We start from the raw sequence: 72,089 nt of genomic DNA, 5'->3' as shown, positions 1-72,089 counted from the left end.
CTGTGAGCCAGGTTTTAATTGTGGAATTACTCCATTGGAATGGAAAGCTCTAGCGGATTGGGTTGGCTCACTGTTGCGGTAGGCCCACATTCAGTATTTTGGATTTCAAAAAGTAAATTTTTTTAATTGGACAGGTTGTCGTATAGTGGTCATAGGGAGTGGCGGGGAAGAGACACATGGAGGGGCTAGGGGGAAAGAGATACATGGGAGAGGAAATGAGACACATGAATGAGCTGGGGGGAATGAGAAACATGATGAGGGAGGAAGGGCTGGGGGTGAATCAGAAAAACTGGTTTGGAGGAAATTAGATACTGGGGGGGAGGGGGAAGGGCAATGATAAAAAAAAACACAAAAAAGGGGGTCAGAAATTCTTGAGGTGGTTTAAGGGACACACAGGGGAAGATGTATTTTTTGAGGAATGGAGCAAATTGCATCTTTGCTTGCGTAGCCAAAAATCCAGTAAAAAGATCTCCCTGATCGGTCCCTGCAGAGCCAGCGCTGCCAGAGCGCAGGCCAAGAGAGAGTGCTCTGTGGCGGATGGGGAGATCTTTGGCCAGCCCAAAGTTATGAAAGGGGACCTTCAGCTAATGAATCAGAGCATCCACGGCAACACTCTGATACGTTCCACACCGCGCACGGTCTCCAAGTTCAGCCACTGGACCACCAGGGAATCTTATTCCCCAGTCAAAGCCCAAGGTAAGGCAGGGGGAATAAATGCAGAGGTGTATTTTATTTGTTCAATATCATTTATACTTATACTTTTGCCCATCCTGTCACTTTCACACCCACTGCTGCCCAATTTCCCCTCACACACACACTCTGCTGTCCCATGACCTCCTGCAGAGCCATGTTCCCCTCACACACCCTGCTGCCCTGTGTCCCCCTAACACATACTCTGCTGCCCCGTGTCGTCTTCACATCACCTGCTGCCACATGAAAAATGTGTCCCATCAAGGTTTTATATTTTTTCTGAAAGTGATACCACATATTTAGTCTAATTCTTATTTTAATACTATACTTTTATACAATATGTTTTTGATTTGATGAGATTTAAAAGGACGTGTAACCATTTTATTTAGATATGTGAAGATATCAACTTAGGGAGGCTATTATCACACTTTTGAATCCCAAACTCTAGGGCATGTAGTCAAGTGAGTTTAAATATGTCAACAGATATTTGTCCCATCCCATGGCTGCAGTCAGTGCATGATTTGAATGTTACTATGTAATCCACTAGCCCACGCAAGCATGATAGTGAGTGGGTAACTTATAAAGACTGGTAAACCTGCCACTTGCTTTGTGAAAGCAGTATCTCTGTTCATCCTTCAATTTGGATTTCCATTCTAATTTCTTCCATTTCTGCCTGAAGGCTCTTGGGTGTCATCTTGTGGTCTTTTCTGTATCTAAACAACTTTGCTGCTACCTCTGTTTAATTTGTTTTATTATCAGAATACAGAAATGCTGAGGTCTCTTCCTTATCCATTCAGTAGGGAGGTTGCTCTGGTTTTCCGTGGCTCACTGTAGTGGTTATGGTGCCTGGAGTTCCCAGAATAAATAGCCGAATGATTGAAGAACTCGGCTGACAAATGTGTTTTCATCAATTTTTCAGCTTTTTCCCCCCTATTTGCGTTAGGGTGCAGCACCTTAGTTTGCCTAAAGTGCATTATTATTATGGCCATTTATATAGCGCCAACAGATTCTGTAGCACTCTACAATGCATTAATATGTTTAGTTGTTTATGCATAATGTACTTTGATTTTCATGAAAATTATAATTTAAGGTGAATTCAAAGTGAATTTTAAATTTAACATCAATATAGTCAAAATCAAAAATTCTTTAAGTCAGCTATGCTTTAAGTTTGGCTACTCTGGCCTAAAGTTTGATATTCACTCATTTTAGTAAATTACCCTGCTACTGGTAACCCCCACAGTGACATATTTACATTATATAGACATATATGTATCTATAGTATATATAATCCTTATTACACAGTTTACACAGCATTGCGTCCATCAAGTCCAGCCTTCCTCACATATGTTGTTGCTGTTGATCCAAAAGAAGGCAAAAAACCTAGTCTGAAGCGCTCCCAATTTTGCCACAAACTAGGAAAAAATTCCTTCTTGACCCCAAAATAGCAGTCAGATGTCTCCTTGGATCAAGCAGCTATTACCCCACTAATTAGAAATTATATCCCTGTATGTTATGTTTTTGCAAGTATTTATCCAATTGCAGTTTAACCCCTTAACGCCGTTACGGCGTGCTATGCCGTCACAGGTTAAGTGGGCTTTAAAGCCGTTATGACGGCATAGCACGCCGTAACGGCTTGCAGCCCCAGGAGGTAAGATGTACTTACCTCCGCCGCGATCCGCTTCGGGAGGACTGCCTCACAGCCCAGGCAGCCCTCCCACGGCAAATCAGGCCCCCGGGGGCCATGTGATCGCTCTCAAAGAGCGATCACATGGCCCTCTATAGCTGGCTGTGGATCTGCCAGCAGGGGGACTGTTTGAAATATCAGACAGTCCCCTTGCTGGTGGGAAGTATAAAAAATAAATAAAACACAAGTGTAAAAATAAATTAAATATATTTTTATATATATATATAATATGTATATATATTATATATATAATATATATACATATTATATATATGTAACGTCATACAAAGTGTATTTTAATATTAATATAAGTATATATATTAATATTAAAATACACTTAGAATGACGTTACATATATAATATGTATATATATTATATATATATATATATAATAGATGTACATATATATATTATATATAAATACGTATAATTAAAATAATAAATAAATAAAATAATAAAATAAATAAAATATTGAAACAAAATTTAATATAAATTATATATGCATATGTAATTTCATTCTAACTGTATTTTGTTATTAATATATATATATATCGGTAACAAAATACACTTAGAATGACATTCTATATATATCTATATATATATAAAATACAAATAACCGCAAATATATATATATATATATAGATAAATACATATAATTACATAAAAGATTACATTAGTATACACGTAGAATTTAAATACCTATAAAAGCATATACCGTATATACTCGAGTATAAGCCGAGTTTTTCAGCACATTTTTTGTGCTGAAAAACCCCAACTCGGCTTATACTCGAGTCAATAGTCTGTATTATGGCAATTTGCATTGCCATAATACAGACTGGGGCTGTGGGGGCTGCAGAGAGCGTTACTTACCTGTCCTGCAGCTCCTGTCAGCTCTCTTCTCCTCCGCGCCGTCCGGTCAGCTCTTCTGTCAGCTCCCACTGTAAGTCTCGCGAGAGCCGCTTACAGTGGGAGCTGACCGAGGTGCTGAACGGACGGCGCGGAGGAGGAGAGAGCTGACAGGAGCTGCAGGAGAGGTAAGTAACGCTCTCTGCAGCCCCCACAGCCCCCCCACTGAACTGCCAATGCTGGACCACCAGGGAAGGAGAGCCCCCCTCCCTGCCATGTATCAAGCAGGGAGGGAGGACGAAAAAAAAAAAATCGAAATAATAAAATATTAATAAGTAAAAAAAAAAAAATATTACAAATAAAATAATAAAAAATAACCATAAAAAAATATTAAAATAATAAAAAATAACCATAAAAAAATATTAAAATAATAAAAAATAATAATAAAATAATAAAATAAAATATTAAAATAATAAAAAATAATAATAATAATAAAATTGCCCACCCCCCACAAAGGCTCTGCAACACACACACACACTGCACACATACACACACACTGATCACACACACACTGCACACATACACACACACTGCATTCATACATACTGCACTCATACACACGCTGCATTCATACACACACTGCACTCATACACACACTGCACTCATACACACATGCTGCACTCATACACACACACTGCATTCATACACACACACACACACACTGCATTCATTATATACACACACTGTAAATAAATATTCAATTAATATAATTTTTTTAGGATCTAATTTTATTTAGAAATTTACCAGTAGCTGCTGCGTTTCCCACCCTAGTCTTATACTCGAGTCAATCATTTTTCCCAGTTTTTTGGGGTAAAATTAGGGGCCTCGTCTTATATTCGGGTCGGCTTATACTCGAGTATATACGGTATATTAAAATTCTACATGTATATTTAAATAATCTTTTAACGTAATTATGTGATTTGATTAATTAAAATTTGATTGACATGCCTGACAACACAGGGAGAAAGTGCAGAGAATTTAATTCGCAAGCACTATATTTGACCCTGTAGCTCTCCAAGACACCATAAAACCTGTACATAGGGGGTACTGTTTTACTCGGGAGACTTCGCTGAACTCAAATATTCATGTTTCAAACTGGTAAATTGTATTACAACGATGATATTTTAAGTAAAAGTGAAGTTTTTTGCATTTTTTACAAGCGAACTGCACTTTTATGGTCTATATTATTGTTGTAATATGTTTTACTGTTTTAAAACACTAATATTTGTGTTTAGTGAAGTCTCCCGAGAATAACAGTACCCCCCATGTACAGGTTTTATGGTGTTTTGGAACGTTAGAGAGTCACATATAAGGCTTGCATTTCATTTTTTTCACATTGAAATTTGCCAGATTGGTTATGTTGCCTTTGAGAGTGTATGGTAGCCCAGGAATGAGAATTACCCCCATGATGGCATACCATTTGCAAAAGTAGACAACCCGAGGTATTGCAAGTGGGGTATGTCCAGTCTTTCTTAGTAGCCACTTAGTCACAAACACTGGCCAAATATTCGTTTTTTGCTTTTTTCACACAAAAACAAATATGAACGCTAACTTTGGCCAGTGTTTGTGACTAAGTGGCTACTAAAAAAGACTAAACATACCCCACTTTCAATACCTTGGCTTGTCTACTTTTTCAAATGGTATGCCACTATGGGGGTAATTCTCATTCCTGGGCTACCACACCGTCTCAAAGGTAACATTACCAATCTGGCAAATTTCAATTTGAAAATGTAATGTTCTATATTTGACCCTGTAACTTTCCAAAACAACATAAAACCTGTTAATGGGGGGTACTGTTGTACTCGTGAGACATCGCTGATTACAAATATGTATTATGTATATGTATTATGACATTCACAGTTAAAATGTCAGACTGAAATGCAAATTTAAAAAAAAATCTTATTTTCTCTCATTTTTTTAACTTTTATTTATAATAAATGATGTTCCATATATGAATAGTTAATGATAGATTAAAGCCCTGTTTCTCCTGAACAAAATGATATATAATAAGTGTGGGTGCATATAATTTGAAAGAGGGGAACTACGGGTGAACAGACATATAGCGCAAATTCCAGTTTTTGTTTACGTTTTGTTTTGATCAGAACGTGCACTATTGACTACGTCCTGAAGGGGTTAAGGACTGAGCCAAATGTACACGTTGTGAACAAAACAAAACGTAAACAAAACCTGGCATTTGCGCTATATGTCTGTCCAACCGTAATTCACCTCTTTCATATTAAATGCACCCCACCCCCCTTATTATATATAATTGTATTCAGGGGAAACAGGGCTTTCATTTAATATCAAATATTTAGCTATGAAACATAATTTAATTTTAAAAAAATGGGAGAAAATAAGAAATGTTATTGTTTTAGTTCTATGTGACAACTGTCAATGTCATAATACTGTTTGCTTTTACTGCAATAAAATACACATATTTGTATTCAGCAAAGTCTCACGTGTGTATGATGGCATACCATTTGCAAAAGTAGACAACCCGAGGTATTGCAAGTGGGGTATGTCCAGTCTTTCTTAGTAGCCACTTAGTCACAAACACTGGCCAAATATTCGTTTTTTGCTTTTTTCACACAAAAACAAATATGAACGCTAACTTTGGCCAGTGTTTGTGACTAAGTGGCTACTAAAAAAGACTAAACATACCCCACTTTCAATACCTTGGCTTGTCTACTTTTTCAAATGGTATGCCACTATGGGGGTAATTCTCATTCCTGGGCTACCACACCGTCTCAAAGGTAACATTACCAATCTGGCAAATTTCAATTTGAAAATGTAATGTTCTATATTTGACCCTGTAACTTTCCAAAACAACATAAAACCTGTTAATGGGGGGTACTGTTGTACTCGTGAGACATCGCTGATTACAAATATGTATTATGTATATGTATTATGACATTCACAGTTAAAATGTCAGACTGAAATGCAAATTTAAAAAAAAATCTTATTTTCTCTCATTTTTTTAACTTTTATTTATAATAAATGATGTTCCATATATGAATAGTTAATGATAGATTAAAGCCCTGTTTCTCCTGAACAAAATGATATATAATAAGTGTGGGTGCATATAATTTGAAAGAGGGGAACTACGGGTGAACAGACATATAGCGCAAATTCCAGTTTTTGTTTACGTTTTGTTTTGATCAGAACGTGCACTATTGACTACGTCCTGAAGGGGTTAAGGACTGAGCCAAATGTACACGTTGTGAACCAAACAAAACGTAAACAAAACCTGGCATTTGCGCTATATGTCTGTCCAACCGTAATTCACCTCTTTCATATTAAATGCACCCCACCCCCCTTATTATATATAATTGTATTCAGGGGAAACAGGGCTTTCATTTAATATCAAATATTTAGCTATGAAACATAATTTAATTTTAAAAAAATGGGAGAAAATAAGAAATGTTATTGTTTTAGTTCTATGTGACAACTGTCAATGTCATAATACTGTTTGCTTTTACTGCAATAAAATACACATATTTGTATTCAGCAAAGTCTCACGTGTAAAACAGTACCCCCTATGTACAGGTTTTATGGTGTTTTGGGAAGTTACAGGGTCAAATATAGCACGTTACATTTGAAATTGAAATTCGCCATATTGGTTACGTTGCCTTTGGGACTGTATAGTAGCCCAGGAATAAAATTTACACCCATAATGGCATACCATTTGCAATAGTAGACAACCCAAGGTATTGCAAATGGGGTATGTCCAGTCTTTTTTAGTAGCCATTTGGTCACAAACACTGGCCAAAGTTAGCGTTAGTATTTGTTTGTGTGTGAAAAATGCAAAAAAACACCAATTTTGGCCAGTGTTTGTGACTAAGTCGCTACTAAAAAAGACTGGACATACCCCATTTGCAATACCTTGGGTTGTCTACTATTGCAAATGGTATGCCATCATAGGGGTTATTTTTATTCTTGGGCTACCATAGGGTCTCAAAGGCAACGTAACCAATCTGGCGAATTTTAATGTGAAAAAAATGAAACACAAGCCTTATATTTGACGCTGTAACTTTTGAAAACACCATAAAACCTGTACATGAGGGGTACTGTTGTACTCGGGAGACTTCAAAACAGTAAAAAGTATCGCAGCAATAATATTGTCCGTGTAAGCGCTGTTTGTGCGTGAAAAATGCAAAAAACGTCACTTTTACTAGCGATATCATCGTTGTAATACATTTTACTGTTTTGAAACACTAATATTTGTGTTCAGCGAAGTCTCCCGAGTAAAACAGTACCCTCCATGTACAGGTTTTATGGTGTCTTGGAAAGTTATAGGGTTAAATATAGTGTTAGCAAATTAAATTCCCTATACTTTCGGAATGGGTTGTCAGGCAGGTCCTGCTAATTGTAATTAATTAAGCTACCTAATTATGTAAAAATATTACATAAATATATGTGTAAAATTAATATATGTAAATATATATACGTATGTATATATATGTGTGTATATATATATATATATATATTTAATTTTTTAAAAATATTTTTATTTATATATAGGTATATTTATAGTGATATATACGTATATATTTATGTATACAGATATATATTATTTCGTTCTACGTGTATTTTGATATAAATATATATATATATATTAATATCACAATACAGTTAGAACGAAATAACACACATCTATATATTTTTTAATTATTTATTTTTAATTATTTTTTAATTTTATTTTTTAACGTATTTACATATTTTTTTATATTATATATAAATATATATATATAACAATAATTATATATATATTTAATCAATATCAGTCTACGTGTAATTTGATATTAATATATATATATATATATATATATAATTATATATATATTAATAGTAAAATACACCTAGACAGTGTATGTGTGTGTATTTATATGTGTATATATATATATATATATATATATATATATATATATACTTAGATCATATATATATGTAATATATATATGATCTAAGTATATAATTATTTTTTTTCAACACTGATTTAATTTAATTTTATTTGAATTCAGCCAGCAGGGGGACTAACTGTCATTACAGGCAGTCCCCCTGCTGGCAATGCCTGAGCCAGCTAACCCAGCCATGTGATTGTGAGGTCCTCGCAAGGACCTCACTCTCACATGGCCGGGGAGGCCCCCAGGACGTCGGATGTGCCGCGGGGGGCTCTCTGGGAGTCCCCCCAACCGCGATCGCCGGCGTGGGATCGCCGGCGACTGGGTAAGTTACAAAAAAAACAAAACCGGAGGGAGTACTATTACGCCTGGCGGTGTTTAGAGCCGCTTAAAATAGGGCTTAATAGTACGCCCTCCGGTCTTAAAGGGTTAAACATCTGTATGGACTCTGACAAAACCAACTCTTCAGGCAAAGAATTCCATATCCTTATTGCTCTTATTGTAAAAAAAACAAAAAAAAAAAACTTTTCTTTGCCTTAGATGAAAATCTCCTTTCTTCCAGCCTAAATGTGTGACCTTGTGTCCTATGTATAGCCCTGTTTATGAATAGATTTCCAGATAGTGGATTGTACTGGCCCCGAATATATTTGTATAATGTTATCATATCCCCAATGAGGCCCATTTTTCCCAACTAAAGAGATTAAACATTTTTAACCTTTCTTCGTAACTAAAATGCTCCATTCCTTTTATCAATTTTGTAGCTTGTCTCTGCACTTTTTCTAGTGCCATGATATCCTTCTTTAGAACAGGTGCCCAAAATTGCACAGGATATTCAAGGCATGGTCTTTATAAAGAGGCACAATTATATTTTCATCCTGAGAATTTATGCCCCTATTTATACATGACAAAACCTTACTGGTCTTAGCAACATTGCATATTGCTGCCTAATTTGTTGTCTATAACTATTCCCAAATCCTTCTCGTGTGTGGTTATCCCTAATTCACTACCATTTAGGGTGTAAGTAGCTTGTGCATTCTTGACCCCAAAGTGCATAACTTTGCATTTCTCTATGTTAAATTTCCTCTGCCATTTTAGTGCCCAGTCCCTCAATTTATCCAAATCCCTCTGCAGCAAAGCAATATCCTGCTCACATTTTATTACTTTACAAAGTTTTGTGTCATCTGCAAACACTGAAACATGGCTTTCAATGCCTATTTCAAGATCATTTATAAATATGTTAAATAGAAGCGGTCCCAAAATAGAACCCTGAGGAACACTACTTACCACTTTTGTCCAGCCTGAAAATGTACCATTAATGACAACTCCAGGGATGTATTTAGCCCAAGGCAAACTAGGCATTTGCTGGAGGGGGTGGAGATACAAGGAGGTTTGAGGACTTGAAGGCGACCACGGCACACGCTAAAGAAACACACAAAATGCTGGTTTTATTGGCTGAGACTCATCTCCTTGAACAACTTCATGCAGCTCATAGCCGCTACCTGAACAACCAGAAGATAACAGAACAAAGATCAAGCAGGCATCACCTATCGTCCCCTGGGGAGGGAGGAACCAGGGCGGTGACCGGGGACACTGTTCGCATGAGATTGATACAACACCCCCCCGCCCTCCCCTTTCGCCACCACCGTCCCTGCCCCCCGACCCCATTCTTCCCCCGCTTCATTCCCATCTCCCAGCCCGCTCTCTCACCCCCTCCCCAGGGACCTAACCAGGTACCCCCACACTGACCAAGACGGACTGCAGTTATATACCCTCACGCACATTACTAGATTGGTCAGACATGAGATGAGACCTCGTGTACCTAACCTGCAAGACAGACCCAGAATGCATAGTCAGGGGGCACCCCCAAGACCTCACGCCGCACCCTGTATATTGACGCATTACCCGAATATACACACAGACACCTAATAGATGCTCAGACTACACCCCAACCCAGCTAGGACAGACAGCGTTACCTACCCTGTCACCCAACGGCTAGATGGCCCACCCCACAGTGAGGTGCTAGGCCATACCTGCCCCAGAGTAACTCCGCATTACGCTGTTAGCCATCATCAAATGTGTTCACCATGCGGAACCGCCACCAAGAGCTGTCACCAACGAGAAAGAGACCTAATGTCCATGTTTTACTATAAACCTTGCTTTATCTTAGTTTGACACGTTTTTGAAACCTGTTACATGTCTGATATCATCTTACATACACAAGTGCAAAACTATTTCATACAAATGGCAGCCCTGCAGGGGCAACCAGACTAACAGACCAATCACAACAACCATAGTTTAAGAATATACTATGCATCTGCGCAGGCAAATATCGAGGTACCAAAGCTATTCAAATAAAGAACCCTATACTGCTCCCTAAATGCGCATTGCTTCCCCAGTATGGGAAACTTGGGCCATGCCTCATACCATAACCACTGATCTAACACCATGGTTAAAACGGTAACCAAAAACTCCTTGCACCGCCTACAATATCACCCCTGCGTGGGAAACCTGTTTGCCTTGTTGACCATTATGCTATGTGAGATAGCGCATATACAGCCTCTGCGCAGGCAAACATCAGTATATCAATGTATACCATAGCTGTCCAATATATTGGTACCTGTAGATGCACTGCATCCCCTGCGAGAGAAAACCGTTTCTAAAATGTTCTCAATAAAAAACGGATTTAACAAAAACTAGCCTTGGGTCGCACTATTGAGGCTTCCCCTGTAATTTCCCGGTCATGGGGTGGGGGCCAAGAGCTGACCTGCTGGCCAGCTAATAGAGGTCCCCTCCTCTTCTCTCTCCAACTCCCTCCCTCTGGCGGGCAAAAAACGGTCCTTAAGGACCGCAGACGTTCCTGATACGTCCTGGGGTAATTAGAGCTCTGGAAGCAATCATGATCGCTTCCAGCAGCTCTAATTGTATTACAGCGATGCCTCAATGTTGAGGCATCGCTGTAATACCCCCCTCACTGCCGGGGGCCACCGGAGATTACCGGGTGATCGCTCCCCCCTTCAGAAGGCTTCCGATGCTCTGTCTATATTGAGTGCCTTGAGGGGTCACGGCACTCAGTATTAGTAATAAATGTAATATATATATAAATATATATATATATATTTTTTTTAAATGAACCCCTACTCTCCCTCCCTCTCCCATGTTCTTGCTGATCACCGCGTTCCCCCGCCAGTGATTGGTGTTCTTCTTTGGGGGGACTCTCTGGACTGAGCCGAGAGAGTCCCCCCTCTCTAATTTAGGACCCCAGGAGCCATATGACCGCTCTAAAAGATGGGGTTATTTCACATTCCTGGGCTACCATATGGTCTCAAAAGGCAACACAAAAGGCCCTTTTCTTATTTTAAATCTCTTGTTTACTTCTCTACTAAGCCACATTGGTTTCAATTTGTTTCTTTTAATTTATTACCCAATGGTACATACTGAGAAATGTACCTTTCTAATATTTGTTTGAATAGTTTCCATTTATCCTCAGTGTTTTTCTTTCCCTAAGGAGGCTTTTTGAAAATTATACGTTTTAGTATAACCCACGTGCTTTTGCTTTTTTGTGATCACTATTTCCCAAATGCTCCCCTACTTGAATGTTGGTCAAAAGATCAACATTGTTTGTTCAAACAAGATCCAGACAAGCATCCTTTCTAATTGGTGCTTGTACCAGTTGTGACATAAAGGTGTCATTCAACACATTCAAAAACCTGATTCCCCTTGCTGAAGTACTAGTCCCTCTATCCCAATTTATTAAAATCTCCAATAATTAAAGTATTCCCCCGATTTGCAGCTTTCCCAATTTGCTCTAACAGCTGTTATTATTTACATTAGGTGGTTTATAACATATCCCAACCAATAATTGATTTCCCTTAGTTTGCCCCAAGCAGATATCTACCCATAAATCTTCCACATTTTCTCGTCACACTCCACATGTCTAATATTTGGCTTTAACTCATGGTTGACATACAAACATACCCCACCACCCTTCTTGTTTTTCCTATCCTTCCTAAATAACATGTACCCATTTAAGTTAACTGCCCAGTCATGTGTCTCGTCCCACCATGTTTCTGTTATGCCTATTATATCATATTGTTTAGTGTATGCTATTGCCTCTAGTTCCCCTATTTTGTTATATAGGCTCCTTTCATTAGTAAGCATACATTTAATATTATCATGAGTCATTTGTACTTTTTGTGAATTTTCATCAATATTATCTGAGCTTTCCCCTCCCCCATCTCCACCACCCTTACACTGAGCTAAAGCTCATCTTCTTTCTATCCTATCTCCATTTTATAGATTGCTTTGACCCCCCCTCCCCCCTCCCACCACTAGTTTAAAATCTCCTCCAACCTTCTAGCCACCCTATCCTCCAGCACAGCAGACCCACTTCCGTTTGGGTGCAATCCATCATGACTATACAGGTTGTACCCAAGCGCAAAATCAGCCCAGTGCTCTAAAAACCCAAAACCAGGAATGCACCGAAATGAGAATTCTGGGCTGAAACCAAAAATTCAGGATGCCCTTGGCCGAAAACTGAAACCAAAAATGACACTTTTTTCCCGAAATGATTTTTTAAAAGTTTTTTTCCTATAATTTTATTAATATTAGACTTTTTTTTATGAGTTTAATTAATCTAATATGAAAAACTTCCCTCCTCTTTTAGTGGTCCCACCCATCCCCCCTTAATGTTCCTCTCTCCCCTCTCTAGTGTTTCTCTCCCCTCCTTCTTTTTTATGCCTCGTTTCCACTGAGCGGATCGGTTCGGGTTGGTACAGTTTGGAAGGTTTAGAATGGACCAGCCCATTCTGGTGAGCGTTTCCACTGCAAGTCAGACCTTCAGGGCCATGCAGGGTTTAGAAAAAATGCTCTTCCTGTCCACCAATCAATGGATTGTATAGTAGATCCGCCCTAACCGAACCGTTCCATTTTCTATGGCCCTACATCTGAAGCAGGGCCCTGAATGGATCGGTACGGTTCGCTTGTATGGACCACTTTCATAATGGAAACACCCAAAATAGCGAACCGTACCGAACTGAACCGAACCGATCCGCTCAGTGGAAACGAGGCACTAGTGTTCTTTCCTCCCTCCTCCCCAGACCCATAGTGTTCGTTCCCTCCCCTGTCCCATAGTGTTCTTTCTCCCTCTCCCCTGTCCCATAGTGTTCTTTTTCCCCCTCCCCTGTCTCATAGTGTTCTTTCCCCCCCTCCCCTGTCCCATAGTGTTCTTTCCCCCCTCCCCTGTCCCATAGTGTTCTTTCCCCCTCCCCTGTCCCATAGTGTTCTTTCCCCCCTCCCCTGTCCCATAGTGTTCTTTCCCCCCTCCCCTGTCCCATAGTGTTCTTTCCCCCCTCCCCTGTCCCATAGTGTTCTTTCCCCCCTCCCCTGTCCCATAGTGTTCTTTCCCCCCTCCCCTGTCCCATAGTGTTCTTTCCCCCCTCCCCTGTCCCATAGTGTTCTTTCCCCCCTCCCCTGTCCCATAGTGTTCTTTCCCCCCTCCCCTGTCCCATAGTGTTCTTTCCCCCCTCCCCTGTCCCATAGTGTTCTTTCCCCCCTCCCCTGTCCCATAGTGTTCTTTCCCCTCTCCCCTGTCCCATAGTGTTCTTTCCCCCCTCCCCTGTCCCATAGTGTTCTTTCCGCCCCTCCCCGTCCCATAGTGTTCTTCCCTGTCCCAAGTGCAGTATTCTTGACTTTTCATGTTATCAATACTATCTTTTATTGTGATATACAATCATCTGAATTGTTAATGCAAGCATGTCTTTATTACTCAATTCTGCTCCGTGAGCAGCAGACTTATTGACTTTTGATAGCTTATGTGTTGTATAATTACTGTAGCAATTTAATGTTCTTCGCAAAATCCAACTTATTGATAAAATAGTGGAGTATCAGGGTCACAATATGTTTCTATGGGATTCAGTTAGTTAACCTGCAGCGTTGGAATGCTCCACCTTTGAAAATCTCTTATTACATTAATGTCTAATATAAGGGCTCTCATTTAAATTGGTTATTCCAGTGCAGAAGTAGTTCATTCTTTATTAATCATAGGGGCAGGATCAATGAAAGGAATAGGTTTCCTCCATGTGTGTTGGTAGGTTGGCCTCTTTCTGATTCATCCACTTCAAGTTGGTGCTTTCCTCTGTGGGGTTTGTCTGTGTGTATATATATATATATATTTTTTTTTATGAAACACATAAATGTTCCTAGAGAGCTGCTGCCACTATATATATATATATATATATATATATATATATATAGACCTCCCAACAGTCCTACTTTTTTGCAGGACAGTCCCTACCATAGATTGTAAGCTCATTTGAGCAGGACCTTCCTCAAATTGTACAGCGCTGCAGAATACGTTGGCACTCAGGGGAGGACTGGCAGCCTAAAGTGCCAGGATAACATATTTGTGCCCCTCTACCTCCCACCCCCCATCCCAAGTTGCTAAAGGGTTCAGTGACTTACCAGAGTCCAGCGCTGATGACCCTCGGTGCTGGGTCAGGCTCCACCTACACTCTTCCCCTGCCGACATCAGCTGTCGGGGGGAGACCTAAGGCGCATGCGCGGCCGTCGGCGGGGGAGATCTAATGCGCATGCACGGCAATGGCCGCACACGCGAATTAGACCTCCCCATAGGAAAGCATATAATGCACATAGCATGAGGACGTCCAGCGTTGTTTTAAAACAGTTTTCGTGTTCTATGAGTAGTAGTAGACAGCCACTAGAGGAGGACTTAACCCTGCAATGTAAATATTGCAATTACACTTGCAGGTTTAAGGGAGTTGTCACCCAGACCACTCCAATGGGCAGAAGTGGTCTGGGTGCCTGGAGTATCCCTTTAAACCTGGGGGGGGAAATCCAGTCAAGTGGCCCATTGCACCAAGAGGAGAGTAAAAACACCTTTCCTAAACAGACACCTAAACAGACACACTCACTGACAGACACACACTAAGAAACGCACACACTGTTCCAGACATACTGACACACAGACACACACACGCATACTGGCTGACACACACACACAGACAAACTGGAACACACACAGACATACTGACACACACTCACCAGCTTTACACTTTAGAAGCTAGCAGACAGGGGCTGAGTAAGGGGGCAGGGCTGTAGTAGGGGGCTAGAGGCTGTAGTGGAGGGTATGAGATGTAATTGGGGGGGGGGGTTAGGGAATGTAGTGGAGGGATAGGGGCTGAAGTTGGTTGATGGCTACAATTTGGGAAAGGGGCTGTGATGTGGGTGATATGGGTTGCAACTGGGGGATAGGAACTGTTGTGGGGATGTTATGGGGCTGTGGTGGGGATGTTATGGGGGCTGAGGAAGGGGAACAGGGGCTGAGGAAAGGGACAGGGCTGAGCAAGGGGGACTAAAGTGTATCCCCCCCCCCCCCGGGAGAAGAGCAGTGAAAGTCACGCCCCCTCCCCCTGACATCATCAGGAGGGGCCGGCCGACTCCACTGACTGTGGGGAGAGTGAGGTAAGTTGAAAAGTTTTGAGTCTCCAGCCAGAGGTAGGGGATTCGGATTTTTCCTTCTTTTGATGGATGTGGGCGGCAGTTGCCTCCCTGCCCCCCTTTTGGCACTATATTAATAATAACGGGGTTCTGTCCTGCCGTCCTGATTTTGTTCCCTGCAGTACTGCATATGGGGACACAGAGAAACTGTACCCAGGAAGCACAGAGTAAGCGCATCATTAGATACACTTGTGATGTGCGGCCAGCAGGGAGGTTGCAACCCTGCAGTGCTTGATGTCAGGCTGAGATGCCCTTGAGTGGGCAGAAGTGCCCACTATGGGAGTCACCAGTGACACCACCTGGCCTTGTATGCCACAACATTAATATCACCTGCCTAGTATGGAGTAGGTCTCCCTTGTGCTGCCAAAACACCTCTGTTGCGTCGAGGTATAGACTCCACCAGACCTCTGTACATGTCCTGTACATGTCCTGTGTTATATGGTACATGTCCTGTGGTATATCAGTAGATCCTCTAAGTTCTGCAAGTTGTGAGGGGGACTGCATGGATCACATTTGGTGTTCCAGCACATCCCACATGCTAAATCACATTAAGATCTGGGGAATCTGGAGGCCAAAGCAACACCTGAACTCTGTCATGTTTTTAAAACCATTCCTGAACAATTTTTGCAATGCGGCAAGGTGGATTATCCTGCTGGAAGAAATCTGCCATCAAGGAACACCATTGTAATGAAGGGGTGTATGTTGTCTGCAACAATCTCCAGGTAGGTTATACATGTCAAAGTAACATCCACATGAATGCCAGGACCCAACGTTTCCCAGCAGAACATTGCCAAGTGCATAACACTGCCTCCACTGGCCTGCCATCTTTTCCTAATGCATCCTGCTACCATCTATTACCCAGGAGAATGACACACACACATTCGACCATCCACCAAAGCTAAAAGAATGTGATTCGTCAGACCAGGCAATCTTCTTCCATTGCTCCATGGTCCAGTTCTGACTCTCATGTCGCCATTGAAGGTACTTTCAGCGGTGGACAGGGGTTATCATAGGCTCTCTACACAGCCCCATGTGCAGCAAACAGAGATGCACTGTGTTCTGACACCTTTAGGATATTTTTCAGCAACTTTAGCTACAGTAGCTCTTCTGTGTGATCGGACGATATAGGCTAGCCTTTGCACCTGACGTGCATCAATGAGCCTTGGGCACCCATGACTGACACAGGTTAACCAGTTGCTCTTCTTGGCAACACTTTTAGTAGGTACTAACAACTGCTTGCCCTTTTGGAGATGCTCTGACCCAGTCGTCTAGTCATCACTATTTGGCCCTTGTCAAATTAGAGATTTACTCACTTTTCCTACGTTCCATCGCTGCTTTATGGTTGTTATTATCGTATAACACCTACCTCAGGGTCACCCTTCACTCCTCCAGCAGTCTTCTTCGATTTGTCCTGGAAGCATCCCCAAGCAGGATAATTCTCCTCAGCGATGTAGACACGCTGGCTTTGTTGCCAGTGTACTGGTGTCGAAACAGAGTGACATCACTCCATTCCTATACTACATATCCAGCCTGAGTTGCTATAGGTGTAGAGCATAGGGACCTCCTTTTTCTGGTCTCCCTTGCCAGTGAATGCCTCGGAACGCCTTGGCATTGCCTAACAGCTGGGAGAAAAAACTATTTTTAAAAAGGGTTTTTTCCTTCTAATCTATAAATTTGCTAGCAAAATATATAATAAGATTCTTACACACAAACTAATGAGCATAAATTGTTTGGGGCATGACAGGTCACCTTTAACCCCTTAAGGACACATGACATGTGTGACATGTCATTATTCCCTTTTATTCCAGAAGTTTGGTCCTTAAGGGGTTAAAGGATCACTATAGTCAACATATAAAACCAAGCCACGCCCCCTTTTTCATCAAAATGACAAAATCGCAGGGCCCAATAGGACACTTCTCGCTGCACCAATCGCGTTCTTCATAGAGCGGCATTGAATGCCGCCCTATGAAGACACTCAGCGCTCAACCGTGCATGTGCGTGGAATGCGCGTTCGCAAGCTGAACTGTCTGACAGCTCAGCTCGCTTTCTATACCTGCCCCCCTCCTCAGCCAAACTTTGTGTGTTTTCATAAAGCACTATATATAGAGATCTCTCTATAGATAGTGTTTGTATACAAACACACAAATAGTAAAAAAATTTAAAACATACACACACTCTCTCTCTATCCATCCATCCATCCCTCTCTATCCATCCATCCCCATCAATGCATATTCATGGGGAACATTCAGCACCTCCATGCAGAGCGTTGAGACACTGAACATAGGACCCTCTAGTGGCCGCCTGAGTGACTGTCACTAGGAGTTACTAGGCAGCAATGTAAACACTCCCTTTTCTGAAAAATAAAATGCTCACAATAGGGCAGTATAGCTAATGTATACAGGTAATAAAATATTATTTTTCTTTAATATCGAACTCACATTTTTAGGAGCCTGTATATCACTGGCTCAGGTATATCAGCATGGGTGAGATAAAGGTAGTTCTCAGGTAAGAGACTTCTGTTGATCAATTTCTCCCGAGAAGAGATAAAGACAAAGAACCTGTATATATTAGCTGTACTGCCCTATTGTGAGCATTTAATTTTTCAATTTCATTCTGCAAATGGTATATATATTTTCCATTTATTCACCTAAGAGTGCAATAATAATTATATGGGTATATATTGATCATAATCAATTTATGTTTCATGTGTAAGTGTGCTATCCACCCTGAGGTGTCTTTGTTTCTGATATTTAAAGAGTGAAATTTAGTGATTGATTTCACTGGGGATTTTCAGCTGCACTCATTTTTCAGTTAAGCGCCAGTATACCACACTTCTTTGTCATTAATTTCATGCATTTTCTTTTAATTTTTCAGAACTAGGCTTGTTTGTCATGAGCCCACCTCCTCTAATCGCAATCCCTCTTCTCAAGCTGTCAGAGCATATTCTCTCCCATCAAAGGGGTTAAATAGTAACATGAATCCCTCTGGAAGAATAAGCAATTGGTAAATAGACGACTTTAGGCAAAACAATACTTCATGTCATATAAAAACTGATTAAATAATTTAGAAGCACAATAAGCCCCGAACCATGATGTTTTTAAGGCACTGTAATACTGAGCTAAGAAATATTTTGTATCATATGTATTTAATTACTAGTCCTTTTCCATTTAGCCCCCAAATCTTCTCTTTCAAAACCTTGTTCTTTTTTTTTTTTTTTGTCTTGTTTGAGCCCGTCTTATGCTTATCCCAGTCAATGCTGAATTATTTTACAGTTGTCCCTTTTCTGTTTCCAATGGCAGCCTTTTGTTTCAGTGTTCTACTCTGTTGTATGCATTTATGCGTATGGCTGCGGAACATTCTATATTGTTATATGGAGTGACAATAATAGGGGATGGCTGAAAAATGGGGAAAGTTGAAAAAGCATGATTGTATTCTAAGAGAAACAGAGGATGCTATGATATAGAGGATTCTAAGATACCTCTGTAGGTCAATTAAAAAAAGTGAGGATTTAAAGTGAATCTCAAATTTAAGGCTGAAGAAGCAGAACTGGAAGCATATCTGAGTAAGATATTTTTTTCCAGTTTTACTATTTTAAACTTAAACTTGAAACTTGGCTTCTCACTTTAGCAAATAACCCTAAATGACTGAATGAGAACTATGGGAAGATTACACAGTGGAGAAAATGAAAAACATGGATCTGCAGTTATCCAGGCAGAGGGAAAAATACCTACCTTACAGAGTGTTCAAGCATATGTTTGTAACAGTCATTACATGCTGTTTAGTATAAGAGAAAATGTAGTGCATATTGAAGGAAGGCTACCCTCTCTTTTATACTGCATCCATTTACTTTGTGAACATAAGCCAACTTTCATTACTATACTGAACATATGTATCAAGAAATCTCATCAAATTCATTACCTATAACTATTTATTTTGAAACCACAGCAGAGTCATTTTTTTATGCTCATAAAAAATAAATAATTTGTTTAAAAAACAAAATGAACGGAAAATACAAAAAATAAAAAGGTATATACAAACAAGACTGTAAAGTGTTAAGGATGGCAGGTGATTGCTATTTCTGGTCAGACACAGCCATAAGCCCCGAGATATTAAGCTGTTTGCTATATTACCTGGATGATACATCAAACTATACAACATTCTTGGCTTTGTTCTGCAGACTTCAGCTAGCCAAACTTTGCAACAAGTCTGTAAAGCTTCGTGCACAGGTACACAGTGCTGAGACGCTACTTGCCATGGCTTTGAGTGCCGCAGGTGATGGATACAGGGCTGCTGCCTCCTTTGTTGCTAGAACTACTTCCTTAAGTGCTTGGCATAGTGCACTTCCTTCCCCTGCTAGTTTTGTTTGCAGCTGAGCACATCCTAGCAGCCTGCCGAGCGTGTCACCGATAAACACAAGCTTGTGGGCTGCAATCACCAATTGCTTTCCATGTCCCACAAACACACGGGGAGGCTGTGAGCTTGCACTGTTTAGGAAGGCACCAACACAGGATTGCAGAGTCTGCAGGTGGCCATTACTTTGAGTTGCATAAAACCGCAACAACTGCAAATCTTCCTCCGAGGGTTCTATGCTGGGGTTTGTCTGAAATGAAAAAAATCAGTTTAGCAAGTCAATGCTTTCATTCAATGGTAAATCTGCTTTGGTCCCCCTAACTTTTACAGCAATATGTTCCACTAAAGTCTGATTGTGTTAATGCTGGGAGCAATTTTATGGAAATCTTCATGGAATTTAATGTTCATACATTTACACTGTAGCAATAGAGTTAACTGTTATAATTAAAATATTTCCGTGCAAACATTTTCAACCAATAAATGTCCATAATGCAATCATAGGTGAATAAGGTAATAACAATTAGGTGAACCCTACCTCAGCACTTGTAAAGCTAAATCAACTTGGGCAAAACGTTAACATGGACTGTTTGATCTACGCATTGCACTAGTCAATCCTGCTTTCTAGTCTAGTGATGTATACTGATATTGTACCATTACATCCACACTAATAGCCATTTGCAGATTAATTGTATTTTGGAATTGAAGTAAACTATAGAGTCCTTAGGGGGTGCAGTGCTCAACAGGGCTTAGCTCAGTGGACTTTTCAGGCTACAGAGGAGGTGGCGGTAGGCACCCACGGGACCACAGGTAAATTGCCAAATGGTTTCACAATGCTGGGAATCAGGATTCTGGTGTTCTGAATTTTCATTTAATAAACCTTACTAACTTGTTGGATTAAACTTGTTGGTGCAAAAAAACCTGCCTTTAAAATTATAAAAAAATTATATATATATATATATATATATATATATATATATATATATATATATATATATATTTCATATTTCAATTAGTTGTGCCTGTGTGCAATTAAAATAGCAAACAAATAAAACAACACTGAGCAGAGGCAGGTTTAACCCCTTAAGGACACATGACAGAACTATTCCGTCATGATTCCCTTTTATTCCAGAAGTTGTGTCCTTAAGGGGTTAATGGATGAAGAGCAGCAACATTTCGGCTCCTAACAGAGCCTTTATCTTTGTTTGCTGCCATATTTTGGAGGCCCCGTCATCATTCTAAAACGTTTGTCTATCCCACTTTAGTTTTGTATACAATTAAAGTGTCACATGATCACAATATATATGCACCTGTTCCTCAAAAGGTCCATGACAGATCATGGCTTAATCAAACATCATAAACACCAGTAAGAAAGCAAACAAGTCTAAGATTATGGTCACCAATCAGGCTTGGATTATAAAATACATCTTTGAATATCCTCACCAGAACCAGTAAATGCGTTATTACAGACATGCAAAGAGTATTACACAACCACAAATGTGCCTCTAGAAGGGTATCTAACATAACTCAGTAACCTGGCAAGGAAGACAGTAGGCAGAGAAATCACTGAGATGCCAAGGGTGACTCTGAAGGACTTGGAAGAATCTCCAGATAAGATGGGAGAACACCCCCCAACCTCCCTATGGGACAACTATAACCTAGATGCCAAACAAACCTAGACAGCCATATGGATGACTGGTGAGAAAAAAACATCTTCTTCATGGTTAAGCATGTTGGTATTGTGTTGTAGGGATACTTTGCACTGCCAGAGACTTTAGAAATTATATGGATTAAGGGTAAGATGGATGAAGCAAAATACAGGTCATTTATAGAGTAAAACCTGTTTCAGTTTGCAATACACTTGAGAGGCTCACCTTTCAGCTGGATAATGACCCTAAATAATATCCAGACAAACCTAAACTACAATGACAAAGTCAAGAACCTAAATGTCTTAGACTGGCTAAGTTGAAGTCCAGACCTCAATCCACTCACAATCTGTAGAAAGATATAATTGCTATTCACTAACTATCACTATCCAAACTAATAAGGCGTAAGTTATTTTGATAAAATTAGTTGTCAAAAAATACAGATTAAAATAGTTTACAGCTGTGATTACTGCCAAAAATAATTCTACCAAGTTTTAATTTCAGTAAATCACTAAATATTGATTAGTGTTTCCTGGTCTAGTAGATCCTGCTCCTAGATCTAGTCTCGGCTGCACTCACCTCTTTCTCCTGTGAACATTTCTGCACTGTGTTTGTCTGTTTATCCCTGGGCTTTGGTACAGTCTGTGATGCAGCAGTTCCCTAGAAAAATAAGATGCACAAGATAACAATACTAGGTAATGGACAATGAATGCAAAGACAGATGCTATGTAAAACCACTGGATGGTGACAGGGTAAAATAAATGCTTACTAGATCAAGGAAAATCGCTGATGTAATAGGCTAGAGGACGCTTTAAATTAGTTGTATTAAAAAATACGGAAGAGCAACATTGGTATAGCATTTGAAGTATGTGGAAGAAATAACAAGGAACGTTGTAGCAGCAACTGAGGTGATGCAATATGGGGGCATGAAATGGGCAACACAAAAATAAATTGAAAAAAAAGGAAGTTAAAATAAATAACCAAAAAAAAAGAACTACGGTAATAGTGTATTACGTAGACTGAGAAGGAAAAAGCAGAAAAATCGTTCACTCACATTTTTTAGGATCTTAGGTTCAGCTCAAGTTGGAGCCGAACCTAAGCTCTAGAAAAGTGTGAGTGAACTTTTAAAGAAATATTTTTCTATCAATTTTTATGTAATACACTATTAGTTCTGTTTCTTCTTTTTTTTTTACATATACCTTCAAGGACACCTTAGGCGCTACACCTACCTTTTTCATTTTTTAACTGACAAAAGAGATTTGGTGATTAAGCTGCCTTTTGAACTGTATCAGTATTTTATAAGCGCTGAATTCCTTTCTGTTTTTATTCACAAAAATAAAATGATTAACTATTTTTATGAAGGAGATGTTAAAAATAAAAAGCTGTATCACGGGCAGTAAAAAAGGTGAAGAATGAAGAATTGTTTCTTTACCTGTAGATGAACATAATGATTGTCTCTGCACTGTATTCTTTCATATTCACTGTCAGCATTCTCTTCATGATCACTTGCAGGACAAATAAGAGTTGGTGGGGGTGGCAGAGGTCTATCCTGGATGCTGCCCTTACGGAAAGGGGCAGGGGATGCAGTGGGTAGAGCTGGAAGTGGGCGCCGAGAAAGACTCTCACTAGATGATAATCGTGGACGTGGGAAAAGGAGGCCAGCATTAGCACTAACCAGTTTAACAATACATCCGCTATGCTCCTGTACCAGTTTAATCAAAGACACCTCCATGCCTCCATCCACAAGTTCCCTTAAAGCATGCTCCAAATGCTCTAGGTGCCCAGAAAGTTCCCGATGAAGAGCAGGGTCTGAAGCCTGGCAGGATCGAAGAAGAACAACCTGCGCCAAGCCAAGAAAATCCTTCAGAGCTTCCATTCCCTGAGCTGATATCAGATGTTCTTGGCACCTGTCTATTGAGCCTTCCTCCGCCTTATCACTCACAGGTGTCACTGTCCGTTGCAGTTCTTGGTGCAGCAATCTCAAACCCTCCACTGTACAATTACCATCATTACGGGTATCCAAGCTGTGCAGAGATTGTATGCTAGACTCCCGACTTTCTCCAGAATCTGCAGAACGGGTGCTGCCTGTGCTGGAAATAGAAAGTCTGTGGGTATTGACTGGCTCTACTGTTTCTGGGACATGGCCTGAACTCAGGATATCTTCAGGAGCCTCGTACAAATTTTGCAGCCCTGACACCCGCTTTAGGTTGGAAGGTAGGGAGTAAACGCCTTCATCTTCATCATCCTCATCATGAGGAATGCAGTGTAATGCAGGAGGTACATCATAGATGTCCTCTGGAATTTCTTCAGACACAGGGGGCACCACAGCCACATCTTTCACTCGTAATGCTGGACTGTCATATATTTCAGAGGCTGAGAAAACATCTCGTTGCAGTGCAGAAGGTGTGTCATATACCTGTAGCAGAACAGGAAAGCATAACATAATTTTTATAGTGAAGTAAAAATCTTACAGTGTGCAAGTATAAGACAGCTACCAGTGGAAAAAGCAGAAGATGGAACTATGTAAGATTTGGGCCATGACAAAGATATGCACATTCAATACTGGCAGATTGTGCATTCTATAGTGCATGAAGTTTTACTCACAAGTGGAATACATAGGTATTCACAAGCTGTTGATGGCATAAAAGTGGTGGGAGGATCAGGAGGAACATTTGCAATATGGGTTGATGGTCATTAAAATGTCTTTTATTTTATTATACAGAATACCTGTAGACTGGAACATGATTAAACTGTCTGTGAAGACTGTGCATTTGGTCTTGTATGACTGCTGACATTTTCCAAGTGTCCTCACCTCCGTCAATTGTTGTGTAGATACTCCAACCAGACGTGGTGAGTTGTAAATTTCATCCTGAGCTTGGTTATGTGTAGGGGAAAGGCAAAGACGGGCTATGGAAGGAACCTGATATACCTAGGAAAAGAAAAGGAAATATGAATATCTTCACCATCATCTTAATATGACCCAAATATATCTTTATATCTATACCTAACCTCAGTGCCTGCCTGAGCTTGTGATGTATCCACACTGATTTGTGGCTCCTGACCCTGACTGTTAAGATCTCCACTGGCACCTAGAAGACGAGGAGCCTGGTATTCGTTTTCCTGTGAGGAGGTTTCTGGAAGAAGCCGTAATCGGTTCCCAGGGGCAATTCCCTGTTGTCCTCTTAAAGAACATCGCCACCATCCTCCTAGCGCAGGGGCATCTCGCTCTAGAACCAATATCACATCTCCTTTTCGGAAACTAAGCTCTTCAGGAGCTTCTGCTGCATTATCATACAGAGCCAGGGCCAGCTGTGCCTGCAGATACAATTCAAAAACAAAAATATTTAGGCTTTAAAGCTCACAATGTCTACTGCTGAAGTTGCGGTGGCAGACTTGTAAATCTAACAGTGTTCCAGATTTTATAGATATATAAAAACTAAACCACAGCGATTTCCATTATTCCTGACCGACAGGGTGTAGAAGAAGGAACTGAGAGATGTGATGTGTTGTTGATCCTACAAATGTTATTTCATACATTGTTTGAAGGCATGACAAGACTGTAAGCATCACTATTAAAATACTTGTATTCCTCCATTGATTTACATAACAATTACTGAGAGTCTGTTTGTGTAGCAGCATACTAACGGATGCCCAGTAATCATCCCCTATAAGTAAATGGGATGTTGTTATAGAACTTGAGAATTTTCCTCATGGTGCACATTTTAATGCATTATTTATAAAATGAATTGAGAATTAAATTGTCCACACAGGAGTGTTTCTTTAAGTTACTACTAGCCAGTTTGGTAGGAGTATTAATCCGGATTTGAATGGAGCACAGGACCATGTTTTATACCCCTACATTATAAGTTATCTTCCCAAAAGACGTATTGTCCCGCTACAGTTTGTAATGAATGCTGCCGCCAGACTGATTTTCAACTCCAGTCAGTCCTTACATTGGCTTCCTGTATCTTATAGGAGTCAATTTAAAGTGCTAACCCACACCTATAAAGCACTGAACAATTCTAGCCCCTCATATCTCCTCACAGACCCATAGGTATGCTCCTTCTCGGTCTCTCCGCTCTGCCCGTGACGTTCTCCTGTCCACTGCTCACACCCATACGGCCAACTCACGGGCAGCTCCCTTCCTATAGAATAGCCTGCCTAACTCCATCAGACTTTCCCCTAGTCTTCAATCGTTTAAGAAGTGCCTTAAAACCCATCTCTTTAGGAAAGCTTATGGCCTCCCAGAGTAACCTCTACCTCCCTTGCTCTCTCCTAAAGGACAGCACTCTACTCTCTCCTCCAGCCAGGTTCACTCACCCCTTATTTGTTCGCTATTTCCTGTCCTATTGTGTTTTATACCCCACCTCATATAGACTGTAAGCTTGTTTGAAATAGGGTCCTCTTCAACCTTTCGTTCCTGTAAGTTTTCTTGTAATTGTCCTATTTATAGTTAAATCCCCCCTCTCATAATATTGTAAAGTGCTACAGAATCTGTTGGCGCTATATAAATGGCAATAATAATAATATTACAGTACATTAAGTTGTCACTTGAGTCAGAGATTTTAATAACATGTGGCCCGTAAAAAGGCTGCGGCTACATAAAGAACCACACACTTTGGCAACCTTTGGTTCTCTCATTAGGGGAAACTTTGTTTTGCATAAGAAAAGAACCAGAATCTGCTGTTCTGTGATGAGTTCCTTAATAAATCATTTGTGTTACAAGAGTGCACCTGCAGGATTTTGTGTGCACATGTTTTGTGGAAATTCTGGCACCCAGGTCTGAAAACAGAGATGCAGTTCCAACAAATACAGTCTGTTTATAGTTCTGAAGTTTGTGAGTTCTACTCCACATCAAAGAGTTAATTTATGTGACATAAACTAAAAAACAAACATTGATAAAAAGTGAGAGACACACAAAACATAGAGAAAGACAGACCCACAAACATGCAGTTCAAAGCATTTAGTGATTACATTGTGGCACTGGACCCCTGGGGTCTGACTTTATGCCTTAATTTACTTCCTTTATATTGATACTAGGTGCAAATTTACTGACCAAAGTAACCTTTATCTACTAGACTGTAAAACAATTGTAGTGAATTAAGTCAAATCGCTAAATTTAGGATAAAAAGAGACAAGCTCTGACTACAGCTGAGTTGTTTATTTTTTCCAAATTAACGCTTTTTTGGGTTTTTTTTCCTGAATCCGACAATTTGCATTTTAATTCACTACAGTTAGGTGTTTAAAAAAACTCAGCGTGGGGGGGCGGGGCCGGGACCTGAAACGGAGCGGACGCCATTCTAGCGGGCTCCCACCTTGTAATCTAAAATCCGCCGAAATCTCGGAACCTACCTGCCATCCGAACCGGAGCACGTCGGAACAGTGTCCAGGCCCACATACCAAACCGGCAGATGCCTTTCAGGTACACTCCGAAGTCCGGGAGTGCAAAACGCAGGCCTAAGGCCTACCACGCGCCAAGCCTGCACGGCCTCGAGCAGCTACTCGGTGGGACGTACCTGCAGGGTGACTCCGATCCGGAAAGCGACTTCGATCCATACAGGCCGGAGACCCCTGAACCCATGGGGAAACGCTCGCAGAAGGCTCACATGGGCCCCGGTATGGCACAGGACATCGGAACCTTGCTCCAGAGGCCAGCACTGCCCAAAGCCACCACCGTGGCCCACACACCCTCCCTCTCACCGGCCCACTCATCAACCCAAACTGACTCAGCTCTCACAATGCCGGCAAAGACCGCAGCAATGGGAGACACTGATTTTGCCACTAAACAGGACCTACAAAACTGGGTCAAAGATATACAAAAAACACTGGCTGTGGATGTGGGACGCCTGAAAACCGACATGCACAATGTCAAAGAGCGCGTCCAAACCACGGAGCAAGACATCACGCACCTCACAGCCGGCATAGAGACCATTCAAGATGCCGTGCACCAACTGCAAACCTCACAGCACAGCCTAACTGTAAAAATGTCCGCCCTGGAGGACCGAGCCAGGCGAAATCACGTGAAAATAAGGGGTATTCCTACAGAAATTCAGGCCGCCGAACTGCCGCACTACGTCCGTAGACTCCTAACCACCATCTTACCACCGGCGGTTAATCGTAAATTCGGGCTGGACGGCGTATACAGACTCCCAACCTCATCCAGGATGCCTAACATGCCCACCAGAGATGTCATATTACGATGCGCCTCCACCCACGATAAAGCACAACTCCTGGCGGCAACCAGAGGTAAAACCCCCCTGACCTTTGAAACATCTCAGCTGTCGTTCTACCAAGATCTTACCAGGGCCACGCTACAGTGGCGAAAGACGTTATCCCACTTAACAAGCCATCTGCGCAACCAAGGAGTGCCCTACAGATGGGGACCACGAAGATCCCTGCTAATCCCTCACAATGAACTAACTCACACGATAACATCGAGCGAAGAGGCACCAGCACTCCTGAAAAATCTTGGCCTACCGGACTTACCTGTCACCCTGCCACCGGAGTCACAGCACGAAATAGGGGACCCAGCCACCAGCATGCCGTTCATCCCACGAGACAGGACACCGTTGAACACCCAAACTTGACAACAGCAGCCGGAGTGATCACAGGGACCAGCGTCACTCGGCCGACATTTCTGGGAATGGGACATCTCTTCATCCTCCCGCATTTTACTTTCGCCAGCGCAAAGGCCACTGGACTATGGGACTGATCGTTCTGTGTTTCTTTCCTGTTTTTCCTTTTCTGTCTTGATCCTAAGTTTACAGTTTAAGTATATAACTCCAGCCGTGAAAAGCACGGGATGGGACAAGGCCCTGGGAAAGGTACCAACACGCTAACGCTCCCCCACCCCCCGTCGCCCCCTTGGTTAGGGGTAATACACCACTGTATAACACCGTAGAACGCTACTCATGTAATAGGTCTCACTACCTGACCCTGATATAATACCCTGCAAGAAACATATCGTAACCACTAACCCTACTTGCAACCTCGCTAATAACAGGAGCCTAAACCTTGACGTGTAGGGAATTTACTATTACTGTTCATAAACCTTGTTAGAATCTAATGCTTAGCCCCTCAAATGGCTAACATCACCTCTCACGCGGCCAAGTTTACTGTAATTGTTCAGTCGATATACACCTTGTCTCCAACTGAGACGCTTATCCCCCCCCCCCTTTTTTTTTTTAACTATCTGGCAGATTGAAGGGCACAGGCCCGGCTACACTCTTCTAAGTTTTTTCTGTCATACCAAGGTGCACTAGTCTACCTCCAATCATGGACAGCACGTAACTAGACTTACTATTCCATGTTCCGGATTGATCTACGTAAGCTTTCCCCAGTTTTACATTTGCATCCTTCTCTTTAACCCCGATGATAACATCGCACAGTTTAAGGTTACATGTATAACTATGGCATACTGATTCTTTAAAAAAAATACGCTCCCCCTCCCTGGCAGATAGACTAACGGTATAGACTCTATGCCAATGTCTGTCTGCAGTATTGCCTGCATACCCTCTCCTCACTGGTCGAAACTAGCTTTGAAAGCTGGCGTTGGTAAAGCAATCCAGAGCTTTCCCAAAGAGAGGCAATTCACGCTCACAAAGGTGGGCTGGTGTCAGCGCAGGAACGGTTGTAGAGGAGGTGAGTATCCTGAAAAATGGATAAAGCTCCATTACAGAACATCGAAAACAACACTTTTTGGTTAGTGTTCAAGTGACTATTTATGTTTAAATACTGTAGGTGCTATTCAGGAACATATTATATTTTTAGGAGTCTCAGAACACATGTAGCCAGAATGTTTTAGAGCATTCTAAATTAGATAATTATATAGTTGCCAAAATTTTATTTTTCTACCAGCTGTAACTGTGAGGGGAAATGTGCTGCCTGTATAGCGTCTTCTATAATCAATATGCTGACAGAAGGAAATCAATCAACCATGGTGGTCCCTAAGAGATGTCCAAATAATTGACTGATTTCCTTTTTGGAACATGTGGATTCTGCATACTGCTGGGCAGCACTTTATAAGCAGCAGGTGCAGTTTATAGACAGAAACTGTAAACAGAATGTTTTACACAGCCTTGGCCATGGACCAGAGATATCACATATTTTTTTACATTCTTTATTTTTACTGTGCAATAGAGAACAGACGCTTTAGGTGACTAGAGGGTAGTAGTTCCACTTGAGCTCCATTGGACATTCGTTTCTATCTATGTATCCAGAGCAGTAGAATATAGCTTAAAGGGACACTATAGTCACCTGAACAACTTCAGCTTAATGAGGTTGTTCAGGTGACAACTATAGCTCCCTGCAGCCCTTCTCATGTAAACACTGTATTTTCTCTAAAAGCTAGGAACACCTCCAGTTACAGTCACTCAGAGTGAACCAGAGGGACCTCACACTTGATGGAGGCATAATATGCCTCCATCCACTCAGATCTGCTGTCAGCAGAGCACAGGGCATCACTGTGCACAGCATCCTGTGATTCAGTATCTCCTCCCTCTGCATGCAGACACTGAACTTTCCTCATAGAGATTCATTGATTCAATTCATCTCTATGAGGAGATGCTGATTGGCCAGGGCTGTGTTTGAATCATGCTGGCTCTGCCCCTGATCTGCCTCTTTGTCAGTCTCAGCCAAACCTATGGGGAAGCACTGTGATTGGATCAGGCTACCACTGTCAGCAGACATGCTTGTTTTTCTGAGTCTAACAGCATGCAGATTTACAGCTTCAGGCTTGAATACAGTAAGATTTTTACTATATTTATGGAGGCATGAGGGGCCCAGGGGGGCTAGATGGTGGTGTTAACACTATAGGGTCAGGAATACATGTTTGTGTTCCTGACCCTATAGTGATCCTTTAATTAATCCAACAGGGGTAGTGCCTATGTAGGTATAAGAGCAAATCTTAGATCTGAGATAGTCTTCCAATCAGGACATAGTAAGGTGCTACATAAAATTAAACTAAGCATATATTAAGCATAGGAAACAAAACTAATACAATTAATAAGGACAGTTAACTAATATCATTTAGCTAGAAATGGTGATAGCTTATAAGGATCAGGCTTTATTAACATATGGTTTGAGCATAGTTTTAACCACTGATCAACAGAGAGCATAGTTACTGCCCAGCTATGGTTTATCACTGGTGGGTGGATTGCCAGGCCATTACAGGTAGGGCACACGGTATGGGGCATAATAGGGGCAAAGTAGCTTCGTGTACCACATGCATTCAGGCTTTTGTTTCTGGGTTTACCCAACCCCAACACTTGCCACAAGTGTCCCATATCTGGACTGAGTCCCAGAGGTCCGTGCTCGGCCCCTTTGCTGGCCCCAGGCCACTTGAACAGCCCGTGTGCAGTTCCCACTGCCCTAAATACTCTTGGTCCCGGGAGCAGGATCTCGGAAGGCCGTGGTTATAGGATAGCAGTGTTGAATCATCCACGAGGGTGTGGGAGAGGCAATGGGATTATCTCCCGCAAGGGTTTCAGCCTGGGATTGCAAGAGCGGGTCTTGGACCGTGCGGGACTCAGAAGTGTGGAAGGAGGTTGAGACCCTTTTCCCTGTTTCGTTCGATGCGTAGTGACCAACACGTTGCGCTTAGCTTTGGGAGGTAAGTGTTGTGGTAGGCTTACTTCTCTTTGCCTCTACTCAAGCGTGTGACAAAAGACCACGAAGATGGCATCTAGTCGCACCAAAGTAGTCTCCATCAGGCCTTGTAGTGTGGTAGGTGTCGTCTGCCATTTTGGCTACAGTAAGGGGACAAGATTTACACCGCAAGATTGTGAGCTAAGTCGCAGGTCCACCAGTGACAGGTGAGTAGAGTCTGGATGCTGGGGCCTGGATAACCTCCGCCAATAGGAGGGGGGGGGGGGGGAGAATCAGGAGTCCTGCTGACGTGCACGTGTTCCAGCAGATAAGCCAGTCAGGAGATCGGCCGTGTCTCCCACACTCGCTCCCACAGGTAGGCAGCAATAGTGTTTGAGGCGCCGGGTCGCTCGTCAGGAAGCCAAAAAGAGTCAGGGTGTAACAGGATTGTATGATTTTCGACTCCCGCTTAGATATAGTAGAGGTTGTTCAGGTAAATTCAAGATTAAAGCCCTATATTGGGTATCTCTCATGGAGCACACTGTGTATGCGACCAGTCAGTTCAGCAGCCAGGCCCCGTCCTGAGATATCACACATTTATTGACCACAGAAACCAAAACTGGAGCACCAATCTGACTTTGTAATATACTGCTAAATCTAGGGATGAACAACAATTAAGGACAGGGATAACCACATCCCTTAATTTACATTCACACTCACAAAGTAACATGTTTAGTCTGGTGGCACAGGCAAATATCTTTTAGAATAATCAACTCACAGACAGGAATACAAAAACAGTGTATTACCCACTGGAAGATGTCTGCACTGGATTTCCATAAGCAAGAACAGAAGAACTATACCATGGATCTGTGCAGCACTCATTGAAAACAACTCTCTTAGAGCCCTAAGGTAAGAGTGACCTGCTTTGACAGGAGCTGAAACCTGCGCATACATCATGTTCAAACTACTATCAAAAAATAACCTGAAATGAGCACAGACCAACACAGCAGTTGGTCGAATCCTACTAATTATAGAGGATGAATCAAATCCGGCCACGCAGTTCAACAGTGCCCCGAACCTACAATCATATCTTCTCTCAAGTCTGGGCTTATTTTGAGTAAATTATAGCATATCCACGTGGCACATGAACAAAGGAAGAAACAGACCTGTCTGTTAGCCCCATACTGAGTGGAACTCCAATTCAATGTTCCCAGATGAAGTCCCCCAATACATCTCACTGTTTAGTTAATAGTCCCCACACATAATCATATAATCCCTACATGTTTACGATTTCTCTGTGGACTCTGATTTTGCACAAGAATAGCATACCAGCTACTATTGACAAGTAAGTCCTGCCTTCAGTCTCTCACCTTTGATGTGCACTGTGAATTGTAAACAGTCAGGCAGGAATATCAGATAAACTTCCTGAAAGCTTTCACATATTTTAGCACAAGGTCACAAAGTGGGCTGGATTCCATGCAAGTAATAAACAATGGCAAACTTGTTTTTTTTTGTTTGCAAATTAAAGGATTCCTTTTAAAAATAATACTTGGTTTTCTGCATTCCTTGAATTCAATTCTAAGCAAAACATATATGTTACATTAAACTCCAGCAAAATAATATTTGTTTAGAGATTCATACACATATTTTTCAATACACCAAATGATGCACATGAATTATCTTACTGGCACATTCCTTAATTGCCACATGTGTTTAAAGTGACCCTTTAAAATTATAATTTACAATAAGAAAATAATCAACTTCACACCTTCAGTACTCTTCCAGTGTCAGAGGGGGTCTCCCTTTGCACTGAATAAGGCACTGCTACAGTAACCAATTGTCTGTGGGCAGTAGCCTGCCTCATGAATAGCCTGTTTAAAACAATGGAGATTCACTGAAAGAGCAAGTGGAGCAAATTTTGTGCCAGACAAAACCCAGTAGTTAAAAGCAATTGGGATTGACCTTTACATTAGAAAAATAAATAAAAGTATTTTAACCAGGCAGGGACCTTTATAAACAGTAACATCATGTTACATTATACTCCCAGCCTCGCAATGCCATAGGGATAAACAACTGCATTCAGAGTATTTCATACAGTCTGGCACCTCCACGCAAAGAACCTAAAACAGCAGGAGGGAAGTGCATTCACCCTGGGACATTTACATATAAAGGTTTAGTGACAACTCTCAGAGAGGGGCCTTTATAAACAGGATGGTACCAGCAAACCCTTTTCTAAAACAAATAGACAATTAACAATCAAAATAGATTTCTGTTCAGTGACATTTATCACCTAAATTTAAAAGAGCAAACAGTACAATCCAGGAACAAACACTACAAACCTAATAACCAAACAAAGAAACACCACCAATTGGGATACACTCAAATTGTGATATACACTACAAGCCAGAAAAGCTCACATCAATGGAGAGATATCACAAATCCCAGACAGGTACTAAAACTAAAAACATCACAAAACAGACAGTCAGGCCAATGAATCCTGAGTTATCAGAGGGAGATGTCTTAGACTAGTTAATTTTAATCCAACAGAAATACCTGTCAACCAAAAAAATGCACATCATCATCAAAATCCTTAGATATCTGTGGCTGGAAAAAGATGCCGAGGCAAACAAAGCTCTGATGTTCTCTTGAAATTCCCGATTATATATGACTATACACAAGCAGGCCTTTTACTGCATCTCCATTTCTTTGTCTCTGAGGTGAAACTATGTCTTTAGGGAAGCTTATAAAAAGCATTCTCCTCACCCTGCCCTGTCTCTCTCCCATTATGCAGAAAATACTTGTCCCCTTAAGAGAGCAGAACATGTGGCGGTGACATCATCCCTGAAACAGAATAAAGAGACAGGGAGCAGTTTGTCAGTGTGCACAGTACAAATCTGTTTAACTGTATGCAGAGAAAATATCTGCCTACAAGTCCCATTATGCTGAGAAATCATCACATAAGAAAAGGTGTGTGGTGTTCAAACTGGAGGGCTACACATGGGCCATCCTCGATCCATGGAATATTTTATAAATCAAGTAATCTAAATAAACAGTAAATAACATTGTCAAAAACACTATGGCCTTCTCTTCCACCTAATGTGCTACAGCAGGGGTGCACAAAAGGTAGATCCCGAGATATTGCAGAACTACAACTCCCATGATGCTATGCATGTCTTTAGAATGCCTTTAAAATGACAAAGCATTAGGGAAGCTGTAGTTTAAAACATCACCTTTTGGGCACCACTGTGCTACACGATATCTTCTGCACCTCTCTCCAACTTCATCTCACTCAAATATACGGTACCCTGTTTTGGGGAAGTAGTTATACTTCCTGCATTAACCTGCTTAGACATCAATCATGTTACCATTCTCATCAAGTTTTATCCACTGTGCAACCTGAAAAATGGCCCTAAATCTACTGTGCCATAGACTATATCACATGGTGGACTGTCCTGTATACCAACACAACTCCTGGTTTTATCTGTACAAGTGTACTAATGCCCATTGCTCTAATATGCTCATTCACCAATGGTATTGTAAAGTGTTTATGTGTCTCTACCGCTAATGCACTAATGTTTTTCCTTCTAATTGCCCTGAACCACAACACTTTCACCACCATTAGTACATTTATTATACTCACGTAACTACTGCACTAATTCAGTCCTCTAATAAATAACACATAAACCTCCCATACCTTAAAGCCAGCAGTACAAACGCCTAATCAGGTCTATTCACCACAAATTCATCAATCATATTTCAGCACTACTGACGGGTAAGCACTCATAACGCTACCTTTAGAATGTTGAGCAACACTGCAATTTTGCTTAGTTCTGAGTGTCACTGCTGTGGTTATAAAGGATGGGGAGAACAAGGGGTTAAAAAGGTAAATACACTCAAGATCATTTGGACTGTATTTCCATCATTCTCAGCCAGTTATATTCTGATTGTGAGTCATGGGACTAAGCCATCATCATTCCAGTTTCCATTCAGATGCAGTAGGTACAAAAAAATGCCCTCCTCTGCTCAAAGGAAGTGGCAATAAATTATAGGTTATACTGCACAACTCTACTCTGTAAAAATACACCATAATGAAAGATGCTATATTGGTACTCCACACGTTTGTAGACAAAGCCAATATTTTTAAGTCAACACTTCTTTGATTTACGCACCACACACAATTGTATTTTACTCTGCCATCCACGCAGAAATAAGGCCAAGAAAATATAATTTCCATCTTGAGAGTCTGCTATAATAGAACAGGAAGTAATGGACATGTGTAGACAGAGCTGAACAGGCAACAACCACTCTGCTGCTGGCTGAAAAAGTGTGTAGTCTGGGGAATACCCTAAATCTGCTAATTGTACACTTTTGTCGCCTGCTAATGGTATATTGTGGTGTGTCACAGAGGGAAGCATGTGGAGTGCCTAAGACTATCCACCTCAATGAGAGGATTTCGAATACCATATCATACAGTATTTGAAATGCCCCTAGAGACAATAAGTAGCAGGAGGCAGGTGCAGTTCTGCAGGAATTCCTGGCATGCATTAAAATGGATGCCACATGCACAAAAACTAAAACTGGTGCGTGACTTGAAATGTGTAAAGTGAGATCTGGGGCCTTTCATCTATTAATATACACTGCAGTTATGATGAGCCTCATTTACATGCTGACAGAAACTCTATACACATTCTCTAAACTATGAATTGTGCTGAATTGAAAACGCATGCCACATAGCACAGATCCCATAACAGTCATTCCTAACCTTCGACGCTGCAGCTGTTATGAACTACATTCCCCATCTTACTCAGCCAGCTGAATGGCCAGCACTAGCAAAGAAATAAACCTATCTAAGGAGGCTCCATCTGACTGTCTTCTATTGTTATGTGGTAAAGCATTATAAAATGGTGGCAGATAATATGCAATATTAACCATGATGCTGCTATTAGCAACCATAACATGAGTTTGTTGAAATAATGAACAGGAGCTGTAAGTGCTTGCCAATGTATTGGAAATATTATTATTCATTTGCCATGGCTAATCTTTTTTTTTGTTCAGTTGAGCCAAATCATCAAATCAAAGCATCATGTCAGATTCATTCATGTAAACTGGGTGATGCAGTTTGAGAAAAATATACAGACACATTGGATTTTATCAACTAAAATGTGAAACGAATTTCTAAAATTAGGCCATAAAAACAAGTGGTAAAAATTATTCAACTCAGTAATTTTTCTAATTATGAATAGTATGGCCTACGTTTTAAATTCTAGACTTAACACTCACCTTGCCCAGTTTGAGCACTTTAATTACCAACTACACAATTTAACAGCTCAATGTCAAGAGATAAGGCAGTGAGGAAGGACACAGAGTGAATAGGGGATCAATTGTTATGAATTGTGTGGTATGCATTTACACGAAATGGCACAGTATAAACATGCAAACAAACAGTAGTCACTTACTGGCATTGCGTCCTCTTTGCCGTCACTCACATGCCATGGAGGAGGGAGGAACAGTGAGATAGAGAGTAGCCAATGTGAATTTGCACACCCTGGCACCTAGAAGGCTATAGCAAAATACAGAAATCATAAACAGCACATTGTGAAAAGTAACACTAATGTAACAATGACAGAGTGGCAAAACAAACACACAGAAGAAAAACACAGGGACAGGTGACCATGAAATTACTTCCTTAGACAATCAGAAAACACTGTCATGGAAAAAAAATTAACAAATGTATCTGCAAATAATTCATAAATTTTACAGAATGAGAGATTAAAGGCAGTAAGGTAAGGAAAGCAACATGGGGATGACTGGTAGAACAGGTCATGGCTAAGAACTAGTGTGAATAAAAGGTGTGTATATATATATAAACGCAGCCGTTCTAGAACTATAATAATGTAATTTTCATGCTGCTTTGCCAGCCTACCGTTTGGAAAAGGATCTTGGGAGTTGAAGTTGTACATCAGCTGGGGATCTACCTTTTTAGAAACCCTTGGGCAAAAACCTGTCTAAGTCTACTGGGGAAGAGTGATAAAGGGCCCCTAAAGAGGGGTGGAGGATAGAGAGAAAGTGCCAGTGGACACTAAGGAGAGTGGGTATCTCACCCCAATGAGAGAGTTCAGAAGTCCTGTGTCACCTCGGATCCCGTCCTGTCCTCCAGACTACAGCCAGAGAGAAGGGGAGGAGAGAAAGGGGAAGGAGAGAACACAAAGGTGGGGGAGAGAGGAGGAAGGGAATGGTGGAGGGAGGAGCTGGTGGAGAAGGAGAGAAGGTAGAGGAGAGAAATAGGAGCTGGGTGTCCCACCCGTCCAATTGTAGGAAAGCCATGCTGGGTGGAGACTGTCTGGGGGGAAAGCTGGGTGGGGGGGGCACTGCAAACAGTGATTAACTCATTATCTGCTGCCCAGATCTGCACAATTTGATTACTGCTGCTCCCATAACAATCAGCCCTTTTACACACTGTACTGTAATTATTAACCCCATGCTGCCTGGTTTACAGGGCTAGTGGTTCCTTTCATATATTGTTGTTTTTTCACAGGGGGGTGTAAATAACACTTTGCCCAGCCCTTATTAGCACCCACGTGCTGTTACCTTTGCATTTAAAAAATAAGTACATGGTAAATAAATACATCCCGCCACTACCAAGTAATGGTAACCTGCCATGTTGGGCATTCACCCTTTCATTGTCAGAAGGTCCTTGAGACACTGTGACTAGCCCTATTCCCATTTAATGTGAGCACAGTGAATAAGGGGTTAATGTACTCTGTGTTAGTGAGACACGCAGAGCTGTCATTACACTATACAGAGAGACTAGCACCACTCCTTAACTCCTTCCATGCTGCTGTCTTTTATGAATATGTTATTATGAATTTTATTTGCGTGGGAACAGAAGGACTTTTGTTTGTAGGGACAGTCAGAACCAGCCACCCCCTCTCTCTGCATCCACACACAGGGGGGCCTCTGTCCTCTCTGATCCATCCCCCATTACATACTCAGAAACTGTCAAATACATGTCCTTGGCTACACAGATTGAATAGGAGTGTACTGTAAATGAATGGTTTAAAAAAAAAAAAAAAAAAAAAAGATTTTTTTGTAATATTACCAAAAATATATTTAAAAAAATTACAAAAAAGTAATGTCATTTTTACATACACAGTGTTCTATGAAAAATTTAGTCCTCCATTCCACAATTTACTAACGCTATTAAAATACCACAAATTTTTTTAGTCTTTTTATTTTTACATACAGTGTTCTACGAAAAGTCCTTCCGCAGTTTACCACCTCTATTAAATTACTTGTTTTTTTTTTTTTTTTTTTTTTAAATGCTGCTCGACATTATAGCAAAACTTAAAAGGTGCGGCATTTAGTAGAGCTATGTACTCCGCACTGTAATCTATAATTCATTAAAAACAGCTACAGAGATATTACCCTATCTCTCCTCTACACTAGAATGACTGTAAATCCCATCATTTTCAAATAGGCTCTGCCCCATGAGTGCAGTTTTGCTGAAGAAAAAACATAAAAAATGCCACCATCATGAGTGGCGCTGTAATAATCCTGCTCTCAGCTTGCTACATGCGCCATTATGACAGCACTGTTTTGAAAACATTCCAACTAACTATGGTGGTATATCTGAGGCTTGCTGAGGGCATGCTTCAATAAAATAGATTTAATTACTGTTACAAGATTTACAATTTTTAATTACAATTATTCCAAAAGCACTGCCTAAGACTACCTATAATTTTAATGTATAATAGGGTTTTAAATTAACACTACGGTGTTAAACTAACTATTTAGGTGACTGGCCTCTCCAATCACAGTAAAAATGTGTTTAAATTTCAGCCAATCCAGTGCTTTCCCATAGGAAAACATTGGAAGGCTATTGCGCATGTGCAGCTAAACACTGTACTGCGCCAATCAGCATCACCTCATAGAGATGCATTGAATCAATGTAATTTGGGAAACTGACATACTTATCTTGTAATATTTGAGTTTCCCAGGATTAACCATAAAGTGACCCTAAGCAGTGATGGCCCAGTTGTTAAACATGGGGCCTGGAACCATGAATTTGCTTGATCCCTATGGTACCATCCCAATTAAACAATGATGGGGGCAGAGGGGGGAGAGCAAATGGTAATCTGCATAGGGCCCTGTGATCTCAATCCTTTTCTGACCAATAGTGTTAAAATGTAACTTAATTATGATTGCCTAAATTGTGAACAAAAAACAAAAGCACAGTGTTATATATTCTGCCTCTGAGTAAGGATGAAGACGAAAGGGCAGGGCCATGTTTTTATATTGTAATTCCATGGGCCTATATCTGGCTCCTTATGACTTTATAGTACACATAAATATTTTTTTTTACAAATAGGTGTCTATATACAGAAAGTGCGTTTGTTTGTTTGTTTCATAGTGAAAATGCCCAGGACTTATTTTATTTACTAAACTATAAATTATGGGTTAGCTGTCAATCCTTTAGGCCAACATAGATTATTTTGTATAGCTTGATTATTTAGCCTATAGGTTGATAATTCTCTTCACTTCACCGAGTGTACATTGAATAGTCCTCCATGTTCTTCACAGGGATACAAAACACCAAATGTAGCTTTTATTTCATTTTGACTCTTACCTATATGTTAAATCACTGCAATTCACTAGCTCTATAATGAATCCCCCCACTCTTTGTTAAAGGTTCAATTAACAGCAGGAGAGGATGTTCAGTGTAGCAGAGCATTCTGCCTGGTGTGCATCTTATAGTATTCTAGTTAGTGGCATGTATAGAGAGCATTGATATTATTATTATATTTATTGTTTTTTTTATTTTTTTTTTACGTGTAAATTAATCTAATAAACAAACTCTTACCAAATTGCATTTATAAATCCATCTAGAAGTAAACAATTTTCTATATCCCAAGTCAAACATTGTTGTAATTTGGGCATCTAATATCATTGTAAACTCTAATTCCATAAATGATAGAAATGGTATTGTCAAATTAGGTCGATTTGTTAAAAAAAACCTCTGCAAGGTAGTAAATAATAATAAATTAAAATACAGAAAGACAATCACAGCCATCCATACAGAATACATTATAAAGATAAAAATATACAAAGAAATCAAAGCATTTGTACGGACATACATACAAAAACATGTACGAATGATGTATTTGTCTGTCTGTCTGTCCTATCCATATAAGTATATATGTGTATATCATATCCATTGCTATTTCTTCATGTCTCTTTTTCCCTTTCCTTTCTCCCCCCCTTCTCTCTCTCTCTCTCTCCATCCCTCCTCCTCTTCTCCCCTCTTCCTGTAACGCAATCTCGATCAGCTGCAACTTCAGATTCAGCTCATCCTCTTCATCAACACAGACACGGGTAAATTATTTTATTTTATCTCCCCACAAATAATATTCTCATACAGTAACAATACTCAAAATACATGAAATTCGTCACATGCTGCTTTACACTCTGCACATCTCTCTGCTTCATCCACTATCTCTCTCTCCATCAGAAAGTTTCCACAAAGTATTGCATAGTAACTCACAGCCTGTTTCAATGTATGATTTGTATTTCTAGCTTTGTGTTACCCACCAGTCTCTCCATCCATTCCCTCCCCCGTCTTGTAGTCCCTGCCAGGGCATGAGTGAACAAGAAGAACCCACCAGCTGTGGTGGCAATATTTTGGACAATGAGTTTCTCAAGTCATTGAAAGGACGAATTCTTCTCATGGAGCTGGTAGGTAACATTATAACATCTCTCACTTACCTGTCCCTTTTTGAGACACCCATTACCCCACTGTTAGCACTACAGCAATACATTGCAACTACTGTACATGGAGTGCCTTGAGCATCCTTCCATCACAAACTTTATTATTTCCCTCCAGGGGTCTGCCTGGAATCATTGTCCCTTGTTAATAATAACAAAGAGACACCCCCTCTCATTCTGTCCTCAGGTCACACTAAGCTTATCACTCCCAAAACTTACCAGTCCTCTGCAGGAGAAATATCAGAACAGCATTCTCAACCTTTTTTTTTTTTCCATCAAAGACCTCTATTAGCTGATTATAGTAAGCGAAGTACCCCAGTCAATATTATATGGGAAAAGTAGGAACTGTTTTCTACATCCAAAATAATGGAGAGAAAGCATCACAAGAAACATCACAGAGGTACATAGGCAAAGACTGAGGAACCATGATTTAAGCTAGTGGCATCATCTCAAACACACAAAGGCATCTAGTGTCACTCTTCAGATCTTATGTTTCACTGTTTAAGAAAGTTAGGATAAACAAAACATATTAAAAGAGAGGGTTATCGCATTCTACTAATATATAATTTTTTTCTGCATAAATACTGTATTGGGCTGAGATAATTATGGCCTGTCCCCCCAGGTTTTATTTGGTTCCTTTGCCTTGTGTTTTCTATGTCCATGGATAAATTGAGTTGTAATGGATTTAGAAAACCATATTGATTTCTAGAGGATATAGTGGATACATAAAAGTAAACCTTGTATTTTGAAAAAATAATGCCATCAAGTGGTTCTTGAGGCATCACAAGAAGCCACAAGACCCTAGGTCTCAGAGCCCTGATATAGCATTATTTTTCCATAGTGCATGTTTAATGTATATATATATATTATTTTTTAAATTATATATATATACATTGATCAGCCACAACATTAAAACCACCGACAGGTAACTAACACTGTTGATATGTTCATATGGTTTTAATGTTTCTATATTTTGCATCTCTATATAAAGCTGTCTAATGGCTATTTATAGCGTATATTTTATTTAAAAAAAGGAGGAGAAAAGAGAGAAAGTAAGAGAAAATGGAAAAGAAAAGCGGAAAATATTCAGCTCTATAGCAGGGCACCATCTGTTAGGATTTATAGATCTCGGCACAGTATAACTTTATGTTTGTGTGTTTTTATGTTTACATTGTTTGTCATAGACAGTGAATAACTATGTAAGGTCCTCTCAAGTCGTAGTGAAGACACTAATTAACTTATAAATAAGGTGATAATTAAGGGAAATAAATTAAAATTTGGTATCTTAGAGCGCTAGAACTGTCGGAATGTATTTATGGTTGTACTGTCTTTTGATTATATTTTTAAATGTAAGTCTTTTATTGTCTATTGTGATAAATTTTCGAAAAATAATAAAAAAATAATGAAATGGAAAAAAAAAACACTGACAGGTGAAGTGAATAACATTGATTATATCGTTACAATTGCACCTGTCATGGGTTGGGATATATTAGGCAGCAAGTGAACATCAGTTCTTGCATTTCATGTGTTGGAAGTAGTAAAAATGGGCCAGCCAAAAGATTTGAGTGACTTTGGCAAGAGCCAAATAGTGATGGCTAGACGACCGGGTGATAGCATCTCTATAAGGGCAAATCTGGTGGGGTGTTCCCGGTATGCAGTGTTTAGTACCAACAAAAAGTGGTGTAAGGAAGGACAACCAGTGAACTGATCAAGGTTATGGGCACCCAAGGCTCATTAATGCACATGGGCAGCAAAGGCTAGCCTATCTGGCCCGATCACACAATAGAACCAGTGTAGCTCAAATTGCAGACAAGCATATTGCCAGCCATGATAGAAAGTTATTAGAACACACAGTTTATTTCAGTTTGCTACATAACGGGCTGTGTAGCCACAAACCAGTTAGAGTGCCTATGATGACCCATGTCCACCACCGAAAGCGCCTTCAATCAGGATGTGAGCATCAAAACTGGACCATAGAGCAATGGAAGAAGGTTGTCTGATCTGTTGAATCTTGTGTTCTTTTAGATCAGATGGATGGCCTGGTGTGTGCTTCATTTACATGGGGAACAGATGGGAGTAGGATCCACTTTAGGAAGAAGGCAGGCCAGCAGAGGCAGTGTTATGCTCTGAGCAATGTTTTGCTGGGAAGCTTTGGGTCCTGGCATTCATGTGCATATTACTGACACATCACACCTACGAATAGATTGTTGGAGACCACATACACCCCTTCATGGTAATGGTGTTGGATAATGCACCCTGCCACGCTGAAAAAAGTGTCCAGGAATGGTTTGAGGAACATGGCAAAGAGTGTAAGATGCTACCCTGGCCTCCAATTCCGATTAAGCATCTGTGGGATGTGCTGGAATAAGAAATCTAATGCAGTGAGGCCCCACTTGCCAACTTGCAGGATCTGCTGCTTATATTTTTGTTCCAGATACCACAGGACACGTTCAGAGATCTTGTGGTGTCCATGCCTCAACGCATCAGAACTATGTTGGTAGCACATAGGGGAGCTACACCATATTAGGCAGGTGGTTTTGCTTTTGTGGCTGATCAGTGTATGTATAGTTCCTTTTCTCTAATATATATATATTTTTTTTATTTTTTTTTTCTGTGTAAATATAACTTTTTTTTCCAAGTATTTGTTATTTTGGCACATCTATTCATTTATTGGATTTCACAATTTGTCAACTATCTAATGGCAAATAATGACAGCTGTCCATTGAAATAACATACTCCGTGCATTTTGCTTATCTTCCTTACAATGTATACCTCTGTCCTCAGGTTCTGTGCTTTGTGGTATTTGTCTGCTTTGCTGCCACCCTGTCTGCCTATTTGGCCGCCCCACTCTTCGAGTTCATCATTACCCTCATCTTCATCATCTTAATTTCCAGTCAATACAACAAGCGTCTGACAGCCCTCAACTGGCCCTGCATGGTGTGTGACCTCTGACCTTTACTAGGTGATGACTGAGCATGTGAATTGAATGTGTGTAGCTTAGTCGATTCCCTGTACAGTGAACAAGTACTTAGTGAGGAAGTGTATGGTGCCTACTTCATTGAGTACCTGCTCAATAAATGTAGTAGGTGTCTTTCTAATAATTTATCTGCAAATTGAGATAGGGGTGCTGCTTCTGATGATATATAACATACGCAACGATGAGTGAGTATTTGACTTGCATTTACATTCTGCCCTATCTGTTTATCAGTGAAAGTGGTCAATTATTGTTCCTCTAGCAAATGGTTACTGTCATATTGACAGCAATGGTCCACTCAATATGATTCTCCATTGCAGATTCAGATACCCGCTACTAAACCTGGCTAGGTCATTAGTAAATGCTGAATATATGAATGTACGAAAACAGATGTTTTCTGCATTGAGTGAAGCAGGTGACCATTCAGTTGATTCTCTTCTTTGTGTAACCTTTCCCAGTTTTGGCACCAAGACACAAAGCAGAAAATGTATCAAAGTGGTCTCTAATCTGTTTCCATTTGTAAATATCTTATAAAATGGTCTAAAACATGTCTTTTCTATATATAAATTCCCTTGGTTTTGATATTTTTTTTGCAGTTGAGCAATCCATAAAAATTGCTGCCTATAATTTACATGTTGTAGAAGGGAAATGAAAGAGATCCTAAAGTAACTGCCTTGATTCATTATATAAATGCCATATACTTGATGACTGCATTGTTCATGTTCTTCCCATCAGCAGAAGAAGTGATACAGGTCTGACAATTCGTTCAGCACTTTTAACACGTTACTACACAAAGTTTTGAAAGACATGAATAAAACTTACTTTAGTTTACTAGGACTTCAGTGAATCAAGAATAATGTAGTCTATTATTCGTGTAAATAGTTATGATGAATTGGTGTGAAATTATTTGATCATTTGCACAGTTTGTGAAGTTAGGTGGTCTTCAGGAATTGTGAGTGATCTTTGCTTTTATGTAGTGAAGGCTCACAAATGGATGGAATGCTTGGAACATGAGAGGACGATGAGGAGTGAATTCTTGTTGGTTGATTGCTTACCATAACTGGGTACATTAGGGGTGAATTAAGTAACCACTCAATCACTCTCTTATTCTTCTTTCAGGATTTTTTGCGCTGTGTTTCTGCTGCTGCTATTTTGTTGGTAGTCTCCATTGTGGCTATATTTCGGAGTTCTGGTTCTGGAGGAGCAATAACAGCAGCTGTGAGTATTATCCTCATAATGTGTGTCTGCTCCGTTCTCCATCTCTTTACATACCTTCTTTCTGCTATAGAATAGCAATCTTCCACTGCAGACATTCCCTTCATTCCATGTCTCTTCAGTTGCATTTGTTTTCTGTTCATGGTGTTTCAGAACTTCATTCTGTTCTTTCTTAGTCATACTGCTGACATTGTCTGCCTCAATTCACAGCCTCGAACACTGTTATTTATCTACCTTGTTCTCTGAGTTTTGCAGCTTACAGTACATAATGTAAGATGTCATGTATGCTTCAAATTTTTAAAAAACGTTGTAATCACTTTGGAATATGATGCCACTATATAAATAATAATGAAAGGGGTAAAAGATCATTATTATTTATAAATTATTATTTATAAGTCACAATTATGTAGTTTTAAACTTTTTTACTGTTTAAAAAAAGAAGAGAAAACACCTTAATATGCTCAGATGACTGGTAATTCTTACATACGGTTATCTAAATATCATATGGTCCTTCTTAGGACATGTTCTGCTATTCTGAATTTGAACACTCTACTTCCCCAATTACCCCCATAGTGCATATTAGAGAATTCCCTATGGGAATGATGGCAAAACGTTGCAAATCCGGGATTTGGGAAGATAACTCATGGTACAGTAAGGAGCAGATGGAAACACCACTTTTTTTGAGAACCTATGTGAGCAGGCATCAGGCAGTAAAGGGCCTTGTGTCTTTACTCTGCCATGCCATCTGTATAAATTCAAAGGCTTAATGTGAACTTTGCTATGTGCAACAACAGGGAAAGACCTGGGAAAGGAGCAGGAGGGGAGAGAGTGGCAAGATGCCCGTAAAGTGTCCATCTGTGTAGGCCTACTGGAATAGATGTTTAAAATTATGATGAGATGGTACACCACATAACGTTAGTATGCCAGCAAAGATATATAGAATAAAAATACCACTTCAGATTTATCTTGGTGGATATGTGGTATGAAGTGATCATATGTGGTGGGAGTGCCCCAAAGTGCATTCTTTTTGGAATTACATCAAATCATTACTACCAATGGATTTTGTTTGGCATTTCAATATTGATCCCTGAGCTTTCCTTCTATATAGGCCCACCGAGGAAGTACCCTCTGACTCCAAAAAGTTTAAAGCTGGTAGTGAGGATAGCTCTACCTGCTGGCTGGTTAAAAGATTGGCTCTTGGCTTTACAGGAAGCACCACACAAAGTAGAGTACAACCCTCAAATGGACATGGATATGGTCAATAATTCTTTAAGCAGATTTAGTAAGATATGGGCTCCCTGGGAGGATTTAAGGCTGGAGAGGGAGGCCTAGACTGCCCTTAAGACCATATCACAAAGGGTATTTGATTTTTTTTAAAATATTTTAGTTATTCTGCATCTGTCTTTTGTTTTGGGGTAGTTAGTTCCTTTTTTCCCCGTTTTATGGTTATACTGTATATCTCAAATATTATGACTTGTTCTCTGCTCCTTTGACAACACTAGAAACAATTCGGAGCAATATGCACAGGGTGTCGCTTGTTATTTCTCCTGTGTCATGGATATATCAGATGTTGCCTTTCAACAAATAAATAATTTTTTTTTAAAAAATAAGAGAAAAACCAACCATATTTCAAAAGAGTGGGTAATCGTCTTCACATAGCTTGTAAAACAATTACAAACGCAAATATATCAGTGTTAAGTTCTTTACAGAATAATTGATTTTTTTGTGAGTAATCACATGTTTATATATATTTGGAGAAGAGGTCAGGTCTGTCAGGTAGCTTAAACAATTCTATATTCCATTCTACAAATAGCCTCCACAGTTACAATGTATTATAGGCATACAGATAGCTTAACCAATGTTTTCTAAAGGGGCATAATAATTATGAAAGGCTGTGCCCCCAGATTTTCTTTTGTTTCTCCAATGTCTAAATCACATTGCTTAACTTAACAATTACTCTATTCCACAAATATATCTCCTTCTAATACTTATCTAAAGGGGTAATTATGCCAATGACATTTCCTTATGATGTCCTACCTTTCAGTCTTCTCTGTCTAGGTTTAATCCAGTTTTACTTATTGATTTAATTACATTTAATAAACTATATTCGTTATGGTTATTAAATCTTGTGTATAGTGTATGTAAATTGTTTTTTTTTTTTCCGGAGTAACTATTGATGACTCACTAGACTGAGGTCACTGTGTGCATAGCTTGTTTTTATTGCTCACTCTTAGCCCAAGGGTTCTTAGTACTGTAGGCAATCTGTCTTGTTACATTACTTCCCTCATTTTAATTATAGTCTTATTTGTTTCTCAGAGGTATGAGCAAAAAACATGGGTAGCGGCATCCATATTTATTTTTTACATAGGGATGTGAAAGGGGTCAAATAATTTCAGATTCCTGTGATCCATCTAACTCCTGGACCCTAGGCGACCCACTAATATCACCCTATGGTTAATATTGCTTAGTTCTCAGGTTAGATTGATTGTATGGTTGTGTTCTGTTTCCCTATCTAACTTGTGCTAAGTGATGCTTAGACTCTGATTCTCACACTCATTATACACTGATCAGCCACAACATTGAAACCACTGACAGGTGACATTAATAACATTGATTATTATGTCGCAGGGGCTCACGAAAAAGCATATTTGCCAACTTTTGTACACTTTATCTTTGATGCTTCATTTCATGTTGACTTAAAGGAGTACATTGTGCCATTTGAATTTCATGTGTTGGAAACGGGAAAAATGGACAAGTGAAACGATCTGAGTGACATTGACTGAATAATGACGGGTCAGAGCGTCCCAAAATGGCAAGTCTTGTGGGGTTTTCCCAGTTTGCAGTGGTTATTACCTACAAAAAGTGGTTCAAAGAAGGAAAACCGATGAATCAGCATCAGGGTCATAAATACCCAAGGCTCATTGATGCACAAGTGGAGTGAAAGCTAGTCCATCTGGACCGATGACACAATAGAGCTACTGCAGCTCAAATTGCTGAAAATCTTAATGCTGACCATGATCGAAAGGTTTCAGAACAGGCAGTGTTTCTTAGCTGGCTGTGTATGGGCTGTTTAGCCACAGACCGCTCAGACTGCCCATGATGACCCTTGTCCAGCTGATGCTTTCAGCCTATCAATAGCTTCCCATTGAGAAGAGAGAATGAAAAAGATATGTGCAAAATATGTACAAGAATTCTGTAGAATTTTAACAAGTGAAACATTAATTGGAAACATGGAAATCTTGTTTTCAATACTAAAACTGTTTTCTTCTCAAGGTGTTCAAGAAAAATCTACATTTTACCATACAAGTCTAACATTTTACCAACATACAAAGTCTAATGATACCAGGTAGTCGTCTTTATTTAGTGTCTGTCAGCATAGCAAAAGACAAGTTCATTAGTGAACAAATTTTTTCTCTAGAAATAAAATATATTCTCCGGTTATGGGTGTGAACTCGAAAGGGATTAAAAGTAAAAGACAGTTACAGTGTGTCTAGAGAGCTTGGGATTTCAAATGTAGTATCAGGTCTGTTTAGATTTTCTTGGGTTGCAGTAAAACAAAGAAATGCTTGAGTTGTCAAATTGGATGCAGTCCAGAAGAGAGGGTTTAACCCTTGAGGAACAAATGTTAAACTTTCCTGTCATTGCAGTCAGTTTCCAAAATGTCTTATTCCAGCATGTAATGTTCAGTTTATTTGGCATTGGCAGCTCCATGCAGCCTTACTTTTGTTAATTGAGTTGGATATCCTGTTAGTATTAGATATTGTTAGTGTAAGATCTGAAAAGAACAGGACAGTTATGAAGACATAGACTGGTATTGATCCTCGAAGGGCTAAGAAAAGAATGTCAGATTTGAACCCTTTATGTACCTTAATTATAGAAACACTGTGGTGGTGTGTGGCTTGATCAGCACCCGGAGCAGTCATATTTCTGCAGAGCTCCAGCACCATAGCATATAAAATTTCACCGATCATTTTCACTCATCATCCAGCAGCAATTTAACCCCATCGGTGCCCCTGTTACTTGGAATGTCATTGGGAAAAAAATAAAATAAACTCAAAACTCTTTCTGGGGAGGGAAGCTGGAACATTAGAGACCCCCCCCCACCCCCTCCTGTGGTGCTCAGGGGATATTGGGCGCTATTACTAACATTATTATACTGCCCGTAGTAATACTGGTAACCACATCATTTTTTACCACCATATTTCCATTGGTTTTACTATTTTGCTTTACTAACCTAGTGTTTTCTAAGAGACTAAGAGAATACCTGGAAGCCATTACTAACTTGGCATCATCTGTACTGGGTCTTGCCCTCTCCATACTTTATGTGTGGACTGCTGCATTACATATACCCCACCCACCCCTCTATAAAATCCCCTTGATATTCAGGCAGAGTTCACAGCATTTAATCAGCCCGTTTAATATTACTATTAATATACATAAAAGCCCTTGATCCAGTTATTCATCGGCTAGCAAAGCAATACACTGTTTTATGTGGTCTATGCCATGCTTTTATTTAAAATGCTCAATGTGACAACCTGGAACAAGCTCTAAATAAAGAATACAAAAATAAAAAATAAACACTGTGGTAGTTTTATTTTTCTTTGTTATTCTATTGTCTTTAATAGGCTGTTAAGACTACAGGGCCCTTAGTTTTTCATTAAAAATGCCATTTAAATAATCCTTAACTTACCTGCAATACAGGCCTGAGATACCCTCTTCTTGGTAGCTCTATTCAGGCTTGATGACCATTTTGTCCAATCAAACACTTCTCGCAGAGTGGCAAATGTGTGGCCTTGTGATCCACCAATCAAATGTTTCTATCAGTCAACCTCGGTTCTCACTGCAGAAACACCTTCTAGTCACCGTCAGGAAGAAAGTCATTGAGGTGTGTTTAATCCCACAATGAAAGCATTGCAATATCACTAAAACAGCAATGTTTTACATTATGGGTGAAAAATATCAGTGACACTAACCCAGACTTCATCTGAATGAAGTGGTCTGGGTGAATATAGTGGTCATTTAACTGTTTTAAATGTAATGGAGGAATCTAGTAGGATGGATACAGGATACAGGTAACTCTTTTGGACTTACTTTTCCGACTCCTGATTATTATTCAATATCTATCTTTCGAACTCTTTTTGTTTGTTTTTTTATCTTGTATGCATTTTCTCTTATGTAGTGTCTTGTATATGTGCTTGTATAGTTTATAATCAGGTTTGTTTCACCTGTGGCACCGCCTCCCCCGCCTCCTTTTTTGCCATATATCTTTCTTATTTGTTTAATGGTTTTGTTTCCCTACATGAATACCTCTGTCTTATCTCTGTGATTTTTTTTTTTATATTTCCCTTTGTATTTGCTTGAATCACCCTTATCCTCAAATGTCCACAGATGCAACTGCCCCACTCCTTAGCTTTATTGCAGGCCCATCTGACCCTAAAATATCTCTCTCCCTCAGCAAGATCTGATTTTCTCCCTCCCCACCCGCCCATTTGGGTAACTTCCAAAGTGTTTCTTTAATAAAGGTACATACCGGGTTCAAATCTGACATTCTTTTCTTAGCCCTTTGAGGACCAATGCCAGCCTAAGTCCTGTTCTTTTAAGATCTTATACTTACAATATCTAATACTAACAGAATGTCTAACTCAATAAACAAAAGTAAATCTCCATGGATCTGCAAATGCCAGATAAACTGGACTTTCTATGCTGCAATAAGACATTTTGGAAACTGACTGCGATGATAGCCAAATTTAACATTTGGTCCTTAAGGGTTAAACCCTCCTCTCCTCCGGATTGCATTCAACTTGACAACTCAAATATTTCCTTGTTTTACTGCAACCCAAGAAAATCTAAACAGACCTGATACTGCATTTGAAATCCCAAGCTCTCAAGACACACTTTAACATTTTTTTTTCTTTTAATCCCTTCTGAGTTTACACCCATACCCAGAGAATATAGTTGGATTTTTACAGATGAAATGTGTTCTGTGGCAGATGTTAATCTGTAATTTCTTATCCTCCCCAAACACGTGATTTACAGGAAGGACCACGTAATCAGTTCAGATTTACTCAAAGATAGGTAATTGTATTGTTAGATCTGTGAGGGATCAATGGGTAAATTACTTCTACTTGTAATAAAGGGTGGGTGTACCACAGTGAAACTACAAAATATGTTGTAAAGAAGTGGAAGAACTGGTCTGGATTGTAATACTGAATATTTCAGATTTTTAAAAAGTTTATTTTCAAACTTGAGATACAGCCAAATACTTCCATTCACTTAAGGGAACACTATAGCGTTTGGAATACAAATGTGTATTCCTTACGCTATAGTGCCCTGGTGGCCATTTAGGTCCCAGGTCCAGACCTGTAGGTAGGTAAAAAAGGTAATCTTCTTACTTTTAATCCTTCTCAGACCCAGTCTCCGCACTGACATCCTGCCTGAGATCAAAATGACTATGAGACCATGTGATTAATATAGCAGAGTTTTACTCTGCTAATATCGAAGAAGTGCCTCTAGTGGCTTTATTCAAATGAAGTGGTCAGCATGCCCATAGTGTCCCTTTAAGTATATTTATCATGGAAATATATGGTCATGTTACCTTATCATTTTCCTAGGCAGCAATTTTATATGTACGTATAGAGTTGTACATATAAATACCATTGGATATAGGAAATTACCCCCAGGACACAGGGCAGAAAAGTTGTGTTGCATTAGTATACTTGAGGCAAAGAAGATTGATAAAGAGCCTGTATCAATGCGTTACCAAGACCAATATAAAATGATTCACCATTTGGTTATCTGTGATCAACCTTGTCAAAGGTCTTTGAAATATTGACGGAGAGGAGTAGAATGGCATCTCCAGGCTAGGGTCTATTGAATTCAAAGAGCCCAGTACAAAACCAGCTATATCCAGATTAATACATTTTGCTAAAAATCTTTTGATTCAGTTCGAGGAAACATATTAAAGGACCACTATAGTTCCAGGAAAACATCCTCGTTTTCCTGGCACTATAGTGCCCTGAGGGTGCCCCCACCCTCAGGATCCCCCTCCCGCCGGGCTGGATGGAGAGGAAGGAGTTAAACTTACCTCTTTCTTCAGCGCCGGGCGGGGAACTCTCCTCCTCCTCTCCTCCTCCATAGCGACGTCATCGGCTGAATGCGCATGCGCAGCAGGAGCCGCGCGCATTCAGCCAGTCCATAGGAAAGCATTCTTAATGCTTTCCTATGGACGCTGGCGTCTTCTCACTGTGACAATTACAGTGAGAAGAGCGAAAGCGCCTCTAGCGGCTGTCAATGAGACAGCCACTAGAGGCTGGATTAACCCTATTATAAACATAGCAGTTTCTCTGAAACTGCTATGTTTATAGAAAAAAGGGGTAACCCTAGCTGGACCTGGCACCCAGACCACTTCATTAAGCTGAAGTGGTCTGGGTGCCTATAGTGGTCCTTTAAGTGCTTTAGATGTAAAATAACTCATTACAGAGCGAAGAGATAACTGTCCAGAGTGTTTAAACAGGCCATACTGGAAGAATATTAGTCAGCTCAATTCTTGTGATGTCAGAATATGCATACTAATAAAGACATAAAAATAACTGATCAGTATCAAATCAGATAGCAGCATGTCAAACAACTGAGTCAGCCTTAACATTTACTGTGATACAAAGATCCATACTGCTAGGTATGCATATCCTTCATCTGACTCATTTTGTTCTTCAAAGGTACTTTATCTTAAAGGACCACTATAGTCACCCAGACCTCAACAGCTCAATGAAGTGGTCTGGGTGCCAGTTCCCCTAGGTTTTAACCCTACAGCTGTAAACATAGCAGTTTAAGAGAAACGGCTATGTTTACATTGCAGGGGTAATCCAGCCTCTAGTGACTGTCTTCCTGACGGCCGCCAGAGGCGCTTCCCCGATGCTCAATGCGAAAATTGCATTGAGCACGCAGAGCATCCACAGGAAAGCATTGAGCATGCTTTCCTATGGGCGTTTTTAATGCGCTAGCTGCTCTGCCCGCACATGCGCATTCGGCTCCACTCGGGAGCTGATGTTGGAGGGGAAGGAGAGGTTTTAACCCCTTCAGCCCAGCGGGAGGGGCGCCCTGAGGGTGGCTGGGACCTAAGGATTATATAGGGTCAGGAAAATTGGTTTGTTTTCCTGACACTATAGTGGTCCTTTAAGCTAATGAACTTAAGTCTGGGCAGATCATGCCAGGTGGAGTCCTTAATTTATTTTGGTAAGCTCACCAGTCGCTGTCAAATCAAGCCATTTCCTTGGATACATTTTGCATCAGAGTAACCCTTATTGTAGCAAAAACAGAAACAGCAGAAGTAAAAAATATAGCGGGGGTAGGGAGAGAGGTAAGGGTAGTAGGGGGAGGGGGAGGGGGAGGGGTAGAAAGAGACCTCCTCGTCTTCGTTCTCCCTGTAGCGGCCCATCCCGTCCCTCTCGGAGTCTCCTCGGGCAAGTGTGTATCCGCGGTTCCTCTGGGAATCGTTGCCACGTCACTGCATTTAGTCACTTGTGAGTCCTGTGGTAGTCATGCAGAGGCTCCATTTGCCTGGTGACTACGCCGTTCTACCCGAGATGAATTCGAGCCAGGGCGTCCAGGTCTGAAGATAGCGTTCCGTTGTTCCCCTTAATGAGGCAGTGAGCTGTTCCATGCCATGGATCTCCTCCACTTTTTCCATCCAATGTTGCAGCGTGGGGATTTGCGGGGTCCGCCAGCGGACCGGGATAAGCAATTTAGCCGCATTGAGGAGTTGTTTTGTGAGAGATTTTTTATACCTCGAGAGGGGCATGTCAGTGTGATGGAGGAGCATATGCAATGGTTGGAGAGGGAGGTCCGAGTCCACAATATTTTTTATCTGTGTGTGGATTTGTTTCCAGTATGGGGCGATGTGTCTACAGGACCACCAAATATGGAGGTCCATGCCCACCTCTGACTCACATCTCCAGCATAAGTCCGGGATGTCTGGTAGCATTCGATGTAGGCGCTCCGGTGTTCTATACCACCCCGTTAGCAGTTTGTAGTTTAGTTCTTGGTGTTTAGAACTCAACGTGCCCTGATGTGTCAGTATATGGATCTTGTCCCATTGTGGGTCGGTGAGCACTGTTCCCGTAGCTTCCTCCCATCTCGCCAGGTGTTTCAGGGGAGTATGTTGGGTAGAAGTTTGTAACAGAGCGTACATGGTAGATACTCCTCGGTGTAGTGGTCTCCGGGCTGTGCATATTTTCTCAAATTCAGTCATAGACCTGTGGAACAGGTGGCGTCCAGTGTGCGATTGGTAATAAGACTTAATCTGGAAGTATCTGAATCTGAGGGGTATTTTTTATATACACCCCTATATACTTATTAACCCTTAATAGGGAACACATGGGATGGGCGGCGTACTTTTTCTTTTCTTTGGTTTTTAGTAAATATTGGGGCTGATGTGTATTGTAGTCCTTGCTGCCGGCCCAGTAGTAATGGGAGTGAGTGCAGGACTTCTCTTTTTGTATTTGCTAATTATAATTAGGCTTTTTGTTTTTCATTTTTCAAATTTTGGGTTCCCACATATCATAGCATGAACAACTGATAAAGAAACAGTTTCTTTACATTTTTATTTAACATCAGCATGGTACAACAGTACAAAGGTGTCAGTCTTATAAGATACAATACAGTTAATATTATAACTGTGTCATAAGTTATTATTTATCATAAATGAATATGATAAAATTAAAGGGTCACTCTAAGCACCATCACGGCTTTTCATTAGAGCACGCTCAGCATTTTCTCAACAAGAGATGAGTGACACTGCTGATTGGGATAAGCTAATTATCCCATAAACACCTGCTGGTCAGAGGTGTGTGAGAAAAGAGTCTCTTGCAGGTTAGGGAGGGATTTGTCTGGCTGCTTACACACTCACTAAATACTGAAAACAAGGAAACTTGGTTTTAATAAAGTTAAGAAAATATACCACTATATTCTGAAGTCTGTTAAAATATATATATGGAATGGAAAAAACTTGAAAGTGTTACCTAATAAACACCAAAACAGAATTGAACAAATATGAAAAAGTGGAGGAATCCAATATAATTAATATAAAACACCATGGATATAAAGTAGTGTCAAACAAAATATACGTTTTAAACAAGTTTTTCACAGGTTCTATTACATTGTATTGCGTTTGACGCTACTTTATACCCTGGGTGTTTTATATTCATTATATTAGATTCCCACACTTTTTCAGATTTGTTCAACTTGTTTTAAATGTATGTATCTTTACAAGACAAGATATGTGTCTTTTTATTTTGGATTTTATTTTATGATTTAGACAAGTCACACTCAATGATGTGTTATTTTATACCATTGACATAATATAAAAAAAATTTATTATTGTCCCACTCTGTTATCATACATTCATTTTAAGGCTATGTATTATAAGTCCCTTTTTTGTAGGGGAAAATGATATACATGGCTATTGAATGAAAACTCATTCTCCAATTGTAAAATTAGATGTGTCACCCATTTAGTTGTAATATTTATTTATTTATAAAATATTTTACCAGGAATGATACATTGAGATTTTTCTCATTTTCAGGTATAATATATAACATGCTTTTTGTGGTATTGTGTGTATGTGGGCTGTCTGTGATATTAAATGTATGCATGTAGATTGCTTGTAGTATTTGGTTGTGTAGTGGGAACTGTATGGAGGGTTGTGTGTGTGTATATGTGGGCTGCCTGTGGTGTTGTTAGTGGGCTTGAGTATGTGTGGTTTATATCTAGTTTTATGTGTAAATTGTGGTCGGTCGGTGTTTGCTGGGGTGCTCTTTACTAAAATAAAGCTATTATAAAATTCAGCTGTCAAGCAGACATGTCTTTGCTAACTCTGTTGAAGGTCCATTTACAGGTTAATGAGTAAATGAGTATTTTACCTGCCATAATCTTAGATTTTACAGTTGACAGGAGTATCTTTCTCTCTCAGATATTTTGATTTTTCTTTGTGTATTCAAAACACCTTCATGAAATTGTTCGCATGGTCTTCATAGCATCGGGCTATCATTGCTTCTACACCAAACAGTGTATTGTGAGTGGTTGCCTGGGGCTTGTTCCAGACTGTGGGGACCCATTGTAAGCAGCATGGGAACCTAGCTTTGGGTCCTGACCAAGGGTTATGAACCACTGTTTTAGAATCTTGATATATCTATATGTTTGTTTCTAATAGTACTCATTATTTTCTATACAGCTTTGTTTTACTAGCATTGGGAAACCATTATTCGTCTAACTCTTCACCATCATTTAACTGTATGCTTATTTTTTTATTTTTTTTTGCTGCTGGTATTTACCCTTTTGCCTATTGACTCTAGTGTGTCGAGTCTGATGTGATGTTAGATAATAATCATATATTTCTACTTTTATAAGAATGGGTAGCCTTTCCTTAGTTTGTGCATTTTTTTTAAATTGATTTATCGATTACTTAATCATAAAGGATATTTGGTTTTAATCAAACAAACAAACTGGCAGTGTCATGCCAAAGTAAAACTTTAAACTCCCTTAGGGTGGCAGTCGTAATTTGTTTAAAGTATTGTTTACGGATATTGATTAATTCTGCTTGTGTTATGTATGGGTGCAGTGGATGCTTTGTGAGGTGAATACACCAGAAATAATTCCTCTGCATCAGTCAGTCAGGTTTATGACCCAGCTTAAAAATTTACCAGTTTTTGACATTCTGACATCCCAGAAACGACTAGTACTGACCTTGTATTTTGGTTTGTTTTTTATTTCCATGTGCAGTTATGATTGGTTTTGTTTTTCTGTTTTAAAAAAAATATAGTATTAGTTTTGCTTGCTTCCTATTTCTATAATAGGCGTTATGCCTAGCCACTATTTGGTCCAGCAATATGTCTTTCTTATCCCTCCTACCGTGCCCTTTGTTAGGATCTGACTTGTATCTTGCTGAGGATCGACTCTGTTGATTATGGTGTGTCAGGGTATTTATATCGGCAGACATTTTGTGCTATGATAGAAATTAAAATGTACATTGTCAGTCACTCTGAACAGAACAGACTCCATTTTGTTATTTTCAAGTTAACAAAGAGACATTAAATGTCTATCCTTTCTGTAAGACTAACCACTTTGCCAGAGCTAAAGGAATGCATAGTATAAACAAATCAAGTGATAAGAAGACTGTCTAAATGCTAATGGAATATAATCAATTCTAAAACCCAGACATTTGTGACAGAGAAGATTAAATAATTTAATTTTACTTTCGATAAAGTATTAGAGTCCCATTGTAGTGAAAGGTGAGATTAAGTTTAAGAACTTTCCTATTAGAAATTATAGCAGAAGTTGGAGACACATAGTCTGAAGAAAGCCCAAAGAAACTGTTTGATCTGACAGAAAACTTAAATTATAAACAACTATAAAGATAACCTAAATGACGTCAAAATAGCCACCAGGAAAAGTTAACTCTTTCCTGGATAGGTATGTTTAGTGGGACGAGACTGCCCTCTATAGACCAAATACTTAAATTGTTAAAAGGAAGGTAACCACACCCCCAGTGTCCCTATTGGTCTATTACCTAGTGACGAACAGAGAATCTTTTCCTTTAAAAGTTAAGACAAAGGGAAGAGAGAGGTATGCAGAGGAATGCAGAGAGTATGCAGAGGAAGCAGTTGGAAGCAGGCTAAGTCAGGAGACAGAGAAAGAGACCCATGACATTCAGTTCCTGAGACTACCTACTAATCTGATGAAAATATCTACTTAACTGGTAATTATACTGGTTTCAATTAATTAATCTAAATTAATTAACATTTTCTAATAGCATGATATATGACTGGATAAATCACGATCAGATTTCGATATTTAGAAATCTTCGTTAAATAAGAAGTACATGGTTATAACCATTCTATTCTGCAGATAGAATTACAATAAGTATGTATTTATGTGACATATCACATGTTAGCATATCGTGATATTTATCCAGGTGTATTGATTTGCTCTAAAATAAGATAAAATATCTATTTAGGCAAGTTAAAATTCTGCTTATAGAACATGGTAGATTAATCTTATTGGATGGTCCCAGGAAATGACTAATGAGCTGGTTTAAATGTTATTTTATTTAAAATCACATTAGAATAGGTCTTAATTACTTAGGAGGTCTAGCCAGCATTGAAAGGGTTATTCTAACTGTTAGCTAATTTTATGGCTTTACGCTGCAAGCTGTGTGAAACTTTTTCTTTGTCTCTGGGAAGTCCATCATAAATCTTCTTGACAATTAAGACTGTGTTAGCCATTGGAAGATGTTTTTACATTACCATATTGTATTGCATACCATGTTATACTAAATATTAATTGATTATTGTCACGCATGTTACTTATTATTATTATTTAAATTGTCACAATAAATTGTATCTATTTTTATAACAAATTGACACGATAACGATCTTTGGCATCTGAGAATTGAAATAATGGGCAATTCTCAACTGTTTACTATTATTATCCTATAAATATCCCCACAGGTGTGGAACGGTATGCTTGTGGGGTTCTGTTTATGAATGTGTGGTGTTTGTGGTACTGTATGCATGTGTGTGTGGTGGGAGCCGTTTAAGTCTTAGTGGTATTGTGTGTGTGTGGGCTGACTGTGTTACGCATGTGTATGTATGTGGACTATTTGTGTTTGTGTGCATGTAGGCTTCCTTCGTATAAATTATATGTGTCGACTGTCTGGATTTTCTTTGTGTGTGCTTTCTGTTTAGTGTGTATATGTGCGTTGCTTAAATGTGTGTGGTGGAGGGCTATGCTAATGCTATGTTTTATGGATGTTTGTAGTATTGTGTGTGTATATGGGCTGTCTGTGATATTTAATGTGTGCTTGTGGATTGCTTGTAGTATCTGGTCATGTAGTGGGAGCTGTGTATGGTGTTGTGTGTTTATATGTGGGCTGCCAGTGGTGTGGTTTGTGGGGTTGTGTTTAAAAGTCGTTTTATGTGTCTAATGTGGTTGGTGGGTGTTTGCTGAGATGCTCTTTACTAAAATAAAGTTATTATAAAACTCAACTGTCAAGCAGACATGCCTATGCTAACTCTGTTGCAAGTCCATTTACAGGTTAATGAGTAATTGAATATTGTACCCCCCAAGTTCTCATCTATCACAGTTAACACAAGTCTCTCTCTCTCTCTCCCCCTCTCTCTCTCTCTATCTATCTCTCAGATATTTGGATTTTTCTTGGTCTGTGTATTCTGTTATGATGCTTTCACCACTTATAAAGAAGAAATTCAAGGGCAGAAAACGGAGACAAGAGATGGTAAGTGGGTTGTTTGTATACAAGCTGTTATTGCACTTACTCTAAAAGGCAGCAGTACTATTTCTGACTCATAAAAGGCATCATTTTCACTCTATGGAAGCTTACTGTTAATGCACGTTATCATTTTAGCTGCACTTTATTATTCAGTATTCAGTGTGAATTTTGTCTTAAAGACACAGCGCGTCTTTATATATATTTTACCATTCCTGTTCATACATAGAAGTTGCAGAATTACTAGTTGTGCTTTCAGACATATATCTTTTCCACATTATTTTAGTGATTAGAGTGTCCTTTTAAAGGACAACTGTCACCTCAACACTATTTTTTTAAATTTGTATTTTATTGGTGTTTTCACAATGTAAAATACGTACATCTGGTACGTAATATAAGAAGTTAGAAAGTTCACATATTAATTCTGGTACATTAAAACAATGAATAAGCAACATGTGGATTAGTGGCAGTCAAAGGGTTCGCAGTATGGGTTTGACCGTGCTGAGCCTCATGGATAGAGATAGGAGTACCCCTCGATCGTTCTTAATTTGGCCCCTCTGTTGCACATTGGGAAGTGTGGTTCTATGTCATAGGTCATTGAGAGGCTTTGGCCACTGCTTACCCGTCATCAAATGGGTACATATTCGTGAAATGTTGGGTATCTATCGTGTGTCTCGCTATCTAGTATGGCTCTATGCCATAGGTCATTGAGATGTTTTAGCTACTGCTTACTAGGCGTCCAATGGGTTCATATTTGTGAAATGTTGGGCAACTATTGTGTGTCTCGTTATCAAGTTACTAGTAGCCTTAAAGGACCGCTATGAGTGTGGTGTGACTACAGGTGGCATGGTTTAACTAGGAGTCGAGCTTGCGGGTTTAATGGGTGAACTCTGGTGGGTCCCTGTTGTAGCGGTACTTACCCTCTCCAGGGGCCGGCCGGGGTCCTCTCTTCTCGCCGCGCGCGGTCCTGCTCCTGCACGAGCCGCGCGCGGCTCAGCCAACGAGATGATCAGTCAGGCGGGCAGTGACCGCGAGAAGCGGTCACGTGTCCCGCCCGACACTAAGAGCGCGCCGAGCGTCTCGGGCGCGCTCTTAAAGGGACAGTGGGAGACTAAATTAGAATCAGTCTCCCATTGGCCCCTGTCAGGCCACATTCCCCATACACTCACATTTTGGGGGCGTGGATATGACAGGGGCCAATCAAAGTGAACCTTAGGGTATTTATACTCACCTGTTTCCCTTGCTCCTTGCCCTATCGTGGTTTCTGTCCAGTTTCCCTTTAGTGCTTGTATCGTTCAGTTGTTTTTTTGGTGCTTGACCTTGGCTTTGTTCCTGACTCCGCTCTCTCTTTATCCTTGCTTGCTTATCCGCTATTTTGTCCTCTGTGTACCAGTCCTCGGCTTGTTCTACGTTACGCTGTCTCTCTGTTCCCTTGACCTCGGCTTGTTCTAGACTCTGTCTTGCTTTTTCTCGTCAAGTCCGGCCATTCTAAGGTCCGGTAAGACGAACCCTGGTTTCTTGTCTCCTGACTATCTGTACTATTCCTGCGTGTTGGGGTATATTACGTGACATTACGATAGGGCCATGGACCCCGCAGGTTTAGGTCAACAGATGGCCACTCATGAGGCTAGATTCGCAGAACAGGATCACCGTATGGATCAAATGGCTCAAGCCATCCAGACACTGTTATCCAGATCAGCTCCGGTACCTGTACCTACGCCTCCTGTAAACCCTATACCGGACACAGCTAATATGCCTAATGCTTCTGCACATCTAACCCCGCCACCTAGGTATGGAGGGGACGCTAAGACATGTAGGGGATTCCTTAATCAAGTGGAATTCCACTTTGAAATGTACCCACGTTCATTTCCCACTGATAGATCTAAGGTGGGTTTTCTTATGCACCAGCTTACGGATAAGGCACTAGAATGGGCAAATCCTATTTGGGAGGCTAATGGGCCTATGGTACACGACTTCAATAGCTTCCTCACAGCGTTCCGTAGAACATTTGACACGACTAAAAGGTCAAAAAATGCCGCCAGGGCATTAATGAGAATAAAGCAAGGATCTAAATCTGTAGCCGATTATGCTATTCAGTTCCGTACCCTTGCCTCACAGGTAGATTGGACTAATAATGGGCTTACTACCGCGTTTATGGAAGGTCTGTCTGATACTATGTTGGATGAGGTAGCAGCTAAGGACCTCCCTGTACCCCTGGAGGACCTGATTGACTATCTTATCGATATAGATAACAGGATCCGTGACAGGTTATATACCAGGTCCAGAAATAGACATTTTGTTCCCTTTAACTCCCCTAGAGCTGAGACTCCCGAGGGATCTAAGGGTTCTGAGGAGGAACCTATGCAGTTAGGGGTTGCCAAACTTACTGACGCTGAAAAGCTTTATAGGAGAAAGGAGGGACTTTGTCTTTATTGTGGTAGGAGGGGTCATATGAGACAAGACTGTCCCGTGCGTCCGGGAAACTATCGCACCTAAGACCGTATAGAGGACTGGCCTTGGGTGTGACATCACAGTCCTCACATTTGCCTCTTAATAAACTACTTCTTCCTGTTTCCCTGCACCTTGATAATAACTGCATAGCAGGGAATATACTAGCCCTGGTTGATTCCGGAGCGGCCGAAAACTTTATTGATTCCAGTTTTGTCAAGGAGAATAACATACCCACCAGAGAGAAGGAGACACCCTTGGCCGTTGAGGCCATAGATGGTAGACCATTATGCTCTCCAGTTATCACACATGAAACTGTTCCACTACATATGTCTACAGGGGTGTTACACTCTGAGACCATTCGGTTTCAGATCATTACTTCTCCTTCCTCTCACCTCGTGTTAGGGTATCCTTGGTTACGTACTCATAATCCCACCATTGATTGGGAGTCAGGACAAATAGTTTCTTGGAGTGATTCTTGCCAAGAGTCTTGTATTGTTAAAGTCACCCCTTTGAATTCTACTAATATTCCTCCCGTGCCTACGGTCATACCCTCTCAGTACCTGTCTCTTAAATCTGTTTTTGATAAAAGGGAGGCTGAAAGATTGCCACCTCACAGGCCTTACGATTGTGCAATTAATTTATTACCTGGTACAATGCCTCCCAAAGGGAGAATATATCCTTTATCTCCTCAGGAGAATCTGGTTATGGAGGAATATATTAAGGAATCTCTAGAGAAGGGATTTATAAGAAGATCCTCTTCCCCGGCAGGGGCGGGTTTCTTCTTTGTATCTAAGAAAGATGGCGAATTAAGGCCTTGTATTGACTATAGGGGCCTAAATAAAATCACCGTCAAAAATGCGTACCCCATACCTTTGATCACAGAACTATTTGATAGGCTTAAACAGGCCACAGTTTTTACTAAATTGGACCTTAGGGGTGCTTACAATCTCATACGTATCAAAAAGGATCACGAGTGGAAGACCGCTTTCAATACCAGGAGTGGCCACTACGAGTACACTGTGATGCCCTTTGGTCTTTGTAACGCCCCAGCAGTTTTTCAGGAATTTATTAATGATGTCCTACGTCAATTTATACATACATTCGTTATAGTATACTTGGACGACATATTGATTTATTCTACTGATTTACAGACTCATCACATGCATGTTAAATTAGTGTTGAGAACTCTTCTGGTTAACGGTCTCTATTGCAAACTCGAAAAATGTTCATTTGACCAATCTGAAGTCCAATTCTTGGGTTATATAATCTCGGCCAAGGGTTTTCGTATGGATCCCAAGAAACTGTCTGCCATTATGGAATGGCCTCTACCCCAGGGGTTGAAAGCCATTCAGTGTTTTCTGGGGTTCTCTAATTATTATAGGCGTTTTATTAAAGGGTTTTCTGCCATTGTTGCGCCTATAACCAGAATGACCAAGAAGGATGGTAATACTCATGTCTGGAAACCAGAAGCACTCGAGGCCTTTGAATTCTTGAAGGCTACATTTGCCTCTGCTCCTGTTTTACAGCATCCTGTCCCTTCACTGCCCTTTATTCTCGAAGTTGATGCTTCTGAGATAGGGGTAGGTGCTATCTTGTCTCAAAGAGATTCACCTGAAAAGCCGTTACACCCTTGTGGCTTCTTTTCCAGACAGATGTCCAAAGCAGAGAGGAATTATGATGTAGGCAATCGTGAACTCCTTGCTATCATTTTGGCGCTCAAGGAATGGAGACATCTGCTAGAGGGTACTAGGGATCCCATCCTCATTTTAACGGATCACAAAAACCTCTCTTACCTTAGTGAAGCAAAAAGATTGTCTTCCAGGCAGGCCAGGTGGTCTCTGTTTTTGTCTCGTTTTAATTACATAATCACTTACAGACCGGGTGACCGTAATACTAAAGCTGACGCTCTGTCCAGACAATTCGAGACTACTGACAAACTCGAGGTCGATGTTACCCCTGTCATTCCGCCTGACAGAATAATAGCGACTACTGTTCTTTCCATTTCGTCTTCTCTCTTACAAACTATTCAGGCTAAACAACACTTGGCACCTGGGGAGAGGCCTGATGATAAGCTATTCATTGATATACAGGAGAGACGAGACATCTTGTCATTATATCATGACACTAGAACTGCTGGACACCCTGGTATTTCTAAGACATTCTCAGCAGTTTCTAGATATTTCTGGTGGGCTTCCTTGCGCAAGGACGTCACCGATTACGTTAATGCCTGTAGCACTTGTGCCAGTATGAAGTCCTCCCACAGAGTTCCTTGTGGGTTGTTACATCCGTTGCCCATACCCGAGAGACCGTGGTCCAATATATCCATGGATTTCATTGTTGAATTACCTCCCTCTAATGGTAAAACTGTCATCCTAATGATTGTGGATCGTTTTTCTAAGATGGCTCATTTTGTGTCTCTTGTCAAATTACCATCATCCAGGGAACTTGCCTCTATCTTTGCCAGGGAGGTGTTTCGATTGCATGGTATTCCCACTTCGATCGTGTCCGATAGGGGTAGCCAGTTTATCTCCAGATTCTGGAGAACGTTTTGTACAGAGATGGGTATCTCCCTCTCGTTTTCCTCAGCCTACCACCCCCAGTCTAATGGAGCTGCTGAACGTGCCAACCAATCTCTAGAGCAGTATCTTCGTTGTTTCGTGTCCCACCATCAGAACAATTGGGCTGACCTTCTTCCTTGGGCTGAGTTTGCTCGTAATAATGCTGCTCATGAATCCTCCGCTAACAGCCCTTTTTACGTTGTTTATGGCCGGCATCCCGTGGTTCTTCCAGCTGCATTCTCCTTACAGGGCATGCCAGCTCTGGACGAACATTTGGCTAGTCTACGTAATACTTGGGAGCAGGTTCAGTGTTCTTTGGTGGCCTCAGCTGCTCGTCAGAAGGTTCAGGCAGACAAGCATCGCAGGGCGGCTCCATCCTATGCTGTGGGAGACCGGGTTTGGCTTTCTACTCGCAATATTCGTCTTCGTGTGCCTTCTATGAAGTTGGCCCCTCGTTTTATTGGTCCTTTTCGTATCTTGCATGTGGTTAATCCTGTCTCGTATGCATTGGATCTTCCAAAAAATTTACGCATTCCTAACGTGTTTCATACCTCCTTGTTAAAACCCCTCCTGTGCAACCGTTATACTCGGCATGTCCCTCCTCCTCCTCCGGTTTCTGTGGAGGGCCATGAGGAGTTTGAAGTGGCGGCTGTAATTGACTCTCGTTTGCTTCGGGGTCGCCTCCAATATCTGGTACATTGGAAGGGCTATGGGCCTGAGGAACGCAGTTGGATTTCCGCTGACGCTGTTCACGCTCCTCGCCTTGTGCGTTCTTTCCACGCTCGTTTTCCTGCCAGGCCTGCTCCTCCCCGCCCGGTGGGCGTGTCTTCAGGGGGGGTACTGTAGCGGTACTTACCCTCTCCAGGGGCCGGCTGGGGTCCTCTCTTCTCGCCGCGCGCGGTCCTGCTCCTGCACGAGCCGCGCGCGGCTCAGCCAACGAGATGATCAGTCAGGCGGGCAGTGACCGCGAGAAGCGGTCACGTGTCCCGCCCGACACTAAGAGCGCGCCGAGCGTCTCGGGCGCGCTCTTAAAGGGACAGTGGGAGACTAAATTAGAATCAGTCTCCCATTGGCCCCTGTCAGGCCACATTCCCCATACACTCACATTTTGGGGGCGTGGATATGACAGGGGCCAATCAAAGTGAACCTTAGGGTATTTATACTCACCTGTTTCCCTTGCTCCTTGCCCTATCGTGGTTTCTGTCCAGTTTCCCTTTAGTGCTTGTATCGTTCAGTTGGTTTTTTGGTGCTTGACCTTGGCTTTGTTCCTGACTCCGCTCTCTCTTTATCCTTGCTTGCTTATCCGCTATTTTGTCCTCTGTGTACCAGTCCTCGGCTTGTTCTACGTTACGCTGTCTCTCTGTTCCCTTGACCTCGGCTTGTTCTAGACTCTGTCTTGCTTTTTCTCGTCAAGTCCGGCCATTCTAAGGTCCGGTAAGACGAACCCTGGTTTCTTGTCTCCTGACTATCTGTACTATTCCTGCGTGTTGGGGTATATTACCGTGACACCTGTGTGCCTGTTCCTGGCTTCAGGACTTTAGCTGGGATTGTTGTGGTTACTGTCAGTTTTTGGAGGAAAGTCTCTTTGTTCTCGGGAGAGGAGAGGGTAAGTATGTTGTTTCCTTGTGCTACCAGTAGGGAGCCATCCACCCCCCACCGATATCTGATCCGCGCCTCTCTCAGCTGTCGGGCCACCGGTGTTAGCTGTCTCTTGACTGCGACAACGGCAAAAGGGAGGTCCCCGTATATGTCACAGCCTTTGAAGTGTATGGTTCCCAGCTCTCTCGATTTGGCCATGATTGCAGATCGGGTTGTAATGTCTTTGGTCGTGGCAATTACGTCTCTTGGGGCATCCGCTGGGGCAGCTGCGGATTTGCGGACGCGGAACGCTGACGTTAGTGTCTCTGAGCTCGTGTTGCCCCCTATGCCTAGCGAGGCCATGAAGCGTCGAAGGAAGGGCAGTGCTGTGTCCCCCTCAATATGCTCCGGAATGCCGCGAAGGCGGATGTTCTTCCGTCTGTGTCTGGACTCCATCACTAACATCGACTTGGTAAGTTTCTGTACTTGGTCTGTTAGTGCTTGCAGATTGTTGTGGGTGTCTTGCACACTCTGGGCTCTAGTTGCTTCTTTAGTTTCAATCGCTGCGACCCGTTGTTTGAGGGTCCCTATTTCCGTGCGTGTGTCTAAGAGGTCAGCCTTCCACACATGCCGCATATCCAGCAGGAGATTTGTAATGTCTCTCTTTGTTGCCGGTGAGGAGTCTTCATCTGACTCCGACTCATTAGAGGGGGTCCCCTCCGACTGTGTGGCCGGGGCATCTTCCTCCTCTTGGTAGTTCTCCAAGGCCTCATCTTCGCCATTTTGGCTTGGGCCCGCGGTGTAGGCCTCTCAAAGGATAATCTGATATCCTGCATTTTTGGAGCCTCTGGATGGCGAGGTTTTTTGTTTTTTTGCCCCATAGTGTCTTCTGTGTGAGGGCGGTTGTCTCTCAGCGTGTTAAGAGTTTTGTTTTCCCCTACTTTCAAAAGGGATCCTCTGGAAATCTATTCGAACAGTATCACAACGGCACCTCCCTACAACTACGAGACGTAACTCATGAAGGGAAAATTAAGAACCTCGACCAGCTAACGCGAAACACAACCCATCCAGGGAATCAACAATTCCACTATCTCCAACTATCTCAATTTATCAAATCTCAGACACTCATACCTAAAGGGGATAGACAATTGACAAAGTTCAAACACATATGCTCTACTTACCCAATTCCAAAAAAGATCCTCTCTACCATGTACACACTGATTAGGGAAACACAAGACACAAAGCTCCCAAACTACACCAATAAATGGGCAACCGAACTCCAAACGGACTTTACTCCACATCAATGGCAATCGATCCTCAAAACCGCCCATAAATCTTCTACCTCACTAACAGCACGAGAAAGCAATTATAAACGTATATCCCGCTGGCACTATACACCGGCTAAAATACACAAAATACACAACACAACCCCAGACCTATGCTGGAGATGTGGGCAGGGAGCAGCACATCGTGCCCACATTTGGTGGCAATGCCCATCGATAGCCAAATTTTGGAACAGGATCCACAAGATCTCTCGCACCCGACACTTACATCTTCCTTTTAACACCACCAGGTCTCACAAAACCTGAGAGAGACCTCTTCTTCTATTTAGCTATGACAGCCTCACAACTGATCCGCAAAAACTGGAAACTACCAAAAGCACCCTCAATTAGGGAATGGATTCAGAGGGTAGAGAATACGAAACAGATGGAAGAAATAACACACGCCAAACACGGAAATTTCGCTAAGTTCACCAAGACTTGGAAACCCTGGATAGAGTTTGTCACTACAAACCACGCATAATAACCCCTAGAAAGTCACTTAAACCTAAAACACGACTATATAGATAACCACCACGACAGTAGTTACCCAAAGCCTGAACAACTGGACAGTTAAATATCCTTCACGACACAAATACGCATGACAGGCTGGCACATTCATTACGGCACCAGATACTCATTTAGTAACACCCGCTGCCAAGAAGTACACACCCAGACTACAACCCTTACGCCAAGTAGACGGATAATACAGACAAAGCGTCATTTCAATACTCATTGTGTACCTCTATAGCTCTGTAAAATGTTCTCTTCCTGACCCAAAGTCGAGTTGGAATTAAATTTAATTCTTAAAGATCACAAGGGGTAACCGCACGCTTTCACTGATCAAGTTCCGATATGTCAACTCTGTACATACACCGCATTGTATATCATTGTTTAATCTTCCTTTATCATTGTTTTATTTTCTATTATCAATGTTAAGTTAATATCATCGATAAATATGTTGGGCACTGTAACATGTTATACCCATGTATCATAAGGTATCATTGTATCTACTATACTATTACGATTACTGGACGTATCTGTACCATTACATTATACATTTAAACCATTGTATGCATTACCTTTATCTAACAAAGAAAAAAACAATCAAAAATGTAAATTAAAAATAAAAATAAATAAATAAATAAGCGAATGGATACAAACAAATGTAAACAAATGTTACCCAAATAATACATACCAGAAACAATAGAACCTATCCAAGTGAATGAGAGGAGGGTGAAAAAGTAAAAAATAAATCCCCCAAAGTTTCGGCACTATGCGCCTTTACCCTTGTATTTGTATAATAAAGTATTTTGTATTTTAGTTGGTTGTGCTCCTCATTCAGTACTACATATACACACACTAACACACAGATATACACACTGAAACACAGAGACACACCCACTGGCACACAGATACACACACACTGGCACACAGATACACACAGACATTCCTGACACACGCATACACTGACACACAGATATTCCTGACACACACACACACACTGACACACAGATACACACATACTGACACACACAAACACATGAAGGGTCAGTGTAGGACCCGCTTAGGGGGGTCTGCCTTGATGTTGGCAGGCGGGCATTCCCTCCAATGTCCATTGGAGTAACTAAATTACCTCCATTTGTCTAAATATACATAGGGATTAAGGAGAGAGTGCAGGTACCTTCCCCCTTGTTTTTTTGTTTTTTTTACTATATATTGGGGCTGATGTGTACTGTGTTCGTTGCTGCCGCCCAGGAGTGATGGGAGTGAGCGCAGAACTTATCTTTTTTGTATTTGTACACACACACATACATACTAACAGGCACACATACTGAAACAGACATACACACATACAGACACACAGACGCATACTAACATACATACATACAGACACACACATACATACATACTGACACACATACATTGATACAGACGTACACATACATGCTGACATACACACATAGCGACATACACATACATACTGACATACACACACACACATACTGACATACACGTACACACATACTGACATACATACATACATACACACACACATACATACTGACATACACACATACATACACACTGACATACACATACACACATACATACTGACATAGACATACACATACTGACATACAGCTAATTTTTCAGCCACTCTCCTGTTTCTTAACTTTTAGTTTCAGGAAGGTGGTTGGGGCTGATTTGAATTGGTGTGGGCTCTCCCACTTCATGGCCTGTCTATCCTCCCTCGCGTGCGGAGTGAGCTGGGAGGAAGTGACCAGCTGTCACTTCCTCCCAGCTCAACTAATTTCGGCTGCACACTGCCGTGGAGGAGGTCCTATATCCTCTCCATGGTCTGACAGGAAGCTGTTCGGTGGTCTCTGTGACTACTTCCTGTCAAAATGGGTAGAGGATACAGAAGTTCCACACTACAATGACTGATTGGCTGGAGGGGAGCACTGTGCAGTGCGCTCCCCTCCTGCCAGTCACCCATATCTCGCTTCCCTGCACCAGTGTGCCTTAAGGCAACAACCTGTGTGGCCTTATGGTTGCACCAGCCCTGGTTATGGTGCTTAGGGTGTACCTTTAAAGAAACGCTCCAAGCACCAAAAGCATTACAGTGCACTCCATCAAATTTGCATAGCTTTTGACAGCTTCTGACAGCTCTACAAAGCCTGACCCTGTTACGTAATGCACACATCATCATCAACTATATGCTACATAATTCAATCAGTCACAATGCTATATATGCTATATTTATTATGAGAGATCTTTTCTGTTTTGCAGGTGTATAGCAGTGACTTAAGAAGACATGCGATTGGCATCCAAAAAGCCTCCATTACCTTTGACATTTTATGATTAGTTTTGTTGAGTGTGCATAATCCTAACACTCCATTAAACAAGAATGTCTGGAATCTCAATGGATAACAGTGATCTGGTGTACCATAACCAACACTACTCTAAGAAACAATGTGAAGACCATATGGAGGGCTCCTTTTATTAAATTAGCATTTTTTGTCTAAAACATTTCCCACATTGTGGTACATGCAACACTGTGTGAGTGTGTTAATACGTAACAGCTGCTATGAGTGTATGTCTGATGGCTGTGTGTACCGTGTTTCCTTAAAATAAATGAAAATTTGGAAGATGTCTGTCCTCTCTGAGTTTAGTGCCAAACCTTAAATCACAACAGGTACTCTATCTATGGATTTAAACTAATAATATGATGTAATATATGGGATGTCTTCCTGACACACGTTCTCATGACATGGAAAGGATCCAATCCCAAAACTAGAGTTTCGATAACTCAAAATACACATATATCTCAAAATACACTTATAATGTAATCATATATATGCATTAAAAAAACAAAATAGTTTATACAACTCCAAAGTGTAGTATAAGCTAAAAGTGGGATAGCACATGAAATATAGAGGATACAACCTTTGTAATAGTAGGTGATCTCTAGGAGATCTAGAAATAACAAATAGTGAAGTATGTCAAGGATAGTGGTTCAATCCAGGAGGTAGAAAACTTACAAGAAACACTGATGTTCTGCGCTTATCTCCCATCTGGGGTATCTTTAAGAAGTGTAGAAAATCTTCTTATGTGCTAAATCCTCAGAGGGATCACCTACTATTTCACAGGTTGTATCCTCTAAATTTCGTGTGCTATCCCACTTTTAGCTTATACTACACTTTAGAGTTGTATAAACGATTTAGTTTTTTCTGTATTTTATCTGTGTAAGTGAGGTACACCTATTGGTGATAGCACTGGTTTTTGTTTTCTGGGGTTACGATATAGTACATACTTTGTATATATAAATATGCATTATATATGTATAATATATTATAAAATGCTTTCATTATTTCATAATATATTATACATATATAGAAAAAAAGTATGTGTGTGTGTATATATACACGTATTATATGTATATGTGTGTGTGTGTATATATATATATATATATATATATTTATATATATATATATATATATATACATATATACATATACACACACACACACATTCTACATATATATTTAACTATTAACTACATAATTATTTGATTTTATTCATTATAATTTGAGGGACCTGCCTGACAACCCAGGCAGACAGCCCAGAGAATTTAATTGGCAAGCCCTATATTTACCACCGTAACTTTCCAAAACATCATAAAAACTGTACATGGGAATATTTTTATACTCAAGAGACTTTGCTGAACACAAATATGAGTGTTTTAAAAATAAAAACTTATCACGACGATGATATCACCAGTAAAAGTGCAGTTTTTGTTTTTAAAAAATGAAAAAGACAAATAAAAATGCTAACTTTGGCCAGCGTTTGTGACTAAGTGGCTACTACAAAAGACCAGAAATACCCCCTTTTAAATACCATGGGTTGTCTACATTTGAAAATGGTATGCCATGATTAGGTTAATTCACATTCCTGGGCTACCATATGGTCTCAAAAGGCAACATAGACCCATCACACCAGTCTGGCAAACTGAATTGGGCAAGCCCTTTATTGACCCTGTAACTTTCCAAAACACCATAAAACCTATACATAGGGAGTATTGTTATAGACTTTGCTGAACACAAATATGAGTGTTTAAAACAGTAAAACTTATCACAACAATGAAATCAGCAGTAAAAGTGGAGTTTTTGTGTAAAA

The 72,089-nt window shown here is 40.6% G+C and overlaps 2 protein-coding genes across 6 annotated transcripts; one reads left to right on the top strand and one right to left on the bottom strand.

Annotated features, from left to right (window-relative positions):
- Nucleotides 1-19,606: 19,606 nt before the first annotated feature.
- Nucleotides 19,607-37,561, bottom strand: EFS (embryonal Fyn-associated substrate). Of its 4 annotated transcripts, none has more exons than XM_063454893.1 (8): nt 37,376-37,561; nt 36,731-36,834; nt 33,043-33,145; nt 24,711-25,004; nt 24,502-24,618; nt 23,122-24,105; nt 22,269-22,349; nt 19,607-20,296 (listed from the first exon to the last, which is right to left on the bottom strand). In XM_063454893.1, the coding sequence occupies exons 3-8, from the start codon at nt 33,136-33,138 to the stop codon at nt 19,877-19,879; spliced, it is 1,992 nt and encodes a 663-aa protein (XP_063310963.1). In that variant the 5' UTR covers nt 33,139-33,145; nt 36,731-36,834; nt 37,376-37,561; the 3' UTR covers nt 19,607-19,876. The 4 variants fall into 4 exon arrangements, with proteins under 4 accessions (XP_063310963.1, XP_063310961.1, XP_063310964.1 ...); XM_063454891.1 differs by having other exon boundaries at nt 24,699-25,004; nt 37,376-37,560; XM_063454894.1 differs by lacking the exon at nt 33,043-33,145 and having other exon boundaries at nt 24,699-25,004; nt 37,376-37,558.
- Nucleotides 37,562-40,571: 3,010 nt separating this feature from the next.
- On the top strand, nt 40,572-70,545 carry CMTM5 (CKLF like MARVEL transmembrane domain containing 5). Of its 2 annotated transcripts, none has more exons than XM_063457148.1 (6): nt 40,572-40,646; nt 40,898-41,006; nt 43,821-43,973; nt 45,130-45,228; nt 59,419-59,512; nt 70,203-70,545. In XM_063457148.1, exons 2-6 carry the CDS (start codon nt 40,911-40,913, stop codon nt 70,208-70,210), a joined length of 450 nt encoding a protein of 149 aa, XP_063313218.1. In that variant the 5' UTR covers nt 40,572-40,646; nt 40,898-40,910; the 3' UTR covers nt 70,211-70,545. The 2 variants fall into 2 exon arrangements, with proteins under 2 accessions (XP_063313218.1, XP_063313217.1); XM_063457147.1 differs by having other exon boundaries at nt 40,592-40,646; nt 40,848-41,006.
- Nucleotides 70,546-72,089: the final 1,544 nt, after the last annotated feature.

This window comes from Pelobates fuscus, chromosome 5, assembly GCF_036172605.1.
Source record: "Pelobates fuscus isolate aPelFus1 chromosome 5, aPelFus1.pri, whole genome shotgun sequence".
In the NCBI taxonomy this organism is placed as follows: domain Eukaryota; kingdom Metazoa; phylum Chordata; class Amphibia; order Anura; family Pelobatidae; genus Pelobates; species Pelobates fuscus.
The sequence above is the reverse complement of the archived record's forward strand: the minus strand, read 5'-3'. Positions and strand labels throughout refer to the sequence as shown.

Coding starts and splice junctions, on each gene's coding strand:
- CMTM5 (XM_063457148.1), top strand. CDS start 40,911: ATGAGTGAACAAGAAGAACCCACCAGCTGTGGTGGCAATATTTTGGAC. Junction 41,007..43,820: donor GAATTCTTCTCATGGAGCTG/GTAGGTAACATT, acceptor CTCTGTCCTCAG/GTTCTGTGCTTTGTGGTATT. Junction 43,974..45,129: donor CCCTCAACTGGCCCTGCATG/GTGTGTGACCTC, acceptor TTCTTCTTTCAG/GATTTTTTGCGCTGTGTTTC.
- EFS (XM_063454891.1), bottom strand. CDS start 33,138: ATGAGGCAGGCTACTGCCCACAGACAATTGGTTACTGTAGCAGTGCCT. Junction 25,005..33,042: donor ACACTGGAAGAGTACTGAAG/GTGTGAAGTTGA, acceptor TTGTATCTGCAG/GCACAGCTGGCCCTGGCTCT. Junction 24,619..24,698: donor AAGCTCAGGCAGGCACTGAG/GTTAGGTATAGA, acceptor TTCTTTTCCTAG/GTATATCAGGTTCCTTCCAT.